This window comes from Pollachius pollachius (genome assembly GCF_949987615.1).
Source record: "Pollachius pollachius genome assembly, chromosome: 3".
NCBI lineage: Eukaryota > Metazoa > Chordata > Actinopteri > Gadiformes > Gadidae > Pollachius > Pollachius pollachius.
Window position 1 is genome coordinate 40,498,911 of NC_136936.1, and position 70,568 is coordinate 40,569,478.

Genomic DNA, 70,568 nt, shown 5'->3' on the forward strand with positions numbered 1-70,568 from the left:
CGTGGAGGAAGTCGTCAGGCTTCAGGGCTTTTTATTAGCGGCTGGCCTGAGGTAAGGTCCATTTTTTTTGCCGATATGGCCACCACCTCGTGCTAAACCCCCACTCCCCACCACTACCCCCCCACCACTGAGAAGAAGTTAAAGGGGCAGCTGTCTGATGCATCAGTCCATCAGTCCATCGCTGCTTTCTCTTTCTGAGGGAATAACTCGTGTCTTTGTGGGGTGACAGAGTCGAACACATTTACCGCCGTCACACAGTTGTCATTAACGTGTTTAATTCAAAACGTCATAATCAATAATATATGCCATTGGTTCCCGGGGCTATGGTGTAAAAAGTGTCAAGCCACAACACTTGACAACCAATAGATAATTGCCTGAGGCACTGCTGGCCCAGATGTTGATATTTCACCAGATGTGTGCTACCCTCTGGGACTCTCGTCTGCTCTCCTCATTGTGCAGATGAAAAATCTGAAGGAGGGGAGAGATGTCACATGACCGCTTCTTGAATCAGCCGCTAATGGGGTCGTCAGCCACTGATGACATAGAGGTTTGTGTGTTTGTGTGTGTGTGTGTGTGTGTGTGTTGCAGTGTCCTTGTACCACTGTGTTCATACTCTGGTACACAAATGTGTCTGTCTGTCTGTCTGTCTGTCTGTCTGTCTGTCTGTCTGTCTGTCTGTCTGTCTGTCTGTCTGTCTGTCTGTCTGTCTGTCTGTCTGTCTGTCTGTCTGTCTGTCTGTGTGTGTGTGTGTGTGTGTGTGTGTGTGAATCGACGTGTGTGTGACTGCCTGCGCGTGCATGTGAATCTTTGTTACAATGTGTCCTTGTACCAGTGTGTTTATACACTTGTACGTGTGTGTGTGTGTGTGTGCATGTGTGTGGCCATCTAAAAAAAAATGGCATGGTGGTGGTGGTGGCTTCCTTGGGGAATTGAAATTAATGAGTGTAATCAGAGGCAAACATTGAGCCAGGCAAGGGCAATTAATACAAGCGGGCGAGGAGCAAGGCCCAGGGCCAGGCGAGGGCTGGGGGGGCTTCCTGGTCCCCGGCAGTGTGGACGCTCAGGCTGGAGAGAGATGGAGGATTAAGATGCTGCCACAGACTGACTTTCAGCTTCTCTGTGCTGTGTACAGCAGATGTCCATGGACGGGGGGAGGGGAGGGGAGTCTGGCACTCGCGACGCCATCCCGACCAAACCGGACCGCTTGGCCGGCGCAAGGCAACCAACACACACTGACAACGTCCCTGGCAGCGTCCTGATAACGCAATCATCTCTATTTAGTTTGAAAGCCAGAGGAGGGCCCTCGCTAGAGCCCCCCACAATTGTATACTGCGTGGATTGTAGAAATTCAGTGCGAAACCAGAGCCAACATGAGCTTGGGGTAAAAGGGACAATGAGAGAGGAGGGAAGGGGAACGGGGTGATGGACTTGGAACAAGAGCAATGAGCACAACGGCAGTATATTGGAATGCACTGGCCAAAGGTCTCTTGATACGGCCGTGTGAAGTCAACGTACGTGTGCTTCAAGGAAAGGGTGCTTCCGCTGAAGGAATGCCAACAGAAATAGCAGGGGTGGTTTAAATTGAGGCTAATTGAGAGTGTTGCAGGCCAGGATCTTTTCACTCAGTCCTTGTTTGATGCTTGGGATGCTGCGCGTTCCACAGTGGTCTTCTGTTTCCACTGTTTACATGGGATAATCATACATAACGAGGGTAAGGATACACCCATAGAATTACAGGGGGAGGGGGCTGTTGTCCGGAAGGGAAAGCTTGTCTATAATAATTGTGTGGAAATGAACAATGATGTCAACTTAGACTACCTAGACCTGACAAGGACAATGTGAGAGATGGTATAAAGGCTCTAGCCTAAACTCTGAATACAAAAAAGGTGTAACTGCAACATTGGATGAGGAAGCGTATAGCTTCGCCTGAGGAACTATGGATTGTGTTTTTTAACTTCAAACAAATGCCAAAGAGCACTGACCTCATTCCCGATCCTTCTTGGTTTTTTTTAGGTTTTCTGTGTAGGATTAAAGTTTGAAGGAATTGCTTTATGACACAGTGCTGGGCTGAGAAACAATGACAGCTAAAAATGTTGTTGGATGTGACTCATACTCCTCAAATGACTCATACTCCTCAATTAGTACACAGAAATATGCGTCCAATGCTAATTAGAAATCCTCTGTGTAGGCTTATTGGCCCTTTACAGACAGCATTAAGCCTCCTATGCCTTCACTAAAATCAATACATTGGAATAAATGAAAGACAATTCAATTACTTTCTTTTAAATCATATTCTTAATGGAAAGCAACTAATTAGCTTGCACGGGTTTTGGGTCTACTCACAGATTGTGTGTGTTTTCCTACTATGTGGACCAATGCAAAATGTTTGGATTTGTTCAGGGAGGAAATTGTTTTCAGTTTGGTGTAGCTAGTCCACCCTCTGCTGGTCTTTTTAACACATAGCCTAGAGAACCCCTTTTAATGTCACCAGTCAGAGGCCTAAAGTGCTAAGATTATAGAAAAAATGGTTATGTCAAGGTTTTAAAATCATTATTTTATGTGAAAACCCTACTTGACTTGCATTTCTCATGTCATCTACATGTTTTAAAGTGAGGGAGTTTCATTAAAGTAAAACTAGATCATCAAAGGAAAAGCTGGCCAAAAAATGTTAATATCATTGTTGACGATGCTATCGCAATCCAAATCCATTGAAGTCCCACATACCCGCAAAGAACTCCCGAGAACTGTGGCAAATTTCCACCAAAACACAAATATAAATGGTCTTTCTCGGAAACCATGCAGCTTTACTAAATCTGTGTGTCAATGAGTAAAATGGCCTGAATCTTAAAGGTCCAGTATGCTTCCAACAACTGACAAACTATTGAGCTATTATCAGAAACAGACATGCAGACTAATATACTGAATGTTTTTTTGAGTTTATAACATATAAACTTTTTCAAAGCATAGGCGTGCGTCATGAGAAAATACTCATAACTTGATTCTAGAGTAAAAACCCAGCAGTGTCAAACTGTTTGCAGGCATGGTTGCTGCAGTATTTTTGAACCCTTGCGACAGAGTGGCGTGCCCACAGCCAAACCACCTATTAAAATACAGAGCCGCTCAAAGTCATAAAGACAGAAGGCGATCAACTTGTTATTATTCTTTCTGGGAGGGGGGTGTGGTGAGGTGACATTTTGAGATCAATAGCTGAAGTAGTATCCCCTTCCCACAACTTTGGCCACAGTTAAGTAAAAGTTGTCCACCCATAGTTCGAGATATTAACAATTCCAGAGGCTATTTAATGGCTGCCAAGAATAATTCCCATGTTACATTTTGCCACAAAAAAATATATATTCCAGCACATTTGTAGCCCCGCTGTGCTCTTTGGCCTGGCTAATGTGATGAGTGAAACAGCCAATGTATTTAACCAATTGAAAAAGAGACCAGTATTGTCAACATCAAGCAGTTTCTGTTTGTCGTATTCAAGATCATTTTAAAGAAAAGCTAGGTTTTGGATATACATAAATAATATATAAATATATTTTATCATGATTTGATGCATTTTTAGGGAGCATAGCACAAGAATAGTCCTATCAGGGCTAACCAAAATTTGGTCAAAACTGGGGTGGTCCTTAGTCGCCCTCTGTTGGAACCTACTGAGTCCAACACTGACTGTAACTTGCATAATTGTATCTCTGGTGCTGAGAATTGGGTCTGCAATGCTTGTATAGCAGGCAATCTATGTTTCTAAGCACATTTTGGCTGGCGCCGTTTATAGTCCTGGTTTGTTCCTATATAGCTTGATGTAATTTTAAAAATACTTTTAAGCTTGGCTGGTTGTGCTCATCATATTCTAATAGCCTCATCCATATCAAAGCTCCCGATCTAATGATTACAGTGGTTTGATTGATCTTTGTATTTCCCTGACATGATCTGGAGCTAGGCTACTGTAACTCTGCAAGTCAAAGGAGGCGGTAAACAGAAAGCAAATGCTAACCATTTAATCTCCCTTTCTGGATGCACAATGATGAATATGGAATTAACAACACGTGTATCTGGGAGGACAGGCTATCGGCTTCAGGTTATATCTATTTATTTGAGCTACTTTCCCTTTCGAGTTAAGTCTTTCCTTTTTTTCAAGTGAACAGATAAGTCCCCTTTTGAATATATATATATTGGTTAATTGAAACATTGAGTTTAACCTTTATAGGAGAAAAATAATCTAGTTTTCAACTAATGAATCAGTACACTAGAACATTGGCAGATTGGTGTCGGGTGAAGAATCAGAATCCAAGTGACGCACTGATTTTACCCAGGCATGTTCTTCATTGTAATCTATTGTATATGAATGGATGAGCTCATTACGCCTGGTGGTCCATTAAAAACTGACTGAGAGAGCTGCACCCTTCCCAGCTTTAAACATCTCCAAGTTGTATCAAATGCTAGGCTTATTGTAAAAAATACTAAAACTGAGCTGGAGTCTTATTTCCATACTTATCCAGGACTTGTTATTTTCATATTAATTTTTCATTATTCTTAGTTGGTGAATATTACTTTTTGTGTTGATTAAAACTTTATCCATTAGAATAGATTAATAAAAATGTGAAGCCTGACTTTTTCTTTACAAGTGCATAGAGAGTACATATAGAGTACTAGGGCTGTCAACTGGACCACAAAATGGAATTTGATTATTATATTGCAAAAATTAAGAAATTCAATTGGATTTGAATATTTATTGCAGTGTTGAATAAAATAAATCAATTGAATCAACAATATGTATGGCCATTATACTCTTTAGCGACTACTGTTGTAGTATACTCTACATCCACAAGGGGAAGCAAGTTACAATTGCAAAAAAAGGTTAGAGTTAGGGTTAAACTGATAGTTTCTACATTGGAATAATCAATTATTGAATCGATATCAATATCCAAACAAAATGGCATACTAATCTTTGCTGTTTCATTTATTCAAGAATAAAAAGTATCAAAATATCTTTTTGGTGTTAGGAATGTGCAGAGAGCCCAGTATTAACCATAACCACTAACCATGAACATAATAAAGAAAATAATTTTAAAACTGACATTCAGTTCCTTATCCACACTCAAACCAAAAAACTAAACTCTAAATTACTATGTTAACATTATGAACCCTGCCACCCCCGCCCTAATTGGAGGACGCTGAACAGACAGAATGCAAACAAATAAAAAATCTTTACTATTTAAAACTGTCCTCTCTGAAGAACCGTATGCGAATAACTAAACCTTAATTAACCCCTGACAGAAAGTTCTCACGAAAAAAAATCCATAATTGGTGCTTGACTTCCCTCTTCCGAATGTCCCAGTCCAGCCCTGTCTGCAAACTAAACCATGCGTCTTTGCTATGAGCCAGAGCACCCACACCTTTGGATTCTAAATCTCAAGATCAAAATTGCAATTATTATTATGATTCAAAGCGGAGTTTCAGCACATCAAGGTCCCAGGTAACCGTTGGGGGCCTTTCTTCTGCCCCATCACGAATCCCGGGTACTCCGATAATTAAATCAGTGAACTTAATCTTCCATCCTCCCATCCGCGAGCAGATGAGGCCAAACACCTGCTGGAAGTATCCCCGACTGCGGTTTGATGGTACATGTAGGACGGTGCCGCCAACAGTGAGAAGAACCAGCCTTTTCTCGGTGTTTACAACCTGGTACCTGTCGTGCTCCAATCTGGGGAGGAGGAACAGCCGTTTCTCCCTGACCAGCGACAGCAGACGCAAGTTAACCTGGTCGGCACCCTGGTACAGCCCCGAATTTTGGCCGATCGTGCTGTAGACAGGGGGGGATAGGGATGAATAGCAGTGCTTTTTAAATAAAGGAACAACATCGAACAAGAAAAGAAAACACATAGATGTTTTTACTTAAACCCTCATTTCTTAAGAAACATGCATGCATTTAAACAAATGTGAAAAGTTAAGACTGGTGTCACATTTAATGGTGACGCCGAATATCAAAGTTGGCGTCACCATTACACCATTTCACCATTACAAGACGATCTTTACAATGATAAGACTTACTCTTTCTTTGAACTGATATGCCTTACAGACTTGGACATCTATGCATCTTTACACGTTTAGGGTGCATGTCCAAAACAAATTTTTAAAAAAGGACAATAATCAAGTTTTTTATCTATGTTGTGGAGGAAATGTCAGTTTTTTTATAGTAATAATAAATGTGTTAAATAAATCGTACCTATATATTATATTTAGTTTTGCATCGGTGCAAAAAAGTTCTGGTCCCCATTCTTGAGAATCCTGGCCTATGGCGGGGTTCTGGCTGTTTAGGAGCTGAAAGAACCAGTTGCAAAATGGTTCACCGGACTGATCAAGGGGCGTCTCAGCCTGTGTTTCTGCGGACTGAATCATTCTCTCCAGTAGTGGGCCTTGACGGGACAACTCCTGAAAGGGAAAACAGGGATGGGTACATGAAGCTTGTCATATTGAGGATTGAAAATCATACGTCATCAGTCAAGAATGTCACCATCATACATTATTTTTGTGTGATTGTATGAAGGTGCACTCACTGGCTGGGCATTTCTTGGGGTCTCAATTCGCAACGCGTGGGATCGACCCGCATCCTCTCTTGTTGCTGCTTGTGGGAGTTCACCACGTTGTCCAAGGAATTCCTTAAAACCGGGAAAGGGAATTCAACAGGATTCAGTACGGTCCACCAGTACTCATTCAATACATTTACATGACACTCGAGAAAATCGAATTATTGGGTTAATCCGACTATGATTGAGTTTTTAAGATGCATGTATACACCTAAGTCTGACTAAAATGGGACCGAATCGGGTATCTCATAGTCGGATTAAGACCCCTAGATTATTAGATTGATAGTCACATCAACCGTGAGTGTATGTTCAATTGGATTGGAAATGGATTTTGGGTTCTGCGCAGGCGCAAGGTATTTACCAGGGCCGTGAGCAGGAAGTAGAAGGAGACGATAGTTGTGTTGTTGTCACCATCGGAAAACAAGGAACACCGATTTATTTAAAAGTGGGTGAAGAAGATGGAGGAAGCCGGTGTCGTGCCAATGTAGTGCTAATCCAGTGCTAATCCAGTGCATGCGTGCTCCAACTTCGGTTAATTAAAAGTACATGTTTTTCTAAATGTTGGTCATCAACGAGGTTGTAAGTAGTACCTACAGGCACATCTTTCAAAATAAATGTTTTTTTCTTCTGACGTGTTAACGATCTTTATTCATTCATTGCGCAGCAGCCGAACTGACATTTGTCTACTGAAAACATCTTTCTCGAATGCCGCCTGAGTTTGGTGTTGCTGGTGACGTAAAGAGTTCAGCCGGAGGTAGCTCTATTACCACTAGTTGAAATGGGTACAGCGCCAACAATCGTACCAGGGTATGACATTCTTCGGCCAATTAATCGATTTTCTCACTGCCATGTATACTCAGACAATTGCAGTTGTCCAATTGTGGAGCATAGTCAAACTATGGCTGTAATCTGATTAAGCGGTGCATGTAAACGTACTATCGTGGCCGAATCCAAGATGCACTAGTTGCTCATTTGCATAGTTAACTCAAGTTCAACTTTTGTCAGGTCCTTTAACAAGGTGCAAGCCCCAGCCCGCCTGGATGTGGCTGTCATTTTCTTTATTTCTTTTTCCAGAATGGCAGCGTCTCAGAAAGAGCAGGTTAACTGGTTTGGAGAAGGAGACTGATAGACAGAGGCAACAATTGAGCTAAGTGCTTGGTCAAATGAATGCGTTGAACGTTTGTTGAAGATGTGGAAGGGAGGAGTCATTCTAGGGGGATCTCTAGGGGGGTCAGATTAGGGTATTTTTTTCAATCTTCCAGGTGACCTAGGGGTGTTACATTGAATATTGAGTTTAAGGAAGCAGACTCAGTTCAGGAAGGTCATATTGCAATGAGGGTTCCCTTAGGGAGGTCTATGTTCTTATAGAGGGGTTATTATACTTCCCTTCTTAGGTAGCTGAGACGAGCAGCTTGGGATTCCCCAAGGTCTTACTTCAGTATGCTAGTCATGGATGCAGTGGGGCTATTAGAGAGGACACAGGCATGGAATAGGTTTATTCTAGTAATATGTGACTGTAAAAATGTTGGTTGCTATATGCCAACTAGGTGTCTGCCACACTTCATGCTTTTATCGGGCTCCTCCAGACTAACTAATGTTGAAATATGGTTTATTGTAGAAGTTTGACAATGATACATGACCTGGCGCTCCATTTTGCCATGCAGGAGATCTCCCTGAGTGTGTGTGGTGATGGCTTGTTTAACCTGTCCACATTGATATCTCAATGTGAAAAAGCTTTACAACATTTCAGCCTCACCCAGCCCCAGAATACATCAGTCTGACTCGGGCCAGGTAAGGCTGCCTAAACCAGCCATCATTCTCTAGGTTATATAAATTATTTATGCAACATCTAATAGATGTTATAGTTAGTTAGAAAGGTTCGACCTATTTACATATATCATCTTCAAGGAACTGTAACCCTATAATTCACACTGTTTGCATTATTTTCATTTTCATTTAAATTATGCTGTTGTGATTAATTATTTTATTATTTAATATATTCATTTTCAGGTAACATTTAAATAGAAATTGCTACGTCCTTGTGTTGAACAGATATTTCCTTCCACCCACCTTTTGTTTTAGGGGGAACAGTAAAGTGTGGGGATCAGTTGAAGAGCGACCGAGCAAAGTGTACTGTGTTGGCTGTAATTAAAGAAGAGATAAATGCCGAGAACAGTTGTATGTTACAACTGTTACATACTGTATTAATGTAACAGTTATAACATAAATATGTAACAGTTATTTAGGGTAACCCGAATGTTCCCACGATCCAGAAGTGACCGGAGGATGCTACCAATCAAAAAATAGGGTTACAGACTGCTGTCAGCGGTGTTTTTTCGATCTTCATCTTAATTAGCCAAGGCATTCAACTAGCACGGAGGCGAAAAGTGATGGTGGCTGCCGCACATACGTTTTTGTTACATGAAGAACAATGGTGCGTTTTAGTACTCTCTGCGAACCAACTCGGACCTCGGATGTGACGTCACGCCCACCCTTGTATCGTTTTATCATGTTTCGCTCGGTCGTTGGAGGAAAACATGGACGCCACCCGGAAAGCTGTTGTCACGGTAGCATTGGCAGAGTACCAGGCGCTCCAAAATAGGCCATAGGCAGAGATACGGACGCAGTAAGGTATTGCAGTAACACGAGTGATTGAAATTGCCATTTAAACAACCAAAGCGGTCCAAGCACAATGAAAACAGTTCATACTTCGAGTCACACTGGGCGCAGCCATCTTGAATTCTGTCTCGGAATTTTGCTCGGCCTCCTCTGAGTTCATCCGAGCAAGCAAGTTTTCCCTCCGAGGAAAAGGGACGTGTTCATGCGTGTCACTAGGCAACATCCTCGGACCTCCGAGACAGACGGATAATAAAACGCACACGCAGTTTCTGCTCTGGACAGTTTGATAAGTGGACAGTGGATAATTTTTTTTGCCTTGCCGTTTAAGTTGGACAGTACTTTTCAACATGTCGCTTCAGTTATTAGAGGACGTTATTGAGGAAATTATGACAACGAGGCGCTCGCTAATAATGCAAACAAAACAAAGGCTATGGTTCACTACCGAGTGGAATTGCCGCCATGTTCCAGGGAGATGGTAAGGACAAAGAAAGTATTTCTCTGTGGAAGGTGAGATTGGAGCTGGCAGTTAAAGCATTTGCAGACGGACGTCAGCTTGATATTGCTACAATACTTCCCACTTTCCTTAGTGGAGATGCATTCGCATATTGTCTGTCCTTATCACCAAATGTGCAGCAAGACTATGAAGAATGTACGGCTAAGCTGCATGATGTTTTTGGGAGAATGGAATTTTTGCACTTCCAGACTTTTGTAAATGCCCGACAGCACTTGCAATAGGAACCGTTAGAGGTTTTTGATGCAGAAATCACAAGACTGGTGCTGGAGGCATTCCCCGACTATGGTGATACAATAATTGCCATTGAACACTTCAGAAGATTTGTTGCTGGGGTAGACCACACTCTTGGAGCGAAATGTCATGAGCATGGCACCACTACACTGGAGGGAGCCCTAAATATTGCATATAAATGGGAACGTGCACTGGAAGCTTTGAAACTCCTTTCTCCCCCGGCTTCATCATATGCAACCACACAGCATGCCACTCCTCCTACACCACAAGGTGAGCCACTTCTAGTTATGGTTTCCACCACACATGAAAACCCTCACTCAGATCCATCTGCTGGTATAATGAATGCTATCTCGCAGCTCACAAAGATGTTCAAGCACTCAGACTTCAAGTTACTCAGCTGAGACAAGACTATAGCCACTCTGCTAGTCGCGTACCTCTCGTGCTGAAACCTCCAAACATGTGTACCACCCTCCAGCTGAACAGAGGGTTGAGCATGCCAGAGACAGATATCGTCGCTCTCCATCTTTCCTGACCTAGTCCTCTGCAGCTGACCATCAGAGATCCACCAGGTCACACAGTGATCATCCCCATCTCAGATAGGCTCCTGGTCAACGCAACAGGCGCTACTCACCTACCCTTCCATCTTCACCACATCGCCGACAGGATCGTCATATTAACAGCACTCAGGATTATTCCAGGCACAACAAAGCCCAGGCAGGAGCTACTCCTCTGCGCTTTCATCTTCACCTAATCGTCGACATGAACGACATGGCAGCCAGGAGCGCTTCAGGCACTACAGCTCGGACAGGCCCAGAGACAAACAACAAGGCTGTTCAGTGTGTCATCTGTTCCATCACCTCGACAGACAGACAGGGATGATAACGCCCCCTCAGATATTCCTGAAATCAGTCACACACTGTCTATTGATTCGGGAAAACTACAGGAAAAGCAAAGTGAGGATGAGTGCCGAGTGCAGTAATTTCATGGCTCGCGGACAATGCTCAGAAACCAATAGGTCACCTGAAATACTCTTCCCCCATACTGAGAGAACTCTAGCATGAGTGTCCCAGATTGACTATTCAACATGGCAGCTCTTGTTTCCACAACATTGTCAGGATTGCATGGTAATACGTTATTGGACATTTGAGTGCAGAGCGCCCACTGCCGAGAAGCATTTGTTATTGGCCATGCATGACCCGTGACATTAAAGGTCCCATGGCATGCTACTTTATGGATGCTTTAATATAGATATTAGTGGGCCCCAAACACAGTATTTGAAGACGTTCCGAAATTCAGCCGTGGTGCAGAATTACAGCCACTATGAGCCAGTCGCACATTGAGCTTTCCCCAAACGCGCCGTTTCGGTGTCTGTAGCTTTAATGCAAATGAGGAGAGAGGCGGGTCAAGGAGGAGGGTGGGGGTGTGGCCCTGAGCAGCTTGCTGCCACAGTACCATGGGCTCTGTTTAAAGTGGATGTATCGCAATGGCGAGGCGCACACAGCCTTTGGCCGTGTTCTGTAAATATTCTAGAACACTCCAGGTGCTCCGGCGGGAGTCCTGGATCTCTATATCTGAATAATATCATATTATACATAGATATCTATATCAAATAATATATATTATTACGGCCAAAAGCTGTGTGAGCCTCCAGACGATATTATGAATCTCAAACGCGTCGGGTTTGACGCGTTTGACGCGTCAAACTGCGTTGGGTTCTCCGACATCCCTGCGTCGGGTTCTCCGACATCTCTGGTTCTTCCACGTCCACATCAATCTGAAGTTGACTGAACCACGTCATGGAGGAGAAAGGGATTGTTGACCGCGGTTTTCTCCCGCCGGAGCCTCCCTGCGAAGGGACGACCGCCACGGTAGCAGGCAGCGCTTAGGCACCACCGCCTCCTGCAGCGGGCAGCGCCGGTGGTCCCTCGGCAGCGGGAAGCGGAGCTTAAGCGGTAGACATTCGCTGGCAACAATCCCTTTCTCCTCCATGTCATGGTTCATGTACTTCAGGGGGTCAAAGCCAAAGTTCCTTTGCCCAAATTCCTTCTCAACCATTCTGAGATAACCCCAACTACGAGTCTCATTGTGGAAATACCAGAGACGAGAGTCCAACGTGTTATGCGCCATAACACCGACAGCCGGTAATCCAAATAACAAAGAAGTGTAAAACAGTTGCGTTACAGTCTAGAGGGGTATTCCACAAAGCCGGTTTTAACACATAACCGGGTAAGTTAACCCAGGGTTTGTGGTAACCCTAGGTTTTCCGTTCCAAAATGAACAAGGTATATTAGTTACTATAGAAACATATGCTCTGAATCAAACCTGGTCGGAGCAGGTTTTGCACAGGTTAAGTTTGGAACATAACCTGGTTTTGGGTATTAGCCACGTTCACCGCAGATTTCATGTGTTCACAATGGCATGCCCTTTTGATGAGAGGCGATATCAGAGCGCAAATTATTCGTGCAATCCACCGGGAGCGATTAATAACACCACGGCTCGACATCTTGGCATATCCGGATGACTTTTTGCTGGAGGGATATAGATTCTCGCGCAAATCTTTAATATATTTAAATAGCCTTCTCCAGCCTTACATAGCCAACACTACCAATCAAGGACCTGGCCTCAGTTCTCTCCAGATTATTTGCGTAGCCATTATTCAATTTGCAAATGGTAGTTTTCTCTATAATGTTGGAGATGCTGAGCACATCTCAGTCCTTTCAGATAACCCATCCACGTCCGGACCAAGAATTTCATCGGCCTCCTATCATACAAAGAGCAATATTGGCTGAGTATTCCAAGTGGTGCTTACAACAGAAAGTATAAAATAGTCCTAACGGACTTACATCCACTGGAGAATGTTCGACCGTAGCCGGTGGCTCCATTACAAGCACTAATCCATCATGATCTGTGAAGTTGATGAATTGTCACTTTTAGGTTTCCTACCCAGTTACCAAAAAAAAAAACATTTGGAACATTTGCGCTGTGGCACGCACACGGTTTGCATATGTTACTTCGAAGACAAACAAAATCTAAAATACAAGAAAAACAGAAAAACCTACATTCAACCAGTGGGGTACCCTCACATAGCCCTGCGCAGATGCCCTGCCCCTGCTCTAGAGGCAGGGCATCTGCGCATGGCTTGCCAAGCGTTTCTCCACACGTGCATATACAATTCCCCTCCTTTTGCTTAGTAGATAGCCTACCATACCGAAACTTTACCAAATAAAGTAAGTTAAAAGCGATCCTGATTCGACGACCTTTCCTGAAAGAACCAATCAGGAGAAAATAGTTGGTCTGCCGATCACAACTACTGCTACCTTGTCCCGACCATGGACCTATTATAGAATGGACAGCGGATTCCAAAATGGCGCCCATTCATTCCAATGAAAACTGCTCAATGTCGCAGGGCAACATCAAGGAGAGATTTGCTTCCGCATCATGGGAGCCTAGCCACGCCCTAGTTCATGACGTACCGGATGCAGAAACATTGTTTTCTAGCATTGTTAGCATTGTAGCATCATAAGCGGGAGGTCTGAGCAATCGCAGTCACATTGTTTACCGACCATGGAAGTATAAGTGTCCTTCATAAATATGAAAGATTGCTCCATATAACACCAACAACATAGTAAATGTATGTAGGCCTAGAAAAAAATACAGTTCAATGTTATTGCTTAAGAAATAGATTCCTTCCAACTATTTATAAAAAATGCAATCAATAATTTATATACAAATAAATGGTTACATATAGATCATCAACAAGGTTGGAGTAGCCTACCCACATAAATAATTGTAATACACCAACATTGTTAACTGTCACACAGTTAAACAAGCAAATGAAAAATTAAATACTAACGCAACTGAAATGTTTATTAGGCTATTAACAATAATATGAAGATGATACCGTAATGCACCCATTCTTTGTCTTTGGATGTTTTGAATAAATGGATCAATACATGGTGAATCGCAATGATCGCAAGCAGAGAAACGTGAGAGTCATTGAGCAGCAGCTGAACCAGTCTAAAAAATGGTCTAAAACACTTTAAGTGATACAAAGTCACCACAGTGACTAAAAACCATCAACGTCATTCATGTTAAGTAAAAACGAAAAACCTCGGACACGAGAAGTTAATGGAGCCATGCACTAGGCCCTCTCGAATGCCGGGCCGAAACAGTTTTTTTACACTACGACCTCTTTCAGCTGCCAACCCCTCCTTCTCCAGCAAAAAATAATACCATAAAACGGCTAATAGAACGCTTGAGGTGGCGTTTTGAAAAGAGAAAAATTACATCTTTTTAGTACATGGCATAAAGATAATTATGAGCCTTTGACAGATATCCAGACATTTTTTGCGGGGACACATTCCTGTTCCCCACTTGCATTGGAGTGAACGGAGATATCTACTTCTGGGCCCCTTGAATCGAGGGACCCGTCCACAGCCCGCTTAAACAGCTGCAATACCAGGCTTGGTCGCTGAGCACTGGTGGATTGTGGAAGTATGCACTGTTCCTGGGGGCTTGGTCCCGACCCTACAATTTGCCGCAGTCCCCCACCATTGATATCGCTTATTTTGCCTTAGCCACCGAGAAGGCGCGAGCCAATTTATTTGGAAGTTACGAGGAGCCGAGGATATGGCTCATATATTTCACTGTCTGTGTGAAACTCAGTTTAAAGGTCGCCTACAATAAAATAGAGCAGAGACATTTGCGTGTCCGTTTTCCGTTTATCACGATGATTTCATTGTAATATTAAAGGTTTGTCATGGTTTATATTTGTGGTATTGTTCGTTTAGGGTTACTAATGTTATTTATTGTTGTGTGATCGCGGTGCGATTAATTGACATAATAATATGCATATAATAAAGATAATAATATGCATTGGGGGTTAATGAACATGTTGGTATGATTTTTAAATTCTAGTTTTAAAGTCTTTTGGGTTTATATGGTGTTTTTATATTTTTTATTTATAAAAAAGACAGAGGAAAAGGAAAAGTTGTAACACGGGGTGAGTTGTAACGCCACCAATTCCACCAATCAGGGATAAGATATGAGCCATGTGACAGTTTCAGTCTCCTCCTCCTTCCTTTACGATCACTCATGGAAATGTTCCACTAGTTGGCGACATTTTTCCAGGAGTTACGAGAGAAATCCAAATTTTAAGGTAAGAAAGTAACTTCTTTAATGTTTTTTTTCTAGTACTTTTACCGTTGTAGATAAAGTTGTATGAGTTATATCAGGTCAAACTATAGTTTCTCTAGTAAACAATGGTGTATCTCTCCCTTGCTAATGTCAAAGCATCATGCCAATACAGCTAGTGTAGCAATGGATGACAGGGCGGGATAGGTTGTAACGCATGTTTTGTATCCCCTTACATACAAAGTTGTTACCAGAGAAGATTGAAGATGTTGCCCTGATCACAAAAAACAACAACTGTTCAGGTCCTCGTTTCCCGATAACGTACGATCATTCTCACGATTGATCTTGCGAACCATTGTAAATTTCTTTGGAGCGTTTCCCGAAACTCCTCTTAACATGAACGCGTTCACTGCACTCACGACGTTCGTAAGAGTGTACCTGTCCACTGACACGGTGCTGAAACGGGCAATGACGCAGGGGGAGAGCAGGAATGTCGCAGGAAAATGGGGTTAAAAAGGGTTAAAATATTTCCCCATCAAGGCCAACAGCAGAGCAGCCTACGAAAAGAATAGACTGCAATAATATGAATGCTAAAGATATTAAAACACAATTGATTAGGCCTAGGCCGACATATGCTATATAAGTCCTAATCCTGAACACACTGTGCATACATTTTTTCACGGCATTTCCCCCCCAGAAATAATTCCATATTGCAAAAATCAAAAATAGCTTGTGTGACAACTACATTTATCTTAATGTGCTGATTTCTGAAACATACTTTGCGCAGCAAAGAGAGTCGACTTTAACTGATTCCGCATAAGGTTCCAATGATTGGCTCTGTAAAAATGCAAAGTTCCATTCATTCATTATCATTCAAACGCAGAGGCTAGGCATTGACACACGGCTATTGCTGACCCTAGTAGGAGATCTTGGTCTGGATCCTGCCCATATGGTTGGGCAGTATGAAGTAGGCTATAGGCAGGGTTCGAGTTATGATTCCACCATGTCTGTGGGGGTCTCTTAAAGTTGTTGACGGGGGGGGGGGGAGATATAGGACGTAAATATGGGCTATTATGACACGGCTCTTCTCAATGCCGTGGAACGCTCCGTTCACTTGCATGGGCCCTTCACAACAATGCCATCGTCTTCGGTTGCTAAGCGACGTCAACGTCTTTGGCTAACTATTTCTCTGCTGATCAACGCTACGAATGGTAACAAATAAATTGTAAAAAGACACCTTGTGAAGTTTTTTTTTTTCGTTTGGCAAGTAGAGTGTAGACAGAATTACTATGGTCAGGGATGTTCGTTACTGTCTAGACAGGGTCCAATAAATAGTGAACTTCATCACAGCCTCACCGAAGCTCCTACAGTGCTTATTGCAAACAATCGCAACAAAAAACGCCTGCAGAAATTCTCCGACACCCGCTGGTCTCAGCATGATGCATGTCAAGTAGCCTATGTATTCTGTCATTGATCAATATGAGGACATTTTAACCACGATGGTTGAATTAAAATCAGAGGCAGCAAGTGCAGCTCGAAAGCGACCTCCCGCACAAGAGCAATGAAATCATTTGATTTTATTATATGCCTTGTGACGTTGCGTTTGATCGGTACATTTCGGCTGCTATTTTTGGAATTTTAAATTGCTGCAATAAATTATATTGTTGTTGACTTCTAACATGTCTCTATCTTTGCTGTTTAAATCAAACAGTAGTCTATGAGTAATATATCGGCGGTAACCACTGTTCTTGGTTGCGAAATTGCTCAAGCTGGGCATTCAGTGGTATTGGATGTGTTTTAATAAAGCGCATTCAATACACGGAATGTCCGCTGGTGACGCTACTGAGGCTATAGTAGGCTAACGAGTCCCAGCTCTCTCTCTCTCTCAAGAGACACAAATACACACACACTTTTTATATTTTGTTCACAACATTAATATGATCTTTCTCTATGTGAAGAATGGATTGTGTGTTATACGATTCTATTTTTTCTGTATACCTACAGTAACTGAATGTTGCCTACCATTTTTCATTTCAGGCATAGGCTATAGATGGCATCCAGCCTGCCTTTGCCAATGTATCACTCAGATGCACATGTGATGCCCATGAGAGATCACATTGATTTCAAATATATTTGAATGAATTGAGGTTGGAAAACCGGTTGATGGTGTTGCGAGCACAGTAGTAATTTAGCGTTACGAGCAGCAGGGGGCAGTATGAGGCGGGGCGCCGGTTGCCGACCGAAAGTTTGCGACGGAGTGGGTTGCGTTGCGGTCGTCCTCTTTCCACGTGCTGTCGGAGAGGAAGGAAGTGATGTGCCCGTGTCTCTGTTTGTTATATGTATTTCAGGTCGGTATCGGTGCTTTTGAGTTTCGTGTGTTGATGTGTTGGTGTGGTGGTGTCCTCGAGTGTGTGTTGGTGTTGAGAGAGTTTGTGTGTGCGTGTCGGGACCTGTGTGTGTGCCGACGTTGGCTGCTAACGGCAGTGGCCCGGCAGCGGCGCGTGTTCATGTCCTCGTCCGTGTCTGAATGCGAGTGTGTGTTTGTCGCGTCGGTACGAATGCGTATGTGTTTGTTGCGTCAGTGCGAATGTGTGGCTTCCTGTACATGTGGTTAAAGTTCATGTTTTTATCAATGGTTGAGAGTTGTGATTTGTGTGTCTGTTTGCTCCGGGTTTGCAGGGAAGAGGAAACACAGTTAGTAAACTGTTTTGTGGCAAGGTTTAAACCTAAGAAAATACTAAATAATATTGTGTTATGTGAAGAGTGCATATATGAGAATATGTATAGTGGATTAATGAAGATTGAGTAGATCTCAAATTATGTTCAAACTGTACAATAAATCTACTCTTTCCACGTGCTGTCGGAGAGGAAGGAAGTGATGTGCCCGTGTCTCTCTTTGTTATATGTATTTCAGGACGGTACAACACTGAAAGAGCACCATTTACACCCTGCTACGCGGCCCGGTTCACGGGACCCGTAACACACACACACGCAGACCCCCACACACACACAGACACACACGCACACATACACAAAGGATGCATATATCTTCATTTACAATACAGTTTAAGAATATTTTGTTTGGTGAATCTATTTTCAAACCCTGTTGTTTATACTTATCATTAAATCGGCATATCAAATGGAGTCCCATTGTTGTTGTTTTTTGCATTTTGTCTACCTGTTACAACCTGCCCGAGTAGGTGTTACAACGTACCCCGGTAGTGGGGTAGGTTGTAGCAAAGGTATACAATGTATTTGTCATAATCTCACAAATTCCGTGATATAGTTGAGGAGATTTAAGTGTTTGCCACTTGTTGTAGACAAATGTGGGTACTTAGCCTATAAGGTCCAGAACTGTAGCTTTAAAAAAAAAAATGTAGTTTTAGGTGCTGAAGAAAAATGTGTTACAACCATATCCGGTCTCCCCTACATCCTTTCCGTGTGATTTCCATTTCTGATACTTTATTCAAATTAATCTTCCTTCAAAACAAATTGGCCTATCGACCGAATATCAAATAGCCAATGTTAAACCTTTATAATCACACACAAAAACACTCACCTCTTCAGACGACCAAAACCTTAAGGTCCGTTCTATCAGCGGTGTTTTTTCACTGTTGGGTGGCATGACAATCCCCTCTTTGGCGAGGTACTGTAAAATTAAATCTCGCTGCACTTTCCTCCTTTTCAGGAATTCCGCCGCATCGTTGGAGTTTAAAATAATTGCTCTCTTTAAGTCTGTAATAAAATGCTTAAATTATTTGAGGAGTTTGTCACAGCTGTAAACATATCCCACCTACAAAAGTACTCGTAAATGGATCTTACCTTCGACAGATCCGTCGAAAATCCTCTGACTATTTGTGACTGTATCAAAAAGTGATCGCAAATCACTTTCTGACATCAGGTTCAGCAGACTATTGCAGCCAGTGCGCTCTCTCGACGATAGTCCTGCCATCCTTTAGAGTAGTAGGGGAGAACGGGGTAATGTGAGACATTGGGTAATGTGAGACACCCCCTGTATCTAGGCAACGGGACACATTTGTGGTCATGTGACCATTATGTTTTCAAGCCCCTCCCATTTCCCCTTGGCCATGAAGGAGAGAACCTCCTGGTGCTGTGGTAAGCATGTTTTTTTCACAAAAATATATTTTTTGCATGTTAAAGTAAATTTTCTTGCTGTCAACTTAATCAACTTGTTGTGCCAAAGCAAATTGATTCAGGTAGAAAAACTTATATCATACATGTTGATGAACTACCAACATATAAAACCATGTGATGATGCTAGCTGAAGATTGGCTTGATTTACTAAGAGAGGTCATTTTTTCTAAAATGGTGGTGGTGGGGGAAAGTGAGACAAATGCTGTGGGGTGAAGTGAGACAGTGTCTCACTTTACCCCACCATGAGGCACAAGTTAAGTTTAGTCTTAAACATATTTTAATGTAATATTACATCACATATGTTTTATTTTTAATGTCATAAACATTGTAGAAAAGCCATCATGCCAAGGATATACAGCAGGAAGACAACCTGGGGCAAAACATCCCTTGAGGAGATGGAAAGTGCAGCCGCTGAGGTCAATGAAGGGAAGATGTCTTTAAGAGCAGCTGCAAGGGACAGACATATTGACAAGTCAAGCCTCCTAAGGTTCATGAAGAAAAAAGAGAAAGGGGAAGTAAAATCAGTAGCCTGGGGTGCAGTAGCTGAGGCAAAGAGAATATTCACAGATGAGATGGAGGAGGAGCTTGCCCAACACTTGAAACAACTAGCTGACCAGTTCCATGGCCTTCCTCCAGTTAAGTGCCGTCAACTGGCATTTGAATATGCAGAGAAAAACTATATCCCTGTCCCTGCCAATTGGACAAAGACACAATGTGCAGGTAGGCTAGGGTGTTCAAGAGATCACATGATTCTGTAGGTTAACTAAGGCCAACAGATCTTGCCACAAAGCTAAATCTTATAATAATGAATTGTCTACTCTAGGTGCAGATTGGTTTGGCAGCTTCCTAGCACGTCGCCATCTCTCTGTCCGAACTCCAGAGGCAACATCAATGGGAAGGGCTACAGCCTTCAATAAAACTACAGTCGCGGAGTTCTTTGACAATCTGGCTGTAGTGATGGACAGGTGACAGAATTAATTCTGTAGTTGCACATTTTTATGGAGGATTTACCAGTAATATTTGTTTTTGATTCTGATAAGGTTCTTCCCTTGCGTCTCATCTTTAACAGGCATAAATTCCCTCCACACATGATTTACAATGTGGATGAAACAGGCGTATTTACAGTAAAAAAGCCACGGCAGGTAAGCTACACATGATACACTAGAGAGCACCAGGCTGATACTGAGTGGCTTGTGATAATGACCAGCTAGCTATTGACAGAATGCAGAAACTAATGCTATTAGTAATTTTGTGAACTTGTCAACTGGAAAAAATGAATGGACTGAAAATAAGTACAATTAAATACAACTTTCAGACCAGTGGTAGCCTACTAATTGCACATGCCATTGATTCTAAACTTTCTATTTGATTCAGGTTGTGACAGAGAAAGGAAAAAAGCAAGTTGGTTCTGTCACATCGGCTGAGAGAGGAGAATTGGTGACTGTGGTGTGTGCAGTGAATGCTGCTGGGAATGCCACATCTCCCATGTTTGTCTTCCCCAGAGTTAAGTTTAAGGACTGCTTCATGATAGGAGCACCTCCAGGAGCCAAAGGTACCTCCACCAGAACGGGATGGATGAATGAAGACACCTGGCCTGAGTTCCTTGATCACCTGATACAGCACACTAACTGCACCCCTGACCGTCCCATGCTGCTTATCCTGGATAACCTGAAGGCTCACATCTCACTCAAAGCAGTAGAAGTAGCCAAGAGCAACGGTATTGTTCTGCTCAACATCCCTCCCCACACATCCCATCGATTGCAGCCTCTCGACGTGACCGTGTATGGCCCGTTCAAGACCCAATACAGCCAAGCTCTTGATGGGTGAATGAGATCTAACCCTGGCAAAACAGTCTCCATCTACCAGATTGCTGGACTTGTGAATGAGGCCTTCATGTCAGCAGTGACACCACGCAACATCACTTCTGGATTTAGGTCCACTGGGATTTTCCCATATAACCGAGAAATTTTCCCTGATGGAGCGTTTGCACCATCCATGGTGTCCGACCGGCCAAACCCTGAGCTGCAGCCTGCCACTGCAGATGATCCGGATGGTCCACCCACTTCAGATGGTCCACCCGCTGCAGATGGTCCACCCGCTGCAGATGGTCCACCCGCTGCAGATAAATCACTCGATGATGCTAATTCATCCACTGCACATGGTCCACATGGATGTGCCCCGCCAGCTGACTCAGATGTGCCACGTGTTCCCAGCCGACCTGGATATGTGTCTCCTCGTGAAATCGTACCACTTCCCAAATGTTCCCCCAGAACACAAACCAAACGAAAGCGTGTGAAGACAGCCATCATAACTGATACTCCTGAGAAGCAGGCAATTGAAAAGGCTTATAAAGAAAGTCAAAAGAAACTGGCAGGGAAAAAGCAAAATAGCAAAGAAAAGGGAAAACCGAAAAAGAAAGCAACCAAAAAGAAAATCGTAGTTAGCAGCTCTGAGGAGAGTGATGTCCCTGTCCCACTTGATGATGTGTCTGACGAAGAGAGCTCTGAGGATGAGAGAAGTGATCCAGGAAACACAGATCTGTCCGTGGGTGACTTTGTCATAGTAAACTTTGCAACCAAACACAGGAGCGTCCGTTACATTGGCATGGTTGAGAAAGTTGAGGATGACGAAATACTTGCACAATTTCTCAGAAGAATCAAGGGAAACACGAAAGAGTGCGAGAGACCCATGTTTGCTATAAAGGAAAATGATGTGGCACATGTTCATAAAAGTGACGAGGTGAAGAAGCTGCCTCAACCTAAAAGGCCTGGAGGAACCACACGGAGAGAGCAACTCTTCATCTTTCCCTGTAACCTTCAGGGCTGGAATGTAGAGTAGCCTACTTCGAGTTAACACATAAAGCACATCCAAAGAGTAGGCTGATGTTCTAATCCATGTGGATCTAGTCCTGTGTTCTGACTCCCAGACTGTGTTCTAATCTATCTGGTTCTATCTGTCATTTGAATGTTAATTAAAACATTTTGAATTATACTATGTTGTATTTGATTTTGTTCAGAGTTACTTTACAGTGTTCAGAAAAAAAAGGGCTTAATTGACAATCCCCATGATTCTGTAACTAGTCTGAAATTAGTTGTGGAATGTGTGGTTGTCAAGCAAGCTGTCAGGATTCTAACTGTTACAACATGTTTTGTTATGGTAGTTTCAGAGTGGATAAAGTAAGTGGATCAGTTTACCCCTTGCTGATTCACTTTACCCCATTGATTTCGCTGGTCTGTCTCAGTTTACCCCTGAGATGGGGTAAAGTGAGACACAAGACCACTTTTTAAAAAACAATCATATTTTCACTGCCCTTCGTCCTGAATTCATTCTGATAATTTCCATGGCTAGGAAACATCCTGAATTAATGGTAAATGTGTGCATTTTACTGATATGTCATTTTAGCTGGCTTAGAGGGGAGCAAATGTAAAAAATGTCTCACTTTACCCCACTCTCCCCTAGTGTGTTGCTAAATCTCCGGATCAACGCTTAGGTTTCGATTCCTGAAGTTAACCAGGTCGACACCCTGGTACAGCCCCACATGATCGTGCTGTAGACAGGGGTGGGGTGGAATGCAATGCCTTTTAAACGGAAGTGTACAGGCAGCATCCAACAAGAACAAAATATATAAAAATAACAAAATAATATAGACATAGCTATAGATGTTGTTACTTAAACCTCAATTTGTTAAGAAACATTGCACCCATTTAAACAAACGTGTACACTTTATTAGTTGGCGTCACCATAACACCATGTCACCATTACAAGACTATCTCTAAAATGTTAAGACCTACTCTTTCTGTAAACTGATATGTGTGATCCTTTATAGACACTAATTGCTACAAAGGTGCTACAGCCTTACCGACTTGGAAATGCATTGTGGTGGCCCAGCCGCTGAGCTGTGCCCCACAGGGCCACATGCTGGCCACAAAGGCAGGCAAAGGCAGCCAAGGGGTGTGTTGTTGGATGGGAGGTACTACTCTAAAAGCTGTATCATAGAGACCCCGCCCCACTCAGGTGTCTCAGCTTACCACTCACAGGTGTGCTGAGTTAGCCCTGCAATCAGGAGGCCTTTTAACCCCACCAGAACAAGCTGAAGACAGGCTGGCTGGAGGAGCACGTGAAGTCCAGACACACACACACACACACACACACACACACACACACACACACACACACACACACACACACACACACACACTAGGCCAGTCTCGTGGTAAGAGGCCTGTGGCCAACCCTCTTGACCCAACTGAGCCCTTATAGTGGAATTACGTCCGAGTGGACCGAAGGACTGTTTCTTTGATCTGTTTAAATTGTGTTGCGCTGATACGGGAGAGAAGGCATGCAGCTGGAGAGGAACCCCCAAAACTCCCAAGAGGAACCAAGAGCCGAGCCAGGGCGAAGAGGTCAGTGGCAGGGACCACAGACCCCATTAAGCTTGGCCTGTCTTTCTCTCTCTCTGCCCCCCCATAACAGGAAGAGTCAGACAGAGTACCCTGACATCAACTGCCGACCCGATGAAGATTTGAGTTGCCTTTTTTCCCCCCTCCCTTTTCCCCGCACCTTTAAAATAAATGTCATAAGTTTGATTTCACTGCAAACACTGTTTCTGTTCCGATTGGTTATCCCACTGTTGAGCATCACAGACCAGGCGCCCACAGCATCTTTACACCATGTCCAAAACACATTTTTAGAAAGGACGATAATCAAGTGTTGTTAAATTACATCTCGCTGCACCTTCCTCCTTCAAGATTTCCACTGCATCGTTGGAGTAAGAAACAAACTTATTGCAGCCAGGGCAATAGTCCTCTCGGCGATAGTCCTGCCATCCTTAATATCATAACATGTTTAACCCGACATTATAGTAACAGGTGGAGTAGGTTTCCATTTAGAAGGGGTGTGTGTGTTGCATTTAAAAGAAAATAAACTACACCTTTTTCCACATCATTTCCTGTCACTAGATGATCACATGATTTCTTACCATGTATTGCTTAATGCAAATTTAAGACTCATGATGTTGCCAAGAAAGAGGAAGTATGGCTTGGGGGTGGAGCCAGCAGGTTGCCAGACCTACCACTCCCCTCACTCCTCCCTGCAGTCTGCCACAACACGTTTACACAGACATACCCTTGTAAAAGAATAGCAAGTCTAAACACATTTGTATTCAAACTAACAAATATTGTTATGCTATGGAGACAAGACAGAAGAGCTAGCCGGCTGCTATAGATCCCAAGCTTTAACGAGTGGCCTATTATGTGTACTAGAAGGCAAACTATCACCATGGCAGGCATGTCTTTATCCAAGAGCGGGATAATGCATGACTGCTTGAACTTTAAACTTCTAAATCCACAAGACAACGATGACACAAAAGTAACTGCACCACGAATATCATTCCTTTAAGGGTAGTGTAGGATTTATACTGCAAGCTCATGTCATTTCCTCTCTTTACAGTCAACAATTAAAATGGGCATCAGAGTACTTGGCAAACATCCTTTGTGGCCCTCACATGCCCAAGAAGAGTTAAGTTAAGTTAGTTAAGTTAACCTTTATTGTCCCTTGTTTCGGGAAATTCTTTCATATCCCATAACTGAGACATTCATACCCCAAAGGCAGCCAACATGGTGTACAAAAAAATGATGCAGATGTTGATGGTGGACTGATGGTTGCATGAAGATCATCTTCATTCAGACCCTTCTCCTGGTTGCAGGTTAAATCGGCCACCATTAGATGGCGGTAGCTGAAAACCCTGAAACGGCAAAAAAAAGTTATTCTCCTTTTTTTCCAGAGAGCAAGAGAAGAGCAAGAGCCATTATTACCAAATAATTGTACTACATTACTGACAAATGAAAATGCCTTAATTTGATTCAGTTTTGACATTATTGTGTTAAGGGTGGGGGTATTCAATTGGTTTCAATCTGCCACCTCACCGCTAGTTGCTATTAAATTATAGGCCTACACACGGCCCTTAATTATAATTTTGGGGGATGAGGCCGATTTTAAAATCTTTATTTCATATTTGTTGTACACTTCATTATCTTATAGTTCACGAAGAAGCTAATCTAATGGATTGTCTTTGTAGATTTTCAGATTTCTTGGTGTTTTTCTAAATAATTGAATATTTGCGAGAAGATAAAAGAGAAATATTTGTATTATTGATATACATAAAATGGTCAGCAGAGTAGCTTAACAAATTGACAACTCTTAATTAAAATTTCAGTTTGAGCTCCATCCAGTTGCATGCCCTTACCTTGTAGATAGTATTTTCCTCCGAAATTTAGCTTGAAATAGTTCTAAGAATGAAGCAACAGACTTTAATCCTATTAAACCCTTTTGGGATTGGGTTACATGGCTGATGCCAGCTCTTGAGTATGCAAAATATTGTAATGGTTTGTATGAAGTCAAAAACATTAATGTGATTGTTAGTGATTGTTCTGACGGCACCTTGGCCATTTGCCACTCAAGTAGGCCTATATTTTTGCCATCGTGTCATAGGCCATATGTATGCAGCATACAGAAAATGTGACTCATGTGCTCTTTGCGTTATTGCAGCAACAGCCGTTTTTGAAAGATGGTTTTGGTTTCAGATTGTTATCCCTTATTAGTAAGCTTCTTGCCTAAATGCACGAGGAGGAGGGGTGGCCTGATTTTACAATATCTGTAATGTATGATTATTTTTTCATTGCTTGATGAAATGGTTGACTACTGAAACAATGTTTTTTTACATTTATCCTCATATCGGTTTTGAAATAACTTATTTTTTATTTATGTACTGGTCATTATGAATCTGCCTTAGGATTCATTAACTTACTGTTTTCTCTTTAAGCGTTTGATGGAAATATAAAAAAAAGGAGAAGCAAAAGATTTCAGTTTTCGCCGTCCACATTTTCTGAAAAGATAAGGCATACATGAAACAATACATAATAAAACCAACCCCTCGGAAATAGTATAATATAAACTAATGAATTCTTTGCAGTTTTACATATGATCCGATTGTCTTTCACTGTGCAAACCTAACCATGCGTCTTCGTCATGAGACCAAGCATCCAGGGACCCTCCAAATCTCTAGATGCGTATTACCGTGATTATTAGGATCTATGTTGGCGCTGCAGCTCGTCAAAGTCACAGGTCACCGTTGGTGACATTCCTTCTGCCCCATCTTGAATCCTGGCCCCTCTGACTCTTAAATCCGTGAACTTTATCTTCCAGGTGTTTTCCATCGGCGGGCGGATGAGGCCAAACACCTGCTCGAAGATCCCCAACCAGCAGTTGTCCCGGTGGATGGTTCCGGCCACGGCGACCAGCACCAGCCCATGTGGGGAGGACATAAACCGGTGCCCGTGGGGCTCCAGGTTTGGGTTGAGGAACAGATGCTCGTCCTTGACAAGGGCCAGGAGACGCAGGTGGACCAGGTCGGCGCCCTGGATCTGCTCAACATGTTGGTTGGCCAAGCTGTAGACAGGAGGCGGGTTTCAGAACGTCAGCCCTTTAATAAACCAGTATACAGGCAGTATCAATCAGGAAATATGAATACATAGAGGTTGACGTTACTTTAAACTGTTGTTATTTGCTGGGTTAGGGTTAGGGCTATCTTTGAACTGATTAGGTGATTTTGGAAAACAGTAATTGATAAACAGCTGCCACAGGTTGAGAGTCTTTCAAGTTTTACAGAATTGGACTATCTATGCAATAATAAATAACGACAATAATCACGTTTTGAACTGTTGTGGTGGTAAGAAATAATACACTTGTATAATAGTTATACCTAGATACAAGATTTAGTTTTGCATCTATCCAGAAATGTTGTGGTCCCCAGTCTCGAGGCTCCTGGCCTAAGTAGGGGTTCTGGCTGTTTAGGAGCTCAAAGAACCACCGGCAAAACTGTTCACTTGATTGCTCAACTGTTATCTCAGCCTTTATTTCCGTGGACTGAATCTCTGGGCCTGGAAGAGAGAAATCCTGAAAGGCAGAAAACAGTGATGGGAAGGGTAAGTTAGTTAGGGTTGAAGTGTGTCACATTGAGGTTTTGATATTATATGTCATGGGTAAAAAATAAATCTAATTAATTGGTCAGCAATACGCTTTTCTGAATTAAGTATCTTAGATGAGGAAATCAAATATTTTATTTGTTCTTCATCCTCCCCCGATTGCAAAACTATGCAAATAGTTGTAACATACGTGAATAATCGTAAACTGAGAATAGAAAAACGAACATCTAAAGAATAGGAAATATCCAATATTAAATTAACTTTATAATCGTACACAAAGAGCCTCACCTTTCCAGATGACCACAACTCTAAGGTCCTTTTCAGTAGCAGTGTTTTATCACTATTAATTGGCATGACAATCCCCTCATTGGCGAGGTACTTGAAAATTATATCTCGCTGCACTTTCCTCCTTTTCAAAAGCTCCGCCGCATCGTTGGAGTACGACACAATGGCTTCCATTGCGCCTGTAATAATTTGCAAACACCATTAAAGCAGTTTGTCACAGCTTGTACATATACAGGTACGTTCCCAAAGTAACGCTGGAAAGTGATCTTACCTCGGGTAGTTTCTACTTGGATCTTTTTACTTGTGACTGTCTCACAAAGCGATCGTAAATCACTTTCTGGCATTAAGCTCAGTAACTTTGCGCAGCCAATGCGCTCCTTGTCTGATAGTCCTGCCATCTTTGACGCCCTAATATGTTTACCTGTACATAATGATAGTAGTTCGGTTTCGTTTCCTGGGATCTCAGGTGTTTCGTTGTCGATGGATGAACGTGTCGCACAAGAAGCGCCATCCGTGTAGGAACACATCGATGCCGAAAGGTTCCGCACAATGTTGTCGCGGTGGAAAACCCTATGCTCGATTACAAGCAAGTGATATGAAGGAAGCTCGGTAGCCCGTCTAGCTGTATCAATGTCCTATATTTAACACAACTGCGAAGATTAGGTGGTTATAAATATGATAGTTATTTCGAAATAAAGCATTGTGATTTACAATCGCGTGTTTGCTGTCCAGCCTGGAAAAGAAAGGCTGAATTAAAGGTAACAGATGTACATTTTATTAGCAATAACGTTAGCTTGTTATTAATCGGATGTTAAGCGCCCTTAAACACAAGTCGTGTATAGCGAACTAGTTTTGATATTTAACGAACAATGTTTGTACTGCAAAGGTTTGATTGCGTTGTAATCGTTAAGAGTCTAGACAATTTTAAACGTTAATTTTGTTTTCCATAAAGCTTTTTAGGAAATAGGTTATTAGGTTATTAATAACCATTTACTCTGGTTGTTGCCAATGTACTCAAGGGGCGTACACACTGGACTACACTTTGACCCTCTTACAAAGTTTGAAAGTGGGTGTGGTTTAGATATGGACTGTAAAAGTGCTCTACCTCTCATTGGGGCATGTCACATTGGCAAACATTTTGGCTTGATCATTGAGGAACTAAATTGCAATCTGCAAAGATTCGGGGAAACTGGCACCTTATTTCCGCACAGTGTGTCCTCAACACTAGGTCGATTAGTCAGAATTGACTGCTCGCACCTTTATTCCTTGTTTTAACTCCCTTCTTTTCACTTCTCCATAGGTGGTTAAATGGGAGAGTCTGAGAACAGTGCCCGCGGCCGGGTAACTGTTTACTCTATCCAGGGTTGTCCCCACTGTGTGCAGGCGAAAACCACTCTTGGACGTCTGGGCGTGCCGGTACACGATGTCAATCTGGGGAAACATCCAGAGCTGCGGGCTGTGGTGAAGGAACTGACGGGGCGAAGCACAGTTCCCCAAATATTCTTCAACCAAGTCCATGTAGGGGGTAATGACGACCTGCAGAAACTGGTGAGAAGGGGTAACCAAAAATATTCTATATGTTTTTGGGACAGTGGTACTTTGATCTATCTAGGATAATTGGGTAATCCCCATCAACTACCTGGTTTAAGAGTAGTAAGACATATTGTCAGGGTTTTTCTCTGGCTTTGGATTTCCCTCGCAGCTAACCTGAGCATACCCAACGTAACCTCACACTATTGAGTTTATCAGGACCGTTGAAGAGCTATTTATTTACCGTTGCTTTTAACTCGGCCCTAAAAAGCGATGGCGAACAATGGTGCTATTTTTAAAAGTATACTCGTGATTCAATGTAACTCTTGGATGGTTCTTTGTTGACGCATGTGGACATTCCCAGGATCCAGAGGAGCTGCAGAAACTGGTGCACCTCGTGAGAGACGAGCCAACCGATTCTCCACCGCTCCCCGAAGATGACCAATCAGAAGAAGGAACAGGGGAGGCTGACGGAGGTGAGATGGTTTGAGGCTAACTGTTGAACACCGTACCATCGTTAACGTTTTGCCTTTTAATCTACTGTATCTGCATTTGAGAGAGTTGCATTATATTGAGCCAGTAGGGTCAACATCAGAGACCTAGGGACACCCTCTCCCTTCAATTCTTTGCTGAGTGAAATGTGATGATAACGGCCTGGTACGGATGGAATGCTGGTCAAACAGACGTGTTTTTTTGTGTGGGATTGGGTGTGTAGTCATCCCATGTGGAGCTTCTTCATGTCTTCTCTCTGTTCCCATTGGTTCACAAAGGGGCAAACGTGCTTGGGTCTACATTTTCTAATGTTTCATATTGTTGTGTCCATGTTGGCGTCTTCCTACCATCCCAGAGTTTGTGTGTGAGAGGGATGAACTGGCGAGCCTGGTAGAGGACTTCAAAGGGTCCAATGTGATTGGGTCCCATAGAATGGGGCTGAGTTTGATCAAAAAGAGCTTCTCCGAGAAACAGCTGATTGACTGGCTGCAGAAAGAGAAGGGCATGGGTGAGTAAGGCTGATGTTATAAGCAGCACCTGAAAATAGTGGTAACCGCAAGGATTAAGGCTGTAGATCCAATATGAACCTACATGTTGAGCAATTAAAAGTTGATCACAGTATTTTCTGTCAAATGTTGCTAATTACTATGACTCAGACTATATGTGGAGATCAGGGAGTTGGCTGCACCGGCCTTAACTGTTAACAACCACAGGGTGTGGTTATTATCATGGAAGCAAAAACATGACAATCTTTTTCTCTATCAACCTAGAATCACCTACATATGAATATCAAAGTGATGAAGGATAGTTGTAAAGTTATTTTGAAGTAAAGATTAGAAATTTGAATCCAGAAAATGGAAAAACAAATTTTCAACCAGTGCAAAAGTTGACTACTGCAGGTGTGTTTGTGTGTGTGTGTGTACACTTGCGTGTTTGTTAAAAACCAAAAAAGCTAGAGCCCAGGCCTGTGAGACTGGTCTAGGGTTGCTTGAGAGGAAGTACATGGTGAGCGTGGAGGGCTCTGGGAAGCGGGCGGAGGGCCGCTTCGGAGAAGGCAGCTGCAGAGGGGACACTCTGTACAGGCTGCTGGAGCACGAGTCCCCACTGGCCCTCAATGCGGGACAGACGGCCGCCTGCACCCCCCTCCAGGGTAGGTCTGAATGAAGGGCTCAGTGATGAGAGAGGAGGCCCCCCATGTCTCTCGCTATCGCCGCGTCTTCCCTGACAACACATTGCTTCCCTATGCTAGGGCCATGTTTGCCTGGTGGCTGTGAGTGTGCTGGTGACCTCTTCTTGAAATGGAAGCTTTTTGGGTGTTGTTGGTCGCTGTCTTTCCCGGGCTAGGATTGGCATCAAACTAAGCACACCGCTTAATCAATTGCACTGCAAAGGGGCTTTTGTAATTTCGGCTCTCCCATGTGTGTGTATGTGTCCGCATGTTGTTGTTTTCTCTGCGTCTCCATGCTATATTTTCTGGTATTTCAGCATAACAAATTCTCATGATTAATTAATTGAACGCTTGTCCGTTTATGTTACCAGACTACCATATGTCCGCCTTCTTGTGTCTGTGTCTGTTCATGTCACTCTCAGCTGCGGAGCTGTCTTCTATTATGAGGGAGATAGTCCTCAAGCTGTTCTCTGATCATCTCTCGGCCGATGGCAAGGTAATGTGTGTGTGTGCTTGTGCGTGTGTGTGTGTGTGTGACATGGGTGTACACGTTTTAGCCATGTTTATATAATTAGAATGTTCTGTAGACTACAATTTAAAGGAGCTGTAGGAGCGAAATCAAACAACCGTCTCGTCATGATTCAATCCAAATTGTCTCATACGGAGGAAGGCCAGCAGTCATCTGTGGCGGATATTTGACAGCATGTCACTCGGTAAAAGCTGGCGGAAGGCGATGGCATTTATTACAAACTTTCCTCAAAATATATCTCTTAACTCGTATCTACCGCCCATTTTAAGATACAATTACCCTATAGAATTCAGAGTTTCAATTTAGGTAATGGTTAATGCTGCATTGTCAATGTAAAATGACTAAAGTAAAGACAGTTTAAAAAAACAATACACGATCCACTATGATATAACCGACGCATGCATAGTCCCAATCGGTATTACCTTGGTATGAGTTAAGTTGTATTTGTGGGTGTGGGTGCAGCGTGTGGACTACAAGGCGATGAAGGTGAGCCCTCTGTTTGAGCGCTACTGCGACATGGCGGTGCAGCTGCAGCGTGTGGAGCTGGCGTCGCTGACCAGGGAGGAGAAGCTGGCCTTCTTCATTAACACCTACAACGCCCTGGTCATCCACGGCTACCTGCGCCTGGGCCCCCCCACCAATATGTGGCAGAGATACCGGGTACAGCCGCCGCCGCCCTCCACACGACCCGTTTCCACTCTAGCCTCTTCTTGTTTATGTACATTTGTTAACCAATCATCAAAGTCTCTAGCGATAAGCGTTTAAAGGTTTGTATTATACCACCAGGTGTGAGTGTGATTAGTCGCGACAAGCTGTTTTGAAAATCAGCCTCTAGTGACATCACAAGTGGGCGTGTCCACCTAGATGTGTGCTGGATAGATCAGTCTACGAGCCTAGCCAGTGGACTGTAGCCATCGTTGCTCATCTATCCGTCATACATCTAAGTGGACACGCCCACTTGTGCTGTCAGAAGATAGAGATGGGCGATATGGCCTAAAATCCATATTGCGATATACATTGCAGCCTCTTGCGATAACGATATATGTCACGATATAAAATCATAAAATAACCGTTTCAGAACAGGTTACATAGACCCTAAGGAAAGCCAAACTGCTAAATGTATTTTAAAAAAAGAGAAATAAAGTATGTCATTTCGAGAACATTTATTGTGAAACACTGTAATCATACAACATAATGTTGCAGATAAATAAAATTAGTATTGGGTTTCTTTCCTTTAGTGCAAACCATTCTAAAAGGCACTACACTTAGTTTAAGTCCTTGGTTCTTAAATGCCACCCAAGATGCAGAGAACAGGAAAAACGGGTGTCTTTCTAGATAAGGAACAGACACTGTACTGACAATTAGGGATGGGCATGATTAATTGATGATCGATCATTGATTGTTTAGATTTTTGTCGATTACGTGATATTTTTAACCATCAAAAGGAGGTTGACCCAGCCGGAGAGGTGGTCTCGGAGAAGTTGCTCAACATGGAGCAAAGAGGAGACGGAACGCCTTTTGGATATTTGGGTCCGATATCCAAAAGACATTCCGTCTCCTCTTTGCTCCATGGTGAGCCACCACCCGACGGTCCGACAAAAGCAAGTAAAAAGTATGCTGGAAAACATAACTTAAAAATGCCGATGCATTTAACACATTCCGGGTCAGGATGAGGGAGAAGGAGTTGGACCAGTCCGCAGATCAATGTATATCACGCTGGATATCCATGATTGTTGACTTTCACCGGTGCTTCCCCCCCCCTTTTTTACAACGCCCCAGACCTTTTTGTTCCATGATTTAACCCATTCAGACCGGATCACGCATCTGTGCGTGTTTACCTTTAAGACCGGATTGCGCATCAATGCGTGTTTACCATTAACCCATTTGTACCGGCTGCGCGGAGCAACATTGTATCTACTAGATATAATGTTGCGCCGCACAGCAGCCGGTACAAATGGGTTAACGTTCTTTGCACACATGCAGGTTTGTTGACGAATTCTGGCACTGTTGCGAAAATTGCAATGTGAAAAGGAATTGCACCAAACCAAAAATTAAACATTGTATTTTGCGTCATCAACATGCATTATCGCGATAGAGCGATAGAATTACAATCTCTATCGTAGGCCATTTTTTTTTTATTGTTTATATCGTATATCGTTTATATCGCGCATTACTATCAGAAGAGGCAGATTTTCAAAACGGCTGATAAGCCATCACCTTGGAGACGGAAAAGGGACCTTGTCTTAATATTAACACAGTAAACCTTATTGTTTTCTGCCACTTGTTCTACTTCTTTTTGAGGGAGTACAGAAAGTGTGAGGGGAGAGTAAAGAATGATTCAAGCTCTCTTACTTCACTGACTGGAAGTAGCACACGACCATTAGGTATCCACCTGGGTACTACGTATCCGCCTGTGTATAAGGGAGCTGTTGTTCTGTTTCCATAGTTCTTCAACTATGTGAGCTACCTGATTGGCGGAGAGGTCTTCACCCTGCAGGACATTGAGAACGGCGTCCTAAGGGGGAACAGTAAGGGCATGGCTCAGCTCCTCAGGCCCTTCTCAAAGACAGATCCCCGCCTGCAGGTACCAGCCTCTTATAGCGCGTCCACACACACTTTAGGTTTATTATTAGGTTAATTTTAAGTCAAATAGAAAAACGTACCAATAGTTCCTATGTCTGGCAATTGGACTGACTAGCAAGTGTATGGGAACGAGTCGTATGTATTTTGTTGTAGCTGTAGGGATTGGTGGATTGGTTGCGGAAATCCTAAAACACTGCATGACTTTACACACATATATGTGCAGTACATACTCATCACACTGCTTATTATGTCAGAATGATACCACTTGCATAATTATGAGCGCACTAATCCATTAATTCATCCAGTAAAATACAGTGTGTTTGCTCTCCCACAAGATTGCGCTGCCAGACGCGGAGCCCCTCATTCATTTTGCCCTCAACTGTGGCGCATCGGGCTGCCCCCCCATCAAGACCTACACCCCACAGGTGATCATTAGACCACATGGGATCTGTTCAGTTGTTTTTTACTGTACATTCATTTAATTGTGTTTTGTTTGATAATCCTATCAAGGAGGATTTAATAGGGCATTCATAAGAAGAGCACATGCTTAATCTGTCCTGTTAAACATTTTGATAGTTTTGTAGTCAATTAGCTACTAAGGCATACACCTCAAGATTGACCTATCACCTCAGTAAGTGGAAGTTTGCAACCAATGTCTGTATTTCATTTAAACGTGCAGAAAGAATCATTGGGGGCAAAAAAGAATTGCAACATATTGTCATGTTTACTATTATGTTCTTTCACACAGGCAAACATTGCTTAATGTGTACTACCCTTTTAATGTGCTGAGAAGTAAGGTAGCTCTTCACGGGACAAAGTGTAAGCTGAACGAGCTCATCATCATCACTACTCCACAACTCTGCAGGGCATCGACAGCCAGCTACGCACTGCCGCCGAAGCCTTCCTGGAGAATGACGATGGCTGTGTGGTGGATTCGGAGAAACGAGAAGTGCAACTCAGCCAGATCTTCAAGTGGTACAAGGCTGACTTTGGAGGCACAGAGGAGAAGGTAACTTTCAAGGGAAATTAACAAATGTATTTAACGTTCTGGATATATACTTGAAGAGTCAAATGGTTTAGTTTAAACGTTACTGTCAGGAAAGAAGTTAAAGATCTTTAATCTCCCCTGCCTGCCAAGTTGTACATGTTTTTTAAATAACTATTTTTCTAATTTCTATTAGTCTATGAATAATTCTATTGTCTAATGGAATATTTATTTTGAAGACCTTTTTCTATGTAAAGCATCGACTTGTGCACTAATCCATTTCAATGTTCCTACCCATGCTACAAACAACTTCCCAGCTTTTAAAATGGGTGCTGGAGCACATGGGTGAATCACCCAAGAAGAGCAACTTGCAGGGCATCCTTTCTGCTGGGAAGACCAAAGTCAGCTATCTCCCTTACGATTGGAGCACCAACAGCACACATTGAGGTTCTCAACCTCTGAATGGCACAAAATCTCAGCGTCCAAGCACCCTTTTCTGCTATGCTGTAGTTCCTATGCCAGAAGATTGAGGCCTGTGTAATACATGTGTTATCCAGCGTTCAGCACGCTGTTATGCAAATACACTAAACTGCTTTCCCCGGGAGAGTGGGTGCTGCCATTAATGTCCCCTTTTGATAGTGGAGATGATATGTAAACGCTTGCACAATCGACCACATGCTTGTTTAAAGGTTTAAGTAATCTAGGGATACATTAACCCTTTTTCAGGATGAACAGGTAATGCTACACTAAACTTAAAATGTGTAGTGCTACATGTCTCCAATGTAATCCTAACTATTCGTTGATGTTAAGTGCTGTCTTCCTCGATGTCTCTGTAATGTTATCATTTGAAACTAGGTCTTCCACTTTAAGCCAAGGGAAATCACAAATGCTTTTTTTTTTGCAGGTATTTGGCATTGATGTTAATGTATTTCTGATTTGCACGTTCAATTTGAAAGGGAACTTTTAATATAATTTATTTTTCCTAACATTCTTTCATAGAAAATATATTAAAAAAATGTCAGCACTCATTTTAAATGAGGTTTATTCTGGAATATTGTAGTATCTTGGAAAAACTTATTGAAGTTGCATCCCCCCTCCAATGTAACTGCGTAATCTCAGGTGCGAGGAAGATCTCCGAGCAAAACTTTGCTACGAAATACAACTTCCTGTACTGTGTTTTCTTTACTGAATACCCCTCTCCAGGTCCCCGCTTGCACCGTTTATTGCATGTAGCTTTGTTATGCTCTTCCTTAGATTTCCCTTTGGTGATAAATAAAGTACTTCAGTAATCATACTTGCCACAAGGCTTCACTGTAAGTCATGGGAAAGCCTGTATTGAGAAATATTGCTTGAAAATTGCACCAGGCCTTGCCAATGGAGGCCTGTAGTGCTGCCTTTGCATTGCTCTGCCAGAGCCATATTCTGACCCTACATAAGCAACACATGGTAGACCCTATTGTCATGGTAATGATTGATATCACCCTTTCATTACATTACACCCTACATTTCAGTTCAGGCATCATCTTCGCTATGCAATATTAGGGAGTTAAGTTGATAATCATATATCTAGAATTCACTGTAAAGATCTTGTCATTTCAAATAGTTGGTTTTGTAATCGCTTGGTTTTCCAGCCTCAACACAACTTAAAAAAATAAAGCTAAATCAATACTTGACTGAATGAGTAAAACAAGTTGCACAAGTATTGTGGTCTGTTTCCATCTGTCAAAAAATTTGTTGAAATTCTTCATGAAGGAGTAGGCCTAATATGTTTCAGTTACTCATGCAAAGTACTTATCGTATAGAAAAATTGATACCAAATAGTAATTACTACCACCATTTGTTTTTGGGACTACACAATGGTATCACATTAATATTTTGTTGATATTGAACACAGAAAATATTGGAAATAAATGTTGCTAAATCAGTAGCTAATAAATCCATGTAGAAAATGTATTTTAATCTGAAACACTGATTTCAGACTGATGCATTTAGCAGTGGTGTAGGAATGAGTTTAACATTGGGGGGGGGACACATATTGGAAACCTGACAGGTCCGTTCATGGTTTGAACAGAAATATGTTATAAATTAACTACACTGAAAAAATTCACAAATATATTTTATTCTACTAAAAAGATACATTTGTTCATGTAAAGGAAAACACATTTTGAATGGCTAATGAACTGATAAATATCAAATCAATTCTTTAATTGCAGGCCCAATCATCCAGTTTTTTAGAATAAGAAGCGGTGACAAGACACTGTCTTGCGCTTTCAAAACAAAATAAAATATTTTTCTCCCCCCGGTATCATTTTTGGGTGGGACAAATGCGTCTGTCTCCAATATTGGTTGGAGACAGCGTAGGAACCCCCCGGTTCCTACGCCATTGGCATTTAGTCTATTTTTCATTAAATCCAGACTGTATTGAAAGTCAATTCAAAACCTACACAATTTAAAACTATATATTGTTAAAAGCCTATTGTGTTCGAGATTCACTGAACATGGAGAAAGTGAAAGAGACAATCACAACTTGACATTTTCTGTTAAACATTATTCGTAAAAATGTTTGGGCGAAAACCCCATCAGCTTTGAACCTGATGTATTCGGAAGACTAATGTTGAGGAAAAGGAAATTCCCACAAATTGAGAAAAACAATCCAAACCAAATAACTTCCCCTAAAACAGAAAAGTTGATCTTTGATTGATCCAAAGCAGATGGGCAAATTAATGCTTTTAAAGAGACGGGAGACATATTGGGGAACAAGGAACCGAGGGTGCCTAGTATCAAATCAGTACCAAAGAGGCTGTTGTCCACATTCTATTAAGTCTAAAAGCGCCTTCAAATCCTGGCCACCACAACCTTTTAACTCTTCTTTGAATGCGGTTTTAACCAACGAGAACTACAAACGTTTTTTAAACGGTTAATTTGGTTTATAGATAGCCCGTCTCTGCTTTGAAAGTTAAAATTGTTTTAATCACTTTCGTCATCTGTATCAAAACCAAAGAGTGCAGAGCACTTATTGAGAGCTTGGTGTTCCTCTAGTTCCTTTGGGGTATTGTAGGAGGAGAGGCATCTGCTGCAGCGCCGCCTTGTGTTGCTTGCTGCAGCATCGGCGAGGGCCTGAGCCGCCGCCGCTTGTTCTTCTTGTTCTTGCACACGCCTGGCCTTCCATGATAGAGTTTTGGTACTCTTCACGGCCGCCGGAACTTCTCTCCTTTTGGGCATGTTAAGCTCGGTCTCCGTGAGGTAGGCGGAGGGCGGTAGCCTGATTTGGGGAGCGCTGTGGAAGTGCGCCCGCGGAGAACCGTCACATTTGGAGGCTTTGTCCTCTGTGATCTGTGGCGTGTCCAGGACCTGGGTCAGTTTGGTCATGCAAGCTTTGACATTCAGCGACTCCTCCAAGAAGAGTGGGTTTTCTAGAGCCATTAGGGTAGCGATGGTGGAAGTGGTTGGCTCCATTTGCGTTTTGTCTGTGCTCGCCTCGGATGCATGGCCGTTAAGAAGAGTTATGTTGTGGTCTAGACCCTTGGAACGCTCATTTATCTTTGGTGATGTCTCGGACGTGCACAGCATGGCAGGCCTGCTGTCCGAGGGTTTTTTCGTTACTGCTTCAGCGGCTTCCTCATCTCTGAGCGGGAGACTGTCCAACGACTCCAGGTGTTGTGCTTTTGAATTTTCTTTCTGCTCTTTGCCACTCTGCAGCCAGATCTCCTCAATCTTTACTCGCTGTTTCCAGGGCGCTTCAGAGTTCTGTGGGATTTGATTAACAGTACTAGCCGGGACCTCCAACTCCTGCTTTAGCGGAGCTGGGACATAGTGTCTCCACTCATGGTCATAGAGGCCCTGGAGGTTTGGGAAGACTTGTTTACATTCTGGGTTGTAGCACTGGGCTCTGAGCGGTTGGTGGGTCTTTACATGCTCTTTAAGTTTCAGGGCGGTAACAAAACGACCCTCGCAGTCCTGGTGGTAGCAGAAGTGGCAATTGGGCGCATCATGGAGCTGCATGTGCTCCTTGTACTGCGGGAGGAAGTCCATCGGCCTGTTGCAGAAAGCGCACAATGAGTACGGGCTGTTACTTCAGATTAGAACATTCAAAAGCAGTCCAACAATGACGCTAAGACTATCATGCTCCACATCAGAAGCTGTAATTTCCTTGCTTTTTCCCGGCAAAACTACCAGTTCAAATATAATAGAAACACACAGATTCAATTACACCCTTTCCATGTTTTGCCAATATAAAGTGATGTATGCATACAAATCCATCACGTAGTTAGTAGATACATGAAAGTAGTAAGGGTTAATATTAATTAAAAGTTATAATATTAAATTGAAGTTGTATATGTTTAATCAACGCTCTAGAAAGAAAAAAACATCTACATATATATATCATTACCTTACGCAGATTGTGCATTTGCTCTTAGACCATAGAAACGTCTTCTCCAACACATTCTCTTCTTTCATATGGTATTTGATGGCATGCTTCAGTAGGATGGCGTTCATCTTTAGAAATATTTTATTACAATGCTCCGAGGGGCAAAGGTAATAAATAAAGTCACCAGCGCCACAATTTCCATCCACCAGATTCCCCTTCTCTATGCCTTCTCCCTTCTCCTCCAAGAAAGATGGATCTTTCACAATGACCAAGTCCTCCTCAATGACTACCTGTTCATCCTTGAATGGAGCCCCCTGCCATAGGTGACCAGTGGTGCTCTTATGGTTCTTTTGTCCAGGAAGACTCCTTTTAAGAAGACTGCGGAGGTTTCGGATGACACTACCTTCTCTGGTGAGGACCACCTTAACGTCCGTCGTGTCGGGGGCGGTCGTGTCCCTACACATCTCGTCTATATGCTCCAGAATGTGTCTTTTGGCTATTCGGAACTGCTTGAACCGTCTACTACAGAATATGCACAGTAGTTGCTTGCCCCGCAGGTGGGAGATTGCGTGTCTCATCACATTCAGGCCTTTGAAATTCTTTACACAGAGCGTGCAGCAGTGCCTCAGGTGGCTAGATAACTCGCTGCGATGAACCCGGTCTCTCCACGATAAATTGCTAGTAGCCTACAGAAGGAGACAAACAAATACAAAGGGCGGAAGGCTGTCAATTAATAATCCAATAGCAAACAGTGGGAAAAGAAAGACACGATTCAAACTATTCCCTAGAGAAGAATATGTACATGTAGGACTACATATTATGTGCATTGGTTCATCTTGTTTTTTTATGTTCCTTGTCATGAGATGGATTACATTTACGTTAACATTAAGGGTATTAAGCAGACGTTTTTATCCATTTTATGTCATAAGAAGTGAAACAATATATTGCTGTCGGTACAGATGTTCATAGAACCAAGTGCAAGTACTAACAATCGCTAGGCTAACCCATTTCCTGTATATAGCAGTGTTAGCTAGCTACTACTTGATTAACAAATGTGCCATTGTATAGCCGATCACCATATATGAATCATGTGTTAAACGGATGTCATTCCAACATCTTGATGTAATTTGTTTTTTGCCGTAGAATCAACTTACCGGGGTATTGGAGTCCTCCTCTTCTGTTTGAACAGGGCTACCCTCCAGTTTTGTGTCACCATTTTGGGACCGAACCGTTGTGGATTCCAGTGGCTGTGGGTCCCAATCACCAGACACTTCTTCTTGGCGACAGTAGTTGTGGAACACTTGTATGAGAACGCTGGTGGACTCCGAAAGTGCGCTACCAAGAGTATTATCAGACTCCGTAGCTGGCACTCCACAGGCTTCCTCGGCAGGCTTAGGTTCCGCCTGCGTCTTGGGCTCAATGAGATGAATACAGTCATCCTTAGTCCCACGTTCATTTTCTTTAAGTGTGGGACTTGGGTCGAAGGTCACCTTTTCCGGTTCAACGCTTTCTCTGATTTCAGAATGTGGGTTACTTAAGAAAGGCTCCAACAACTCTCTTTTCAACATGGTCGTTTCCAACTCATCCCGCCTCTCGTTCTGGAGCCACAGCTCGTTATCGGGGAAAGAAAGCTCAAGCTTCGGGAAAGGTTTCCGTCCACGTTTTCTGCCGTTTATTTTGACCGTTGTAAACTCTTTAAGCACTTGTCCCTGATCCAGCCTGGGAACACCCTGCAGCCATCTTCTCTTTCGACCTTTCCTTTTAAAGATCTGATTCTTCACACATCTTGAAAGGTATTCTCTCTGGCGCTCAGGCTTGACAGACTTGTGGTTTTCCAGCACCGTACGTTTGCGCCTGAGCGAGTATTTGCGAGGACCATCTGCCCGGTTCGACGCGATGTTGGATTTGAACTCAGGGTCATCGTCAACGTCTGCCTCGTCCTCGGACCAGGACTGTTGTCTCAAACATATCCGCTTCCTCCTGCGTTTTTTCCTGTTTACTAGTAGAGTATTTTTGGACGGCTCAGGCTGACAGTCCATTAGCCCCCCGGACTCAAGTGTCGTTAGGCCAGGAGAGATTAAAGCAAAATCAAGGCTTGGGGTTGAGCTCTGAACCCAAAAGCCTGTTGTTTGTTCATCTGGTTTGGGTTCCTCGGGGTACTGTTCCTCGTCCTCTTCCATCTCGCTGAGAACGGCCGCTTTCATGGCCTGGTCACTGATCAGCTCCAGACAATAAGTCCTGAGTGTCAACAGGTTCCAGAACTCAGGATCAAAACAAAGGCGCTCCTTTAGCACCTGGGGGGGTAAAAGAAATATCACCGTCAGCGTTGAGTTCTAATACATATACAAGCCCACCAACCACTGTGGCTATCCTTGGTGCTCATCGTCAAACCAAACATCTGCCCCAACTGTGAATTATTTATAATTTAAAAAAAAGGTCAATTTAAAGTACGCCATTTCTGTACCCTGTAATAATTCAGATGCTTTCCCAGCCTAAATCCCTCACCAACCTGGAGGATGTAAAAGCGAATGTTGGTGGGCACAGGGTTGTTGTGCGGGTGCTGCTCCTGCTCTGGTTGCGTGTAGAGCAGGCACACTGTCTTGTAGGCCTCCAGGCTGCGCTCCTGGCAGAAGACCAGCAGCGCGCAAGCTTGACACACTTCCATGTCATAGGGCAGGAGGAAGGCTGTGGTCTTGCACAGCAAGGAGTGGATCTCTGGATGGGCTTGCAAATCACACATCTGCAAGCCCCTGGCACAAAGCTCCACGCAAAACCGCTCCCCTTCACTGCCCAGCTGCGCGCGCACACGCACGCACGCACGCACGCACACACACACACACACGTCAGTAAAAAATAGTCAACTAACGATTTGTCAATGAATGGTTCAATGGAGAGAAGTTGTACGCAAGTTTACCTCAGCATGGACTACTTTGATGAAGGGAAATATTGCTCTTATGTTGGTAGCAGTCGACACCAAGTGATGGCACTCTGCCAGGAACCCCTGCCTGGACGGGTGGGCTCGGAGAAATAGCCTGCTCCATAAAAAGACTAGGTCCCTAGAGGAGGGCATGGGAATATATATTACACTCTTGACATACAATATGAAATAACATTCTGTAAAGTCTAGATTTGAAATCCAATTCAGCTTACAAAAGTATCGCATGAGTTCCCACAGCAAAAGCCTACTCACCAGATGTAGTACATGTCCCCATTTTGCAGCTGCTGATTTAGAAAGGCCTTGCACAGGGACAACAGAAGCTCATCCTTCTCGACACTCTCCGTGTTGCAGATGATCTCCACCGCATCATGGCCATCTATCTCTGCCATCTATGTTTGGGAAATGCATAGAACAAAAATCAGACCAGGTTAGCCATTTTCTAATCAGCGCTAGTGCTGGAAAAGACAGTAGCGTAACGCAAGACTTTTCCAGCTATTAGTGTTCTGCTTTTGCAAAATCCTCAAACTTATGTTTAATGTCCAGCTCAACCTATGATACATTCATTAAACTCTCCACAATTCTTAGGTTGCATGATTGTTGTCTCTTTGTAACAACAAAAGTGACCCAGAATAATCCAATAGTAGCCTCACACAAAAGGAAAATAAATCCATTAAAAAAAAACTTAAAACCGTATTATTTCCAGAAACTGCAAAACACAAAGTGTATATTATTTTATGCTAATTTTATTTTGGAATGTAAATCAAATGTAGGTTTTATCTTCAATGAATTGGTCACCTCCTTTTTCAACCTTACCTCCTTGTGCATGTGTTCATGTAGCGAGGCCTTGTAGAGGCAGGTGAGGTAGGCCTGGTGGAAGTACAGGTGTTTGCTAGCCTTGCTGTTCTCCATGCAGCTTTTGGCCAGGGCCATGGCCTCCTGCAAACGCTCACACGCCTGCAAGTAGCGCACACGTAATTCCAGGAACAGAGGGACCTCCAAGCTGAAGTACTCCTCAACTGGTAACAGAGAGAGTTATGATATTCAGTTAACACTTGAAGGGAAAGCTTGTCAGCTTAGGCTTAATTCATTTTAAATGAAGACACACAACAACAAATCGTGTTTTGTAGCCACAGGTGACCAACTCACAAAGAAGCCCTGCAAACAACGATGGCAGAAAACACAGAGAAAGGGACTATTGGATGTGAACTTCAGCATACCATCGGCCTGTTGAACAGAAGCCTCTTGCAGAATATCCTGAAGCACTGAACTTTCCCAGGGTCCCCCAACTTTGATGACCTGCTTCACTTGTTGCATGTAGGTGTTGTTATGTCGCAACAACCGTGAATGGCATGCCTGCCAAGTAGATAAGAACAGACTTGTTGATAAGGTGTATATTACCAACGTGAATCATCCAATGTAAGGCTAATTACAGCTAGGGGAATTCCACTACTAGTTAGTATTTTCCATGTATTTCTCACCTGAAAGGAATCGATGATGTCTTTTAAAGGGTATTCCGAAAACTCTTCTTTGCTGAAGAATAGCATTAGCTCAAAAAAGCTCCTGCGAGAAAAGATTATACCCAGTTAAAAAGTGTCAGAAAACAACCCATGGATGAAGTCATCAAAACATCAAAATCACTCAAAATTGTAATGAGTAAGAACCAGCACTTTTGGATACCTGCATTTCTACCCTTTTGGAATTTGCAGTGACTCAAAATCACAAACTAAAACACCTTATCACATCCAACTACTTACACGGCCAGGCTGCTCAGGGTGTAATGGATGTGCTGACATTCGGCTGGAAAAGCAGCGGCTGCCGTAGTGAAACTGCAGAGCGCAGACCGTAGTACTTTCAGTTGTGGAAGAGGTACCTGCCATCTTCCGGTATGCTCTTCCACCAACTTTGTGGAAGAGAATACAAAAAAGCCACTAAATAAACGAGTCTCATGGAAGTTTTCGTTGCCTGTATTGAAAAATGCATTTGCAAAACATTCTAGAAATGTGTTTAATGATTTTGTTGACGTTTTGGTATTTTGCATTATCCGGGAAATATAGTATCCTGTAGAAAAATTATCGATCACAATCGCGTAATATACTCATATAACGTATATTTGCCTGGTTAATACGCATCATAACACAATCCCCCACCAAAGTCCTGCGTATTAGTGATTACAATGACTGAAGCTAGCAATAACATGCTAAACATACTCACCTAGCATACCAAACGGTAGCACGTTTAAAGAAGAAATAAAGTGGTATATTATGAGAATGTCAGATTTACATATCCCCATATGAGTGGAACTAAAGTACTATATGTGGTTCCTCTTTTAAAAAGTGCTTTGTGTTGCATCTAACCGTCACTAGACAGCTTCTATTGAGGCTAGTTTGATAGCAAGCATTGAATCCAAATTGTGATTGCAGGAAACAAGAACCAAAGATATGTTTTCCAAATAACATGTCGTATCATAACATACCTTACAAAATTCACCGCAATATTCTTTGCTTTTTGGAGCAGATTTCTCACTGCAGTGCCTCACAAACAAATTCTCCAGAGCCAATTCTAGCCTTTCGCTTTCTATGTCCGCCATACTTCTTACACTAACCAGCGCATAGTCAATGTTGCCAGGTCTGACAGTGGCTATCCTTTCCTTGGGTGCAATGTCCCAACCTGGCAACCTGTGCATGGAACGATTACCTACAAAGACCATGAAGTCAAATTGCTTTCTTTATTTTTTAGAGATAATTCTGCCATTTGATATGTCAGCATTTTGTCGTATATTATAATATATAGGCCTTGGGAATTTATATTAGCTTCTTTTTGCAACGTCATTTTTGTAGTAGACTACACGGAAATGGAATGTGTATCAATAATATCTGCCACATTACGTCTAGAATGAACCAATTCGTTTGAATGGGGGTGATGCATCAAGCAGAAAGACATACTACAAGAAAGCAATAGTCCCTATGTTGCAGGGTTGCATTGAACCCTGCGACATATAACCCAATTTCCTTCAGATATCTTTAACCAGGTGATATTATATGATTTAAAATAATTATCTAAACTAATTTAGAATGTAGAGTTGTTTTACATCACAGACCTAGCTTTAGGTTTGACTGGAGATACAACTGAAACACTTGGAGCTGTGTTTTCTAGGACATCAATTCGAAAACTTGTGCCCTAAATGTAATTGTAACTTTGCGACTGTAAGCCACCATACCATACCATATTTGCTGCGGTTCATTAGTAGTTCCACTTCCCCTCATTCACCTCACCTGAACCCACAGCATACGTCACGCGGAGGCCACTTGGAGAGCATAGAATATGGGCGGGAGATTGAAATAGAACGCCCCTGCCTCACACCTTCAGCCCAGACTATCATGGATCAACCGCCAGGTGTAGATTTAGCGCTTAGCGCTATACTGCTTAAATATATGTACATATACCGCATACTTACACTTTTTCGACAACATGATTGTTGACTTGGAATATTGATTGAAATAAAGTAACCTTGCCCACTGTATTTATCTTCTTCTTCGGTGGTAAGCAACCAGATATTAACGTACTGCCCCCCCCCCCCCCCCCCCCCCCCCCCCCCCCCCAATGGAATTCCACTCCCAACGACGACGTAAGATATGCTACGGTGGTCTGTAAGGTGCCAGTAGGTGTATTCCAAAATGATCATCGTCTACGACAGCAGAGTAGCCAAGGCAAGTGAGGAGGCCCTTTGACAGTTCTATTAATTGTATGAAGTTATTTAGTAAATAAAACTATACCAAAGGCAGAAACCGTAATAATTTATAGTAAACATACGCCTCTCTCGAGCATTTTGTGTTCCATTCAAGGCTATCTTAGAAACATGGCAGTTTAACATGGCGCGCTCCGGGATAGGGGACCCGCTGCCTATGTAGGGCTAAGGGACCACCATTCAAAGGTAACGAAGCGCAATTCTTGGTTGCATGGGATAATACACTTATTAAAACACTTCTGCTGAGTCTGATCAACTGGACACCTCTCAATTTTACAATCCCGACCCACCTTTAAGAAATGTATTCTGAAGGCCCGAGGAGACCATCAACTGTCTACAGTAGTTTTGTAGAGACAAGGGGTTTCCAAACTGTTTCTTGCCGTGAACCACCTGTGGGACTACTTTTGGCCCAGGAATCTGCAATACATTGTCTTTATGTCATTACGTAAATTGTTCAATGCAATATACTTTATAAATTGACATTGCTGCCATCACTTACTGTAACCAACTTGGTCCGCCGTGTGTGTGCGTGCGTGCGTGCGTGCGTGTGTGTGTCCAGAAAAATCTGATCAATGAAGAGAGAACAAATCAGAATCAAGCTTGATTGGACATGTACATACCATGGCACTTTAATACAAATAATCTTCAAACTACAGTAAAGGAGGCACTCGCTTAAACACACGTATATGAAAGTACTTATATTCATGATTTTCCATTTACCATAATTTGAAAACAATATATTTTGTAGCCAGTGTGTGGCGCCACAATACAATGTTTAAATGAACATTATTTAAGGTAGTGTAGAATGTATACATCATCTTATGATGACATGTTATGATTTGGTTAAGTCACAACCATTCATTTCAATAGTATACCTCCTTAAAGTACTCATTGGATGTTGCTTTTTGGCCTGGTATGTTCTAAAATACTTTGTATTTCAATATGCCTAACATGGTCCAATATATCTTTAATAAATAAATAAATTTATTCAAATACTTTCTTTCAACTAGGGGTGTAAGATGCAGAGTGATATATTGCGGTCTGGGATTAACCCTGTATCGCTGGCCCTCCAGCTTACTCGCTCATGTGTATATTGCACATGATTGGACGCTGTATGGGATATATAGTTCTATTTCAAGAACATTGAGTGGGAGTTGTGTAATGAATATGTCCACCAGTGTTTGGTTCGCATCCATTAATCTCAGGGGCCGGTGAAAAGTGTCTTTAGGGGATATAGCAGTATAGAAAGTATGCAGGTAATGCAATCTACACAATTGCTGTTATCACTCTGTGAACTCGCTGCATCAAAAACAAAAGTATTTCATCCATATCCATATATTATGTCATCTTCAAACCTGTACAAAAACCTTTTCACTCACTCTAAAAACAAATTGTATACTTTTTCCTTGATAAACACTGTTCAATGAAAGATTACTTTTAAAAGGAATTTAAATGACTGCATACGTGTATGATTTAAGTAATGCAGAATTACAAAATCGATTTTATACAATGTCCCAACAAGATCATATGTATTTCAATCATAATGTATTTCAAAGTTGCTCACTCACTAGCAAAGCTGAATAAATGTTAAAAAATATATCAGTTATGTACTATAACCTCCCCTAACCATTATGAACATGAGAAAGTTTGAACAGTTTGAACAACTTGAGATGAGGTTTATTGATTTTGCCTCGATCCCCTAAAATTGGTTGCTAATGGTCATTTTTGCCAATTATCTGGCCTGACAATGTCTCATCCCACTTGAATCAACTTAAATTCTCATAGGATCGATGTCTGAACAGACTTCAATTAACGTTGAGGAGATCTTTAAGTGTCTATTAATACGAAGTCTGGATTTCTATCTGTAATTATGTCTCTGCAGAGCTCAACCACCAAGCTCCCGCTATTTGCATTGACCGACCAAATGTGTGTTGGGAAAAACCAGGCACCGATCATTTAATTTGAAACTACTTTGAAAAGTGGCACATCGTGACAGTATCTCATCTATCATTAGATTATTTTCATTAGAATACCCTCTATGAGCTAGGTGTGCACTTATGTATGTTTGCGCTGAAGAGTCCATCAGTAATGATTGCATCTAACCAGTCTTTGAAAAGCTTTTTTAAAGTCCTCATTAAAGATAGTGTAGATAAGCGGGTTGATAAGAGAATTCAGGTAGCCCAACCACGTCAGAAAGTCAGCCAGTTCCATTGAGATACTGCAAGACGCGCAGGTGTTGACAATCACCTCTTTGACAAAGAAGGGAAGCCAGCAGATGACAAACGCACCCAAAATCATGCCGAGCGTGGATGCTGCCTTGCGCTCTCGCGTGCCCGAGATCCGAGGACCCTGACCGAACGTTCCCCGTCGAGACTCGCTGCGGTACGATTCGCTGCGGCACGACTCGCTCCGACGCGACTTCCTCCGGCAGGCCTTGGCGGCGACGCGCGTGCGGTCACGCTCGCGGTCCTCGGTCGACGGGTCGGAGAAAGACTTGTCCTGTGGCACCACTGGGCTCTGGGGCAACGGGCTGCCGTCACCGGCGGGATAGGAGGAGGGCATGGTGCTCCCGTTGGTCATGCAGGAGTACCGACTGGCACGGCTGGCCTCCCGGCGCATGTACAGCGTCTGGGCGGCGCGGTAGATCTTGTAGTACAGGATGAGTATGAGCAGCAGGGGTATGTAGAACGCCCCCAGCGTAGAGTACAGGGTGAAGGCAATGTGGTCGTAGGTGATGATGCACTGGTCATCCTGCTCTGTGTCGCCACTGTAGTGGCGCCAAAGCAAGGGGGGCAGGGAAATCAGGATGGACAGCCCCCACACCACTGCCACCATCACCGCCGCCCTGGCTCCGGTGCGCTTGCGAGCATACTCCACGGCGTCAGTGATGGCCCTGTATCGGTCGATGGCGATTGCGGCCAAATGGAGGATGGAGCAGGTGCAGCAGGTGATGTCCACACTCAGGTAGATGGTGCACACAATCTGGCCCATGACCCAGATCTCCTTTTGGATGTAGATGATGCTGAAGGGCATGACCAGCACGGCCACCAGGAGATCCGTGGAGGCCAGGGAGCAGATGAGGTAGTTGGCCGGGTGGTGCAGTTTGCGGGTCACTATGACGGTAGTGATGACCAGGCAGTTGATGACAGTGGTTACAACGGCAAGCACAGACAGCGTCAAGGTAAGCATGATCTTTTTAGGAGGTGTTCCAGCGGTGTCCAGGGAGTCATAGCTGACACAGCTGTTTGAGGCAAGCGCCCCTAATGTGCAGTTGGGGAGGTCCATACTGCTGGGGGAAGGGGTAAAGGGAAAGCATGGATTAGATGGTAAATAGACTCAGTGTATTTTCTTTTTGCATTCATCAAAACGAGCTTTCCACATTCCGTGCCATCTCCTTGAACCAACATAAAAGATGTGAAAAGAGAATGGTTCTGAGATAAAATGTGGTAGAAAAGGGCTGTATTCAAGGTTTAAAACACAGAATGGCTTATCCAAACAGGTTGTTGTTTTTTACCGAAAGAAATTTATGTACTTTAATGGAATTTTATATGGAAGATAACTTGGCATTCCTGGGCAGTACCTCTTAAGACTTTGCAGTTTCCCCTGCCAGTGGTGGATTCAGCACATCACAGGCTCTCAGCTCCCCTGGCTCCAGTACGCTCTCTCTACAAGCTCCGCCATCACATGAACCCACTGTCACTCTTCCAGGCCCAAGAGCTGCAAAACAGAGAGAGAGTGTCGGAGAAAGTGAGAGGCAGAGGTCGAGGGATAACATCTGAAGGAGGCTCCAAGACACAAAGGGAGGGAAGTTTGTTTTTTTCTGCTTGCAAACATATGCTAGAGGTCAGATGATGCTATTTATTTTTTGGGATCTTTTAGAAATACAACAAAGATGGAGACATGGGCCACGATGAGGACACAACTTGAATCCTACCCAACAAATGTGTGTTCATGTATTTGCCACATTGCGTATAGAGATAAGAATCCATTAGATTGCTTAAAATGCGTATCGTTAGGTATAGTGATGAGATTTAGATTTTAAGAGACGCTTAATTTAATTATTTTTGTTAATTAACATCTCAATCAAATTGATTTCAAATGCCTCTTCTGTTCATCGTTGTGTGGTTTTCTTCAGGGTCGCCAAAGGTAACGATTTGTTTTCTATTCTGGAAACTATAAGGTCCCACGGGAGTTGGCCTGAGGGCTGCAGTCAATTATGAGTGGGCATTCCTGCCCACTCTTTTGAGTACATCTCAGTCCTAGGCGTGACCATCGTTGTTGATCTCGACATTCCTTACCTTCTAGTATTGCTCAGCAGTCTTAAGACATGAGTGGGAACAGTTGCTATAGAAACACTAAAGGTTATCTAATGCAGTGATGGAAGAGAGAAGCAAATTCTGTTGCTGCCATGTTTTGAGTGAGCTCGCCATGCTGGTCAGGTTAAGTAAGGGGTAGGATGGGGGTGGCAGATGTTAGGTGGGTGGTAATGTGAAATGGGCATTGAATAGAACAACAAGCAAGGATGTGTTTTCATTTTTTTTTTACCATTGTTGTTGTGTCACGTGCCTCAAAATGTTCAACAGAAGTTACCAACGTCTAATCAAAAGTGTAGTGTTAAAGTTGAGACAAAGATGAGGATCTTAAACCTATTACAAAGAGTGAGTACTAAAAATAAACAGCAGATCTCAGATGCTGTGCAAAGGCACGTTTTAAATACTAATTAATAGTGTCAAAATGCTTTCTTATAAAACGACACACAGTTCCTCCACTATTCATTTTATCTTTTTTGTTTTTACAGAGTTCAGTTCAACCTACCACATACCCACCCACTATTTTAATTAGGCCTGTGTTTATTCACTTGCCTCCTAAATATTGGTTGAAGGTCACCCTGGGGATTTGCAACAATGTGGCTTTCTTTGGACAAAGACAACCACTTATACAAAACAAATCATGAATTATCAAATATGTTTTTTCTTTCATAGATTTGTCTTAACAATGCAATATGTTTCCAAGAAAATAATATACTCTGTTATAACTATGTCACCATGGCTGCCGTGGTGATATGCACCATTTAATTTAAGAGGGATACAAAACAGGAACTCACACGAATATCTTAGCTGAAACAAAACAAAAGTAGTGTGTCTAAACATAATCCCAGGGAATTCAATCATGTAACTTTAATATAAAAAACATATATAAACTCTGAACAAAAACTATATTCCCCATGAGCTCTTAAGTAGGCCTATTCAACAAGTAAGATTGGAGCTTCTTTAGACTCAAACATTTAGTTTGAACATGTTATTAAACATGCACTGTGACTGAACATATGATGGACTAATGCACAATTCAGGTTTGAAATGGACTTGTCTGTTTACTAGTGTGCACAGATAAATACAGGTATTGCTAAACGTATTAAACAAATTGTATCAGTCTAGACTTTAATTAAGGCAAATGCATTTGAAAGCAAAGGGTTAGATCCTCTTTTGTTACTGACACTGTCGGATGCATGAATGCATCCTCATCACAAAATATGTTTTAATGCTGCCTAATCTATTCAAAGCCAGTCAATGTTCCAAGCCTCGAGCTTGAGTCCCATAGAGTCTCCCCAGGAGACCAATGTAATAGAGCTGCCACTCTTGAAATGGCAGTATAACACAGATCAAGTCAAAACAGAACTGAGGGTGAACCTGGCTTCAATACTCAATATAATCCACTGAAGCACTACTCTGTTGGACTACCCCTGTGCACATGCAGAATAATTATGAAAAACATAAACAAACTTTTGATTGAATGGATCAGTGGGAGTTACATAACATTGATTGTATTCCTAGGCTGTTCATATTTGTTATGGCACCCATTGCAATCCTAACCATCCCCTGAAGGAGGGATCCCGCTACCCTGCGTTCCCTCTCTAGGTTTTTTCCTTGATAAGTCAGGGAGATTAGCTTGCTCTTTGGGAAGATAGCGTTATGGCCTGTAAAGCACTTTGAGACACTCACCCTGTGATTGCAGGCAATAATAATAATAATAAATATAACCGCAAGCGGTGATTAACGGGATCCGAGCAAAATTTAAAAAAAGAAAAAAAAAAAAAGAACACACTTATGGAAGATATATAAATATAACATATAATTGTCATATTTAAGGAAAGATGTTCCACTTATAAACCTGAACTGCAGCCTCATTCACATGGTCAAAATGTCTATTGATAAGCACACAACATCCAGAAAACTCAAAGCACACATTTCTGAAGTGAATTAAGGGCTTTCTTCAAAGCAAAAAAAATCATGAAAAAAAAAATCATGAAAAATCATTGAAATTGTGGGGAAATTAAACATTTGTAGTCAAGAACACTAACGGAAGAAATATAAATATGACAGAGTTAATTATGAAGGAAAAATGGTTAACGGAGATGTTCCCCTTAATGCCATGCTGTGTCTTGGCAGACCGATTCTTGGAAACTAATGAGCCGAAATGTTGATTGCCTGATGAATTTCAGGTGCTGTTCAATGTTGTGTTTCTTAAATAGGTGTCAATGACAGAATGTCATGTTCAGCTTGTTCATAATGCTCTAATCAGGATTCCAACTCTCAACCTAAGGATCACCACGGCATTATCCCGTTGAGCCACTGACATTCCTGAACTGCATGAAGCCTCATTCACATGGTGAAAATGTCGATTGATAAGCACACATGAAGAAAACTCCAAGCACACATTTCACAAGAGAATTAAGGGCTTTCTTAAAAGAGTACAGATCTGAAAATGTTGCACTGTTAATGGTATCCACCTAATGATAGCCGTATGGTAGTTATACAATAACAAAATGGTCATATAGGCAAAATGGGTTGAGACTGTGGACCTTTGGCTTTTCTATGAAATTGTGGGAAAAGTAAACATTTTTAGAGCAGAAGACCAGGGTGAAATAGATGCATCTGATTTTAGAGATTAATATGATGAAAGAATTTTGAGTCCAGGTCAATCTCGTAAGGAGAAATAAGGCTAGTTCATATTTTTTTTTAATAGCACCACCTTTGGATGCAGTACCACAATTTGGGTTTATTAGTAGTGGGGGGTATTGGTATCCACCTAATAATAGTTGTATGTTATTTTATACAATAACAAAATGGTCATACAAGAAAAATGGGCTAACTGCTCCAACTTTATTGGCCAATATTTCTGAAATGGAACTAAGTAAAACGATGATTTTTGTGAGGCTTGGTCTAAAGATTTTATGTGGCGGTTTTGGTGATTTTTTGATTATTTTTGTAGCCTGTGAATCTTTTTATCATGTTTAGCTTTAATATGAAATTGTGGGAAAAGTATACATTTTTAGGGTTTTATAAATGCGTCTAATTCTAGAGATTAATATTCTGAAAGAATTTGGAGTCCAGGTCATTCTGGTGAGGAGAAACAAGCCTAATTCATGATTTTGTACAATAGCGCCACCTTTGGGTGCAGTTTGAGTTTTCGACTTACGGTATAGGCTGCAGTATGACTTTTACAGAATTTGAGGGAAAAGAAAAACGTTACAGAAACAAAAGGGGCCAAGCAGCTTCGCTGCTCAGACCCCTAATAATAATACGTTTAATTTAGAGGTGCCTTTCAAGTCACCCAAGGTCACCTTACAAAGTATGAGTATAAAATCTTAGAAACAACAAGACATTGTCATAATAACAGAGAAGTGCATAGTGTCCAGTTAAAAGGTGTCTGCAAGTTTGAACAGGTGAGTTTTGAGTTGAAATAAAATGCTATGAAAATAATATCGACTTCACTTGACTTAACAAGGATGGAAGTGGAAGGAGAACACAAAAAATACCGTATTTCCCGCACTATAACGCGCACCGGATTATAAGGCGCACCTTCAATGAATGACCTATTTTAGAACTTTTTTCATAAATAGGGCGCACCGGATTATAAGGCGCATAGCATAGAAGATAATGCAGTCAAACGTTTGACTGGGGATGCGTTATGCATCCACTAGATGGAGCTGTGCTAATTGTATAGCTCGTCACGCGCAACGCAACTGTGAGACACAATTACGCAGTTCCAAACCTTCGATTTTTTAAATATCTTGCAAACGTGAATGATACAAAGTAGAGCATCGCACCCTCGAATCTTGTAGTGTGGCCAGTCTTCCGCCCGATTTCCTGGCTCTGTGATTGTATAGTGTGACCTTCCGTGAGTAAGCGCAGTAAAATGCTGTGTGCACTGACTACGATAGCGATAATGCTGCAAGCGGTGTGGCTTTATCGTAGTCGTAGTGAAACACTTTATTATTATTATTAAATTGTTTTTATTGGTTTTTCATACTGAAACATTTTGACAGAGCGCCGTTTACAACCAGTATGGATCAACCAATTAACCAATTGATCCATATATAAGGCGCTCCGGATTATAAGGCGCACTGTCGTTTTTTGAGAAAATTACCGGCTTTTAAGTGCGCCTTATAGTGCGGAAAATACGGTAATTGATTTTCCATTTGTAGATAAGTGTTTTATAGTGTATTCCGGAAGTTTTTCACCAGAACTCTTTGTACGTACGATAACGGGGGAGTTACAGTTGCATTACACAACGATTGAATAGACTGACAGTCACTTTAAAATAGATTGAGAGACATTTCTGCATAATTTTTATGCGGAACAAACCAAGGGTAGACAAAAACTATTAACACATACTAGGCAAACAGTTATATTGAAACACATTGCTATTGCAATATTCTTGTATACTTCCTCAGACCATGGGAGTAAGCCAGTAAATGCCACATGCTTATCTTTTTACATGGAGAAACTGCGTATTAGCTAGACATACTGCTCATGCACATCACTTTATATTTGCCTTGCCTTCGCTCACCATCGCCATGAAGTAATTATCACATATCCCTAGAAATGTATCAATGTGACATACAATGACAATGTTAGGGTTTAAGATCAACAATTTATCAAGATAAATCGACACTTGAATGTCCACACTGAGTGTCAGCTCAGGGCTGAAGTGCTTCTTTATGATCTATACCTTTAATTGATCATCTTCCCTAATTATTAACGTCATAAGTATCATCTCACAAATCCAAAACATCTTTTCCTATCACTTCTTCCGATAATGCCTTTAACTGTAACTTTAAATAAAATTGTATTTTTCTCTATCATAAAAGTCAATCGTTGCAATCATCATGAACAGGCGTATTGTTATCCAATATAATGAGTTGGTCGGTATTCATGAAATAGTGGTATAGCCATGTCAAACTATCCCCTTCTACCTACTTTCTGTAGAAGACAACCAAAAAAGCTTGTGCTATAATTAGATTCTGATTGTGCAATCAGCTAGGACTTAATATTCATAACAACAACTTTTGTTATTATTTCTTCTTGTACAACAAGAATGTGCTGAAGCACCAACCAAGGAAACCACAACATGAGAGCAGCAACCACAGGAAGCATCCGAAGATGCTGCAACTTGTGTTGGAGTTAATTTCCACATTTCCATTTGACTAGATAGTAGGGCTTTAAAGAAAACCTTGTTTCACATATTTTATTGTGAACTACCTTTCAAGCTCAGAGATAACCCTACCAACGGTTGTTTCATGTTCAATGGGACATACAAATGTCGGCCCTGGTCAACAGAGGGCTCAGTCTCAGGCAGCAATAAAAGAAAAGCTTTGGAATTTGAAGGCAGAAGCTCAACGAGAGTCTTTATAGTGCGTTTACAGCGATACAGCTTGGATTACTTTGAGGGAGGAAACGGATGTAGATCTAACAAGGGTTGGATCCAATGTATTCAACATTAATAAATAAAAGTGATATCATAAATATTCCAGACTCCCTCCAAGATAGGCAGACTCTTCGTCATGGGGATATGACTCAAAAGTAACATGTATGTTTTACCATGGTATTCAATATATGTAATCGTATGTATTTTCATGACGAAAGACATGAACTAAATTAGTTGTAGGAAGCATGAAATTAACATAAAAAATATTGTTTGATATTTTGACTATATTGACTATTTCATTCTATTATTTACTATTAGTTTTGTGTTTCGTACTATTTGTTTTGTAGTTTATGTCTCATCTGCATTAGACAATTTCACTCCCTGCTCATTTCTGACCAATTGGGGCATCACTTCCTTGATTGGTTTGGGGTGTGTGCCCATTTTTGAAAATTCCATTTCAAAATCTTGCTCTCTTCTCAAATTTTACCTACAGCGCCCTTCAGTATGATGATTGTTGAATTTAGATTTTATGGCCAATATTCTAGTCGCTCTCCTGGAGCTAAATACAGACAGAGACGGAAGAAAGACCAAGAAAGATCCAAGATGGGGTATTTATTTAGGGGGAGGTAGGGTGGATGAGCAGGTAAAGTATAAGCATTATTCATATTCTGTTTGGGTGCAACACATAAACCTAAATAGCTGCAGAAAATGCACACATGCCATCACTAGTGCATCTGCAACCCTCCCACACACAGAAGAGTGAAAGACCAGTTGAGTAGAAAATTATTCTGGAATCCTGATACAATGTAGCATGATTTATCAGAGGGCGTAGTAAATACCGTAGGATGACTAACAAAGTGAGAAAAAAATCTATTTTGAACATGCTTGAAAATGTGATTCACTTGAGTAGGTCTTGAACATATAAACAATATATGTTGACAGCACCGACCTTGTCCTCTTCACATTTTGAAAGGTTTCAAACCCATGACATTGATAGGAACGCTCGGGAAATAGACATGGGTTTCTTTGTTGAGGTGGCGGTACACACAGGAAATTAAAAACCTCTAATGGCAACTCTGTCCTTCTTTCTTTCTGCCGTTTGTAGTGAAAGTTGATGAAATCTCCATTCAAAGCTGCCAGACCTTTTTCAATAATAAATATATGAAATACATAGTTTGGGGGGGGAGCAAGTTTTTGTTTTTATATATGTGTATTATTTTTTTATTACATAGTCTGACAAACACATTGATTCAACACTAATGCCACACTAGTACACAAAGTCTTTTTGATGTTTTTATCAATAACGGCTTTGTGTCCAACCATATTAAATTAATCAAACAAATCAAATCTAGTTATATTCTGGTTCCGGCTCAGAAATTGGGACTATCACACATTCATTAGACATTCACATGGTTAAAATGCACCCTTTGGCTGAGCAAACAACAGTGTAACTGGGGATCCAAATATAGTCGATAGAGCTCCATGTGTGCCACACGGCCGACCTTAGCAAAGGTAAAAAAAATGCCAAAGATGAACTCAGCTGCTGTCCTACCTCCCAAATCTCTCTGAAGAAAGATTGTTCTTCGCTTGAGGCAGTGCATAGTTAACCAACCCAGCGTCTAACACCGCCTGACCAATTGTTTCCTCTTTGGAGGCACTCATTTTTGGGAGTGATCTAGCCCTTTATTAAGTATGGATGGATGAAACATCAATCCCCAGACGGCTTTAGAAGGCTGTAACCCAACCGACACAACCTCTTAAATTAATAATTAGAATAACCAAAAACTGTTGCTTCCGTCTCTTCCTCGGTTGCCTCCTCTTCTGTTATTGTTATTTGGTTGTCATAGATATTATGAGACACACACAGACTCACTCTTTAATATACTCCATAAAGAACATATGAATAACTATCCTACATTTGCATAATTTCTGTTGGGCTGTTGACCTCACCTATAGTATGACTATAAATATGGATAAAAAAAATCTGTTCTGGATGGCTTGTGATCAAGACAAGCTGAAAATTGTCAGAACTTTTATGCAGCAATTTTCACAGGCCATGTTGAACAGACAATGGGGGGAAAAAAATTGCCTAAAGTGTGCTATCGTCACTGTGCGTGAACTGAATAGACAGTAGACTAGCTACAAGACTGGTTACAATGTGTCTCTTGAGAGGGGTAAAAGCTAATTTGCTATTGGCCGATATCAGAGATCATCCATTAAAATATATCAGGTCCTCTATTAAAAATATCCCTATGTGGTGATAATAATTGCTGCCACGAATGCTTGAATGTGTGCCTGCAATCAAAGAGGCATAGTAGTGTCCAAAAGCTCTAAATAGATTGCATGATTGGCTGAAATTTTGTTTTTTAAGCACTGTTCAGGCCAACAATCATGCCTTGAATCATGCCATGGGACATGTGTCTTATCATGTGGAAAAAACAATATTAAAAAGGGAAATCAGAGTGCTGTCCTTGTCCTTTTGTATTTTTACTACAGTAGGGATCCAGCACCCATACTTCTGTAGTCATGAGTTGAGTGCATTGTGTCTTATTTCTTATCATGTCATGCCATCCCTACTGGCCTTGGTGTGAGGCACACTACTTAATCCGCTGTCCAATTCAACTTGAAGTCCTTCAGCAATCCTCTTCTACACCGTCATTAACTTGTCTATCGGAACGATTCGAGAGTTGAAAAGAGAGAGAGACAATCGTGGAAAAGAGCCCGATAAACAACCAAAAGAAAACGTGCTACGTTTCTCCCCCATTTAGAAACGTTACATTTTACACCTGTGATTGACAGGCTAGATAAATATCCTGAACCAATCATGGTTCAAAGATGCTCTGATTGGTTTTCAAAGCTAACATTATTACCTCATTGGGCCAAACATGTATATTGGTAACACGAGTTCTGACTAGATTCTGCTTCTATAATGTCAAGACAACACATAACGTTGTATGGTTCTGTCTTAATCAGACCCTATTGGCTTCTACACCATTCCGCCCATACCAATACAGACTGCAGATCTACCTGGGTAAATCAGACCCTATAGGCGTGGCTTCTTTCAACATTCTGCCCATACCAACACAGACTAGAGATTTACCTGGGTCCGGGAGACACTTCAAGAACCACCTCCAGAGTACATGTCCACATCATATCTCTGAATAAACCAGTTTTGTGTTGAATCAACCTTTACAACTCTTGGAGTCATACCTCGCCCCCAAACCACGATACCAAAGGCCTCAAAATGACAATCCATCAGTAGGCCTGCATTCATTCTTCTTATGCTGGAGTAAAGCCCTTCCAGTACTTTTGAATGACATAGAGGGACCGCTTTAAAGGACATGGAACCATCACTAGAGAACATGAACGTTCACTGCTTCCATAGATGACTCCCATTACAGTCACAATTCAATAATCCTATTGTGACACTTACACATTCCTTGTTTATCGCTCACACACACACACACACACACACACACACACACACACACACACACACACACACACACACACACACAAACACACACACACGTCCGTGCACTGCACACTCACTTCACCTAGACACGCACCGCATACATGCACGTACGTATACCCACACGCCTGCATATGTAGCTTTGTTATCGCCCTCACACACACACATGGAAGCACGCTCGAATGGGCAAAGCCCGGCATGATACAGCAGTGGTGAGCTGCAGTCGATTTTATTTTGGACAAAATGCCATGGAGAAGCAGCAGCAGTGACCAAAGTGTTGTGAAGCAGCCGCAGCGGCATGTCAACAAACGGGTCCCACCCCAACAGGTCATTTGGGAAGCTGTCGTCGCTGAGCGCCAAAAAATTGTGCACTAAATCGTAAGTTAATTGCCTCCAGTCAGGCGAGCACACAGCCATGCGCACACGTGTAAACAGAATGCACGCGCACGCGTTCACCCACCAATCACTCTAACACATGGTTCGACGCGCTTGCGCACACACACACACACACACACAAACACTTGTGGGAAAAAAAGACAGCATTACCCTTGCTCAACATTACAGGGCAATTAAAAGCGTCTTCTTTCACGATTCATTGCAGGTGTCAAGTACACAGGGAGCTATTGTTGAAGAGACAGCCAGCGATCAGATCTTAAAAGCCTACAGGTAGGCTACTGCGAAGCCTACATATGGGCTACTCATTATGTTCTACATATTATCTACCCGTCAACTGCAGTTAATTCTTCTCTAAAGGTGGGGCTGATTAATTACAAAGAGCAGAATACAAATCCAAGTGCCAACTCCTCATAGGTTACATTTGAAAGTATAAACAGTCACTTTATTCGATGTTCTGTATATTTGTTTCCTCATATGTGCATGCCCTTCATGGGTAAATGGCTACATATCACACATAATTATAAATGGCAAAGGCATTTCCGTGAATCGAATTCGCCCAATAAATCCATAGCAAATTATGTTTCAATTGTTTGAGATATTCCACAGTTCCATCTCGAAGTCCAGATCTGCAGGTTATCAGAGCATTGTGAAGAACTTACCAAGTCCGTGCTGCAGTGTTGACATCGAAGTCAATTGCCTTTCAATATTTTAGATTCCGAAATACTGTTTGAAATCGGAGTGAAATCCATTGACACGGTGTAGGCTACAATCTCAAGCAGATACCGTGGCACGGCGTGTAGCCTGCGCGCTGTCGGGAACGCGTCTTTCGCCTTGGAAGCTTCTTCGCTGAAAAGGGGCGTCAGAGTGGGAAGCTGAGTTGTGGAGGGATGATGGTCTCAGTAATAGACTCCGATAGTCCTGCCCAAGCTGTGTTTGGAAGTACACGAACTCAACAAATATGTGCTCGGTCATATAGCGAACTATGTATCTATATAGAGAGATTCAGAGACAGAGGAGACTCTGGCTAATATATAAAGAATGATAAATAAAGAATGGAGCAATACATATCATATGAATTATAGTATAATGTATACTAGATTTATATATATATATATATATTACATTATGTGTAATATAAGCTCATGTAATATTGCCTTTTACGTTAAGTGTTAATCATACATCAATGCCTTTCTACATGTCTAAGTGTAAATATATCAATGAGACAATCCCAGGACCTCTTGTGTGTTGTGAATGGACAGACGCAGGGTCTTGTCTGGAAGAGTGAGCAGCCACATTACTGGCAAGCAGCAGTTCACCGCTGGCTCCCGCTGGGCCACCACCTCCAAGACAGCTAATCGATCGCACAGCCAAATCAATTTCTTGCAGTGCTCTCTCCTTGACGAATGACTAGCGTTTAGGACGTCTACGTAGTTGGTGTTTTAGACTTGGCATGGGACCTGGAATGGGAAATTGAATTCCAATATCAAATATGGCCGCTAAGTCGGGACTTGTCCTATTTATTCACCATGAATGATTCACTTTCTTTTTGTTTTATACCAGGCCTGATACATCTCACTCACTGACAGACACACATATAAGATAGTCAGCTGCTGCCAACCCTTTCGGTGGATGATTATACAACAAATGACACCCAAATGATTCATTTTGTCAAACGGTATTTAATCACACCTTACCGTGCTCAAATCCATCAATTGGAAGATTCTGTACAGGCATGCTAAAATAAAGAGGGATCATTTCCTTATGAGGGATTGTTATAAGTGCAGCTTATGAAGCTAATAACTGTTTAAAGATGTGTGATTCATATCAGGATAATGGTATATCCGTCTCACAACCTCAATCATGCTTAATGGTTTCTCTCCAGCTTCTTTCATTAGAACAGACTTTGCCTCTGTTAGGATCAGAAGCTTGCCTTGTTTTGCCCCTTCGTCTTAATGTCTTGATATCTTGTGGAACATTGGCAATACGACGAATCATTGATGAGACGTGGGGGGGGCATGTCCCCTCCACATTTTGAAATGACACCACATCTTCTAATCGGGAGAGAGAGAAAGTGAGATAGGGAGAGAGAGAGAGCAAGACCAGACCGAGAATAAAATACTACAGCAGACATTATGTTCCCAGATCTCCACAGTCTGATGGCCACTTATTAATAAATGGCTTATTGGTCAGCCTTGCCCAACCCAATAAGCCCTAAGGGTACGTCTTCCCCCGTTGCTCCCCCACACACCTGTTGAACCATATTTGCACCCCTGCTACCAATAATAGTATAGAACAGCTGCCCCTTTCTGATATTTGTAATGATAATTAGCTACACCTAGCCAGCCTTACCACTTAATGACATTTAATTACGTGTTCTTTGTAGCTTTGTACCTTATCGTCATTCTGCAGACAGTCAAGCTTTCCACATGTGTTATTTCTTTTTTTTGCAAGTGCAAACACTCTGCACTTGGCTTTCTGTGTGTGTGTGTGTGTGTGTGTGTGTGTGTGTGTGTGTGTGTTTGTGCATGAGTGTATACATGCCTGCGGTGTGTATGAATGTGTGAATATAGTTAGTAGCCAGTAATCCGCCAACGCTTATATGTGGTCCTTTTGGATGTGGAGGAGGATTGAAAGCACACACACACACACACACACACACACACACACACACACACACACACACACACACACACACACACACTCACAGACTGTTCTTCACAAGCGTAAACCTAAGAAATTTAGTGAAGGTTGACGATTTTCCCAGCTTGAAAAATAGGAGACAATGTGGAAATATATGGAGACAACGCACCGATTGTGCATTGCCCAATCATCCTCGCTCCTAGGTGCTGAATGAAGACACTCAAGTCTCATATGTGTCATTCTTGTGTGCCAAATACAATGGGCACTCTGATGTTGCTCAGTAACGTTCCCCTCGCCCTAGCTTGAATCCATGAGATAAAATGGTCAGTGAATGACAACTTATAACACAGAAGCAAGTATGTCACATTATCATTTTGTCCATCTCACCCTGAGCCTGTTCTGGTTTATTTCATGCTGCTCTGTAAAAATAAGACTTTACCTGATTTATTTTCTTTTAACTCTGGGGGGAACTAGAATAGGCCTAGATGTTTTGGTACAGTCACTCTCTCTCTGTTGCAAACATATAACTGTTCGCTGGAGCCTTTCATTGAATTACAACTAGCTGATCTTTTCTCCTTCGTTCTCCTCAAAAACAGAATTGAATCTTCATTTACTTGTGTTTCCTCCAGGGGCGTAGGAATGAGTTTAACATTGGGGGGGACACATATTGGAAACCTGACAGATCCGGTATCATTTTTAGGTGGGACAAATGCGCCTGTCTCCGATATTGGAGGGGACACGTCCCCTCCGTCCCCCCCGGTTCCTACGCCCTTCGTTTCCTCAATTATTTTTTAGTCCACTCCTTAACTCTTCTCATTTTGAGCCTGAAACCAAAAGATTCAATTTGCCTTCTCAATGCCTTCAAGGACACATCATCAGGGGAAACACATTTGATTTATATAGTCCTGATAGTATCTGGGCCTCTCCACTGAACTGATGCTAATGTGATTGAATTTATTCCAGGTTGAAATATCATTGGTCCGGATTCGGTCCAGATTTTTTTGGGGATGTTCTCAAGTGTCCACGTGTTGTCTGCTCTACTCTCTTTCCATTTTGGGGGGTTTATTTACTGCGCAAGACGAAGACAGACAGTGCCAAAGCAAAGTGCCATCCATCATTGTATCGTCCCCCTTCATCTATTATATCACACACTATGCCGAGGGAACGGGGCACCTTACTATTCTAGTTTATCTGGGGTTCAGCCAAGGCAAAGTACATCAGCCTCTCTCTTTGTACTATTGGTCCTGGGTTCTGTGTGTGTGTGTGTGTGTGTGTGTGTGTGTGTGTGTGTGTGTGTGTGTGTGTGTGTGTGTGTGTGTTTCCGGAGAGGGGTGGGTTTCCAAGATGATTACCTGCCAGTGGCATTGTGGCATCAGCCGAAAACAAACGAACAGCTGCAACAGTTCATAACTCATTATAAGAAGGCTATTTCTGCTCCTTTAGAAGACGCTTGGACCAAAGAGATGTTTTTTGTTTTGTTTTTGAATGGTCAATTCCTACCATGACCTTTAGCTGTCTTATTAAATTGATTTCAATCAACTGTAAGTTCATCGTTGTAATTAGCATCCCATTCTCTGGTGTGTGTCAATAATTCAGGGTCGGAATGTGACAGTTTTCCCAGATCACTGGCGCAGGTTTTTAAAGTTAATAATATCAAATGTCAGTCACCCGCCATTCTAGGTCTCTTCTCTGTCTGATTGCAAGCGATACTTTCACATTGAAAAAAGCTGATTGGTAGAGCATTCAAAGAATTCTCTCTCTTGATGTATTTTGTGTGTTATTCATCTCTTGTGTAACGTTTACCACGTCACAAAGCTGCTAGAAGCCATTGAATTAGATGGAACAATGTAGTGTGCTTATGTTCCTTCACAAGCATGCCTTACTCCTACTCTTGTTTATAATACGTGGAGTATGCTTAACCTCCTACATAACGTATTATAGATATATAGCTATACATTGCCATGTTTAACCCTTACAATTGTACGATTGGATTTATATACCCGGATGTGAAGGGTTAGCTGACGCCTCTTCCATTTCCAAATACAATTGGCTTAACCAGCTGTGATTCCTATCGTTCCATTTAATTACTGTTCCAAGTCTTTGCTCTGAATAGGCCTTTCAGATTGCCTCAGCTACGTAAATTGCTTGAGTAGTCCTACGAGTATTATTACGTGCTAATTTACAGAGTCAGCAATGTGATTTTCTCATTTTCTATGAAACTTGATTGGTTCTTGCTTCTTCCCAGAATCAACATTCAAGACAGAAGACTTGAGACGTGTCTATGTCGTATGTTTGTTTTGATTGTTGGTATTGGTTTCAGCTATTTATCTGTCATGTTTAATTCGCTTTCTCTCTGTCTTCTCTGGTGACGATACACAGCGAGACTAGCCACATCATTTGCGCTGACCAATATGCTAGGTTGTTATCAATCAGAATGAAATCAATATCATACGCTTTTTTGTAATTGTATTATTCACAGAATTAAAAAACAAACATATATTCTTCTTATATAGCACAAACCATCATCTCATCCATAATATACAATTAGGATCTTATGGGTTTCCTAAGCTTTTAAGGCAAGTAATAACTTGCTATCAACTTGCATACGTTTGCAAAAGTATTTATATATCCTCCTCTAGGTTGCTATTAGAATACCAACACAAATGTAGGATTACTTATTATGAAGTATTTTACAGCCTGAAGCAAGAGTATACAATTTTTCAGCCAATCCCAAGGTTCTTCCATTTTGCAATAGACTTAAATCTGCGTTTTCGTTACAGCTACTGTTCCAGCAAATCCCTTCCACTGAGCATACTCCTACTTTACATTCACATTGGGAATCTAACTCAATCACAGGTGAGAATACAGCGCGCCACGTCAGCCTTTCCACCTCCGTTTTCACACACTTCTCCATGTGGGAAGTCAGTATCCTTAAGGAAACTGCATTGGAAAATGCTGAATGCATTAGACATGTATGATCCTGCCTGTAATCTATATGCAGATAGACTCAGAGTGCTGCGATTATTTCCCTCATCCCTGTTTGATAGTGTGCCTTCTGGAATGCTCTCCGGCATCCCATTAAATCCTCTAAATCACTTTCAGGTTTGCTCTCATTATGGAGGAAAAAATAACAACAGCACTGATCACAATCTGAAAAACCGGGGGAATAGAATCAAGATGTAAAACACGTGCTTGGAAGCAACTATGCCCGAAGGACCAACATTCTCTGAGACAAGGATGGAGAATTAAAACACATCAGGCATTCTCTTCCTCGTCGCTATACCAACGACAAAGGGAAACCTGTTGTCCTTGGGTATTGAACCATCAATGTAGCTGCGCTGCCGTATCCACTAATCACAATAATAACACTCATTATCATCCTCATTGTCAAATGTTGTTAATATTGGTAATATTATTATTGAAGGTGGCTTGCGCGTGGAATCTAACGCAACATGGAAGATTCATCTTTTCCTTATTCAATGCTAATGAAATGCCTGCATTAAGTCTAAACCATGACAACCTATTATAGTAGTTCACTATTTGCTTGGTGTTGCGTCACAGCGATACTGCTAGGTCTTGGGGTGTTTCTAGTAGAGGGAGAGGTTAAACCAGGCTGTCCTCGTCCTCTGTAATGAAATCTGCTGAGCTCATATGCCCTGAAACACTTTTCAATCCTACTCGTTAAAAGATGCATCCTTGAGTCCAGAGGGTGAGAATGTGGGGCTCTGTATAATAGCTTTAAGAAAAGCCAGTTTAGGGTTGCCTCAAACAAAAGTGGGTCTAAAATGGTACTTGTAACTTCCATTATTGATGGCAGTTATAAGTGATTATTGATTGTCAAGTGTTTCACTGTCTTTGTTGTACTTCTTAGAAGCTGTGTAAAAATTCATTCTGTGTTTGATTTGTAAGAAAATAGGTGATTGCACCTATGTGTATCTTCCTCTAATGTATGCATGTACATCGTTATCCTAAATGTATATACTAAATAAAATGACAATCGTTTACATAAGCTTCCGTGCCCTGGATGCTTGTCTTCCATCCCCCTGAGCAGACTGGTTTTAACTAGGGCACCAGTTTGTCATGGTCTTCACAGCTTCGGCACAATAGTCATCCTATCCTGGCAGCCAATGAAAGCCGAATTATGAAACACTTGTTAGCACCTTGCTCTCCCTGTGACACATTTGCCTCAAATCCAAAGCGTGATTATGGTGCTAATGGAGCTATTGATTTTGATGATAGGTTTGAGCCAAAAAGAACCAGTTGAAGGAGGAATTAGGAAGCAGCCCAGGCTCAATGGCTTCAGCGGCCTAGCACAAGTGTCCAGCAGATGGTAGCACACCATGCTCAGCTTTTATTCCTCCCTCAATGATGGATGGGAGTGACTCCGCTATTTAATTGGGCTGGCTCTTTTACCTTGCAATGGAGCCGATTGAGTGCAACTTGTGACATGAAGCTATTGCGATGAATCGCACGCAACACAACAAGACCTTCTTTGGGAATGGGTTGTTGTTTGGAAAGCTTTGCTGATATGGCATTGTGAGATAATGTCAGACAATAATATGTTAATGCTCTTGCAGATGTAAGAAGATTATTAATTCAAGTGGGTTGCTATGTGTACACGGTTTGTGTGTGTACGCTGTGTGCACACACGCACCCACACACACACACACACGCACGCATGCACGCACGCACACACACACACACACACACACACAAACACACACACATGCACACCCATGCACACACGCAGACAAACATGCACAAACTGAACTCATATCTGACTCAAGTGGAAGAAGGGATTGTAATGAAGTGGCTTGGTTGAGGAAGTTGTTATCCTTGCCTATCTCACACACACACACACACACACACAAACACACACACACACACACACACACACACACACACACACATACACACAGAGATACAAACGCAGACAAACACAGAAACACACAAGCACACGTGCACGCACACGCCCGCAGACAAACATGCACACACTGGACCCAAATCTGACTCAATTGGAATAAGGGATTGTAATACATTGGTTTGGTTGATGAGGCTGTTATCCTTGCCTATCACACACACACACACACACACACATGCACACACACACACACACACACACACACACACACACACACATTATTTGTGTTTTTGTAGTGGTTATTTGACTGTCACCGTCTTTAGATCCAATACCAGTTAAACCCTTTTAATAACCTCAATGCATTCGGGTGGTGTTCTGAAAAAATGCCATTCTGATATCATGAAGCATTCATATTCTGTCAAGTGTACCTTTGACACAAGGCCAGAAACACAGAGAGGGGGACATGGAGCAGATTCCCACCTCAATCTAGGCTCCAGAATTCAGGATTACAGATGGATTGACACAGATGGTAGAGGGTATGGTGAAGACGATATTGCTGGGGAAACGGCGACACACAAGGCATATACTGTACGTCCTCTCCAAAGCCCGGGCTCACAGGCAGAGGTTTCAGAACGACTGTTCTTTCATCCGCCCTTGTCCCTTTGTCTCATGTTTTTCTCATCAGCAGCCAAGGCTGCACAAGGAAAAGGAGACATTCAATGGATGTATCTGTATAGTGTGTGTAAAAAGATAGCGTGCCTGTTTATGTGTACGTGCATGTGTGACATCTGTCCATGTGTGTGTGTGTGTGTGTGTGTGTGTGTGTGTTTGTGTGTGTGTGTGTGTGTATTTGTGTGTGTGTGTGTGTGGTTGACAAATTACACTTTTAAAGACCTGCTTTTCTCGAGCCAAAGAATTGCACTTAATATGCTTTTCTTAATTGGTGTTCAGCCAACTCTGCAAGGTCAAACCAGCGTATCAACCATATACTTTCATGTTTCTCTCTGCTACACAAATAACTCAGTCAGTGGTTCATTGGTTACAGCAAAACAAGCATGCAGCAATTCAATTCAATTCAATTTTGTTTGTGTAGCCCTTAATCCTAGGTACAGTCTCAAAGGACTTTACAGGCCGTATATGTACGAAACCCCCGTGAACCTAGCGGAGAGGGCAAGAAAAAAACTCTCAGCATTGTTCTTGGATGTGTGATTTGTGTGCCAAGGCAAACTTCCTGTTTAGTTTGTTTACTCACCAACCAAGCATTCTCTTTCCATTGAATTACGGTTGAAAAATCATCTCCTCCCTTTGCACAAAAGAGAAGCAGAGAGAGCCAAATACAAACCTGGTCGGTCCACCCACCTCAGAAATGTGTTGGTTGAGTAAGTTCCTGTCTATGTAGCTATTTATCCCCCTCTCAGAAATACCGTATTGTGTAAACCTTTCTCAAACCTCTGCCCAGAGATGACGTCCTTTCGCCTGATGTTGATTCACCACCAGCTTCCCACGTTCTTCTTTCTCTCCCTCTCTCCCTTCCTGGTCTCTCTCTTCTCCCTCCACTTCTCCACTCGTAACCCACGCTAGTACTCTCTCCTCCTCCTACTTCTTCCTCCTTTCTCTCTTTTTTTCCTCTACCTCTGTTTCATGCTTGAGTGTCCTCCTCCTCCTCCTCCTCCTCCTCCTCCTCCTCATCCTCCTCCTCCTCTGCCTCCTCCTCTCGTTCAAAATGTCCCTGCTTTTTGTGTTGGCTGGTCATGAGTGCTCAGACCGCTCTTCCGGTATAGAGAAAGATTAACTCTGAATATTGTTTTTGTGGCAGCTTTGGGTACAAGCATGCCTGCAGGAGAAGTGTGTAGAAATGGCATCTAGCAGGACTTTGTCTAGACCTGTAGGTAGGCCTTATTGTTGTAATATGTGGGGTAATGAAAAATAAGCATTATTATTAAACATGTTGATATTTACAATTGAGGTTAACTACAGGTTACCTTGCCGAAATGGAATAAATCATTCATAAGTATGTTTCAGTTTGTGTATAATCCCCCTAAATAAGTATCAGAGTTTTTAAGTTATCTTAGAACAAGCCCTTTTTATCTACATAGGGAGCAGGTCCTCTTCCACCGGGGGCGCCATGTTGCACTGCCATTTTTTCTACAGTAGCCCACAACATGCAAACTGTTCAAGAGAACACGTAGCAGGAAGGAGAGGGGGAGGCGTGTTATCCCTATGGCCACAACCCATTTGTGATATATTTTGAGTACCGTTGTTGTACTGGAGCGTTATAATAAGTGATGTCATACAATGAAATGTGCCACGCACCGTGGCCGTTGTACTATAAGTCACTGAGAAGCTAAACCCTTCCTCAGACGCGGCCATCGACATAAACCGCTGGTCAGAAGGGGCGCCACACACATGCACGCACACCGTGGCATTATTTGCTGCTGCAGGGGTCACCAACCTTTTTGAACCTGAGGGCTACTTCATGGGTAGTGAGTCATACGAAGGGCACCCAGTTTGAAACACTCTTCTGAAATAACAAATTTGCTCAGTTGGCCTTTAGTTGTATATTATTATTAATGATCAATGATACTCATCAATGTGAAGACACTGATTATGTTAACGATTTCTCACAGTAATTATCAACAATGACTGAAAAAAAGGTGTGAAAGAGTTGTTCAAGAATGAGTTGTGCTAATTTTAGAACAGGCCTGCGGGCACCTCATATGGTCCTTGCGGGCGACCTGGTGCCCACGGGCACTGTGTTGGTGACCCCTGTGCTACAGTGTGTCGGAGAAGCTTAACCCTCCCTCGGATTCGGACGTCAACCGCTGGCCATATGGAGCTCCACACATACAGACACAATGTTATATTATAACCTTCTAGGAAGCTTTACCCTGCTCTCTTGGATTGGGCCTCATACAGCCAGAGGAGACGAGCATGCTCCGTCAGTTCATCAGAATATCCTATGAATTTAGAGGATTCAGTTATAATGGAGTTTAACTTTTAAATCAAAGTGTTAAACTGCGTTGTGAGGAGCAGTTGGAGGATGAGGGGGATTAGGATAAGTGTATGTGCATTCCTGAAGACATCCATGTTTAGGAGACGTTCATTTTTGAGGTTATTTCCATGTTCGATAACTCAAAGTAGCCAATCACTCTTAAAGGAAACATATTATGGTGTTTTCCCAACAAGTTAACATAGTATATGAGTTCCAGAAAACATGTTTTTGGAGCTGTTTGCTGGAAATAGCTTTTTAGGAAAAGAAAATCTTGCCTACCCTATTCCCCTCTGTTTCAGTCCCTTCAGAATGTGCTATTTCTAGTGTCTTTAGCTTTAATGAAAATGTCCGCTGCCCATTGACCAGTGAGCTTTCAGAGTGAACTACAGCATGGAGGAGAAGGGATTGTTGCCGTGTGCGAACTCCTGGAGCTCTATATCTATATAATATAATATATCATATAATAATAATATTTTATAATATATAGGTATTTATATAATATTATATCTAATATCACGGCCAAAAGCTATGTGTGCCTCGGATGATATAATGAATCATAAAGACTGCGTCTGATGTCTCTGGTATTTCCACAACAAGTAAAGCCTCGTAGTGGGGGTTATCTCGGTCATGGTTGAGAAGAATTGGGAAGTC

At 42.2% G+C, this 70,568-nt stretch overlaps 6 protein-coding genes across 11 annotated transcripts; 2 read left to right on the top strand and 4 right to left on the bottom strand.

Moving 5' to 3' along the window:
• Positions 1-4,759: 4,759 nt before the first annotated feature.
• On the bottom strand, positions 4,760-19,069 carry LOC307072414 (uncharacterized protein C3orf38 homolog). Its single transcript, XM_079731703.1, has 5 exons — positions 18,910-19,069; positions 18,647-18,822; positions 6,561-6,662; positions 6,230-6,435; positions 4,760-5,806 (listed from the first exon to the last, which is right to left on the bottom strand). The coding sequence occupies exons 1-5, from the start codon at positions 19,037-19,039 to the stop codon at positions 5,440-5,442; spliced, it is 981 nt and encodes a 326-aa protein (XP_079587829.1). The 5' UTR covers positions 19,040-19,069; the 3' UTR covers positions 4,760-5,439.
• Positions 19,062-22,119, top strand: LOC307072415 (uncharacterized protein). Of its 2 annotated transcripts, none has more exons than XM_079731705.1 (4): positions 19,062-19,203; positions 20,066-20,207; positions 20,312-20,384; positions 20,617-22,119. In XM_079731705.1, the coding sequence occupies exons 1-4, from the start codon at positions 19,143-19,145 to the stop codon at positions 21,067-21,069; spliced, it is 729 nt and encodes a 242-aa protein (XP_079587831.1). In that variant the 5' UTR covers positions 19,062-19,142; the 3' UTR covers positions 21,070-22,119. The 2 variants fall into 2 exon arrangements, with proteins under 2 accessions (XP_079587831.1, XP_079587830.1); XM_079731704.1 differs by lacking the exon at positions 19,062-19,203 and adding an exon at positions 19,716-19,962.
• Positions 22,120-24,698: 2,579 nt separating this feature from the next.
• cUnh3orf38 (chromosome Un C3orf38 homolog) lies at positions 24,699-27,983 on the bottom strand. Of its 3 annotated transcripts, none has more exons than XR_013811669.1 (5): positions 27,781-27,983; positions 27,513-27,688; positions 27,002-27,195; positions 26,048-26,688; positions 24,714-24,985 (listed from the first exon to the last, which is right to left on the bottom strand). XR_013811669.1 is itself a non-coding variant. In XM_079731482.1 (5 exons), exons 1-4 carry the CDS (start codon positions 27,905-27,907, stop codon positions 26,325-26,327), a joined length of 861 nt encoding a protein of 286 aa, XP_079587608.1. In that variant the 5' UTR covers positions 27,908-27,983; the 3' UTR covers positions 24,714-24,985; positions 26,317-26,324. The 3 variants fall into 3 exon arrangements, 2 of the variants coding, with proteins under 2 accessions (XP_079587609.1, XP_079587608.1); XM_079731482.1 differs by having other exon boundaries at positions 26,317-26,688; XM_079731483.1 differs by having other exon boundaries at positions 24,699-26,688.
• Positions 27,984-28,082: 99 nt separating this feature from the next.
• On the top strand, positions 28,083-36,485 carry LOC307072389 (uncharacterized protein). 2 transcript variants are annotated; one of them, XM_079731669.1, is made up of 11 exons: positions 28,083-28,267; positions 28,810-29,057; positions 29,404-29,515; positions 29,887-30,039; positions 30,484-30,681; positions 31,122-31,195; positions 31,691-31,888; positions 33,675-33,812; positions 34,147-34,236; positions 34,677-34,820; positions 35,114-36,485. In XM_079731669.1, exons 2-11 carry the CDS (start codon positions 28,818-28,820, stop codon positions 35,240-35,242), a joined length of 1,476 nt encoding a protein of 491 aa, XP_079587795.1. In that variant the 5' UTR covers positions 28,083-28,267; positions 28,810-28,817; the 3' UTR covers positions 35,243-36,485. The 2 variants fall into 2 exon arrangements, with proteins under 2 accessions (XP_079587795.1, XP_079587796.1); XM_079731670.1 differs by lacking the exons at positions 29,887-30,039; positions 30,484-30,681.
• A 410-nt stretch (positions 36,486-36,895) lies between these two features.
• Positions 36,896-44,705, bottom strand: znf654 (zinc finger protein 654). Of its 2 annotated transcripts, XM_079733900.1 has the most exons (11): positions 44,577-44,705; positions 43,858-44,003; positions 43,582-43,663; positions 43,321-43,456; positions 42,917-43,119; positions 42,356-42,492; positions 42,080-42,221; positions 41,675-41,959; positions 40,320-41,459; positions 39,187-39,851; positions 36,896-38,832 (listed from the first exon to the last, which is right to left on the bottom strand). In XM_079733900.1, exons 1-11 carry the CDS (start codon positions 44,688-44,690, stop codon positions 37,764-37,766), a joined length of 4,119 nt encoding a protein of 1,372 aa, XP_079590026.1. In that variant the 5' UTR covers positions 44,691-44,705; the 3' UTR covers positions 36,896-37,763. The 2 variants fall into 2 exon arrangements, with proteins under 2 accessions (XP_079590026.1, XP_079590027.1); XM_079733901.1 differs by lacking the exon at positions 44,577-44,705 and having other exon boundaries at positions 43,582-43,660; positions 43,854-43,977.
• Positions 44,706-47,930: 3,225 nt separating this feature from the next.
• htr1fa (5-hydroxytryptamine (serotonin) receptor 1Fa) lies at positions 47,931-49,133 on the bottom strand (the record flags this gene model as incomplete). Its single annotated transcript, XM_079731149.1, has 1 exon — positions 47,931-49,133. The coding sequence occupies one exon, from the start codon at positions 49,131-49,133 to the stop codon at positions 47,931-47,933; it is 1,203 nt and encodes a 400-aa protein (XP_079587275.1).
• Between the last annotated feature and the right edge of the window lie 21,435 nt (positions 49,134-70,568).

Bases quoted from the DNA above. Each gene is read 5' to 3' on its own strand.
- LOC307072414 (XM_079731703.1), bottom strand. From the start codon at position 19,039: ATGGCAGGACTATCGTCGAGAGAGCGCACTGGCTGCAATAGTCTGCTG. The intron at 18,823-18,909 runs GTAAGATCCATT...ATTTTATTACAG, and splicing joins TTTCGACGGATCTGTCGAAG to ACTTAAAGAGAGCAATTATT. The intron at 6,436-6,560 runs GTGAGTGCACCT...TTTCCCTTTCAG, and splicing joins CCCCAAGAAATGCCCAGCCA to GAGTTGTCCCGTCAAGGCCC.
- LOC307072415 (XM_079731704.1), top strand. From the start codon at position 19,734: ATGAAGAAAAAAGAGAAAGGGGAAGTAAAATCAGTAGCCTGGGGTGCA. The intron at 19,963-20,065 runs GTAGGCTAGGGT...TGTCTACTCTAG, and splicing joins GACAAAGACACAATGTGCAG to GTGCAGATTGGTTTGGCAGC. The intron at 20,208-20,311 runs GTGACAGAATTA...CATCTTTAACAG, and splicing joins CTGGCTGTAGTGATGGACAG to GCATAAATTCCCTCCACACA.
- cUnh3orf38 (XM_079731483.1), bottom strand. From the start codon at position 27,907: ATGGCAGGACTATCAGACAAGGAGCGCATTGGCTGCGCAAAGTTACTG. The intron at 27,689-27,780 runs GTAAGATCACTT...AAATTATTACAG, and splicing joins CCAAGTAGAAACTACCCGAG to GCGCAATGGAAGCCATTGTG. The intron at 27,196-27,512 runs GTGAGGCTCTTT...TCTGCCTTTCAG, and splicing joins AGTTGTGGTCATCTGGAAAG to GATTTCTCTCTTCCAGGCCC.
- LOC307072389 (XM_079731669.1), top strand. From the start codon at position 28,818: ATGGGAGAGTCTGAGAACAGTGCCCGCGGCCGGGTAACTGTTTACTCT. The intron at 31,889-33,674 runs GTACAGCCGCCG...CTGTTTCCATAG, and splicing joins ATATGTGGCAGAGATACCGG to TTCTTCAACTATGTGAGCTA. The intron at 33,813-34,146 runs GTACCAGCCTCT...CTCTCCCACAAG, and splicing joins AGACAGATCCCCGCCTGCAG to ATTGCGCTGCCAGACGCGGA.
- znf654 (XM_079733900.1), bottom strand. From the start codon at position 44,690: ATGGCGGACATAGAAAGCGAAAGGCTAGAATTGGCTCTGGAGAATTTG. The intron at 43,664-43,857 runs GTAAGTAGTTGG...CTTTTCTCGCAG, and splicing joins ACCCTGAGCAGCCTGGCCGT to GAGCTTTTTTGAGCTAATGC. The intron at 42,222-42,355 runs GTGAGTAGGCTT...GCCCTCCTCTAG, and splicing joins GGGGACATGTACTACATCTG to GGACCTAGTCTTTTTATGGA.